This window comes from Xenopus tropicalis, chromosome 2, assembly GCF_000004195.4.
Source record: "Xenopus tropicalis strain Nigerian chromosome 2, UCB_Xtro_10.0, whole genome shotgun sequence".
Taxonomy (NCBI): Eukaryota; Metazoa; Chordata; class Amphibia; order Anura; family Pipidae; genus Xenopus; species Xenopus tropicalis.
The window spans coordinates 108,729,274-108,780,012 of NC_030678.2; the positions used below are offsets into that span (position 1 = coordinate 108,729,274).

Genomic DNA, 50,739 nt, shown 5'->3' on the forward strand with positions numbered 1-50,739 from the left:
CTTAAAGCACAGAATGTAAGATTTGTTATTGCTTTAAAAGTTGTTTGTAAATGTACTGTAATTGCTTTTGAAACCAGCATTTACCGAATCCCTGGTTGTTACTTTTTAAACAATGTTGCAAAGCTCCTCCTGCAATATACAGTAGGTCTGTATATATACAAATAGGTCAAAAACCATTGCAAATTTATAATGAATGTATTGCAATGTTGCTTAGAATTATGTTTTCTTTTATTAGGCAAAAAATTATATTTTAGGTTGACTTGTCCTTTAATGTCTGATATATATTGATAAGTGCAGAGGGCCTCTTGTTTCGATCTACTGGAGGAATCTTTGGATTTTCTTTGCTTAAGGGCTGTGGTTGCAATAGGCTGATACAGAACCCCAAAGCATAATGTTTAACATTTCTGCCCTACTTCTCAATATAAGATTTAGTTTTTTGGTTAAGCTTTAGTTCTAGCAAACATATAAGCGTTCAATAAATGACTATTTAAATTTGAAAGGGGAGGAAGGAGAAAATAGGAATTGGGTGAGGTGTTAGGAAACATAGTATTGCAGAAGTCCATACAATGGAATATGAGGACGTGCAGTTATACAGTGTTTTAAAAAGAGGAAGGATTTTCTACACTAAGACAAAATAAGAGAATAATGTGGTAATAGGAAAAATAACAAGATGTGGGAGATTAAAGCCTTGAAGCAACAGTATGGAGCAATACTAGCTAGAAAAAAGATAACTGTCGTTTTTAAACAGAGCTGAAAGTAATACAAACCTGGACAATTTTAAGGGAAAGTGGAAAGGATTTAAAGAAGGCCTAGGATAGGGAACCTGCTAATGGCCTGCTCCTTTTGTGAATTTGTAAACAAATAGAGAAGCCGATAAGCAGTCAACTGTATGCTACTTTTTGGGGGGGATAATGTGCTGCTATATGCGTTCTCCTGCAAGCTGCAAAGAGCACCAATTACACACAAGACCAGCTGCAAAATAAATATACAGTATGGTCCATCCGCTCTAGAACACATACTGTAAGTGACAATATTGGAATATTATTCGACAATACTGGAATATTAAAAAGGGTATTTTTAATTATAGTGAGATTCTTTTACTAACTGCAGGTACAATGCTGTGTGGGAAAAATAAAATGCCATACAAAAGGAGTTTGCACCTAGTCTATCTTGCACAAAGCAACAATACTGTTGATCTACCTATTAATTGTAACTGAAGTGTAATGCACAGCACACAGCATTTTAGGTATTTACTAGACCTAGATGTACTAGATGTCCTTTGTGCAATGCTCCCACATTTTCTGTAAAAAAGGCCTCAGGCCTTCCTCCTGTTTTCTAACACAGTTGGCAGTTGTCTGTGCCTGCAAAATATTACATTGTGGGTCTGTGTAATGACACTGAAATTCTGGGAAGAACACTGCATCTTGTAAAAAATAGCAAGTTGTGCCATTTACTTTTTAAAGCTTTGCACTTAGTCCTATTGGTATCAGTATCTGTAGATCAATTCACAAACGTAGTCCAAAAACCTTAAAGGGCAATGCTGGCTTCCGAACCAATATTTCTTATAGATCCCCAAACATAGTAACATAGTAACATAGTAAGTTGGGTTGAAAAAAGACATACGTCCATCAAGTTCAACCATAATGCCTATATATAACCTGCCTAACTACTAGTTGATCCAGAGGAAGGCAAAAAACCCGATCTGAAGCCTCTCTAATTTGCCGCAGAGGGGAAAAAATTCCTTCCTGACTCCAAGATGGCAATCGGACCAGTCCCTGGATCAACTAGTACTAAGAGCTATCTCCCATAACCCTGTATTCCCTCACTTGTACTGAGAGCTATCTCCCATAACCCTGTATTCCCTCACTTGTACTGAGAGCTATCTCCCATACCCCTGTATTCCCTCACTTGTACTGAGAGCTATCTCCCATAACCCTGTATTCCCTCACTTGTACTGAGAGCTATCTCCCCTACCCCTGTATTCCCTCACTTGTACTGAGAGCTATCTCCCCTACCCCTGTATTCCCTCACTTGTACTGAGAGCTATCTCCCATACCCCTGTATTCCCTCACTTGTACTGAGAGCTATCTCCCATAACCCTGTATTCCCTCACTTGTACTGAGAGCTATCTCCCATACCCCTGTATTCCCTCACTTGTACTAAGAGCTATCCCCCCTACCCCTGTATTCCCTCACTTGTACTAAGAGCTATTCCCCCTACCCCTGTATTCCCTCACTTGTACTGAGAGCTATCTCCCCTACCCCTGTATTCCCTCACTTGTACTGAGAGCTATCTCCCATAACCCTGTATTCCCTCACTTGTACTAAGAGCTATCTCCCATACCCCTGTATTCCCTCACTTGTACTAAGAGCTATCTCCCCTACCCCTGTATTCCCTCACTTGTACTGAGAGCTATCTCCCCTACCCCTGTATTCCCTCACTTGTACTGAGAGCTATCTCCCATAACCCTGTATTCCCTCACTTGTACTAAGAGCTATCTCCCATACCCCTGTATTCCCTCACTTGTACTAAGAGCTATATCCCCTACCCCTGTATTCCCTCACTTGTACTGAGAGCTATCTCCCCTACCCCTGTATTCCCTCACTTGTACTGAGAGCTATCTCCCATAACCCTGTATTCCCTCACTTGCTAAGAATCCATCCAGCCCCTTCTTAAAGTTAAACAACATAGAAACCCCTAATACACCTATCACTGTGTTATCTGTTCTTTTAAAAAGTATGAGTAAATACTATTTTTATATGCTGAAATCCAGCTGCAAAACAGTTCTTCTCTTTCAGCATCGTTTGAAATCATGACAGGGGAGGAGGAACTAAAACATTGATGTTGGAAATTATAACAACTTCTTCACAGGTTACAGACAGCATGCAGGAACTACATAACCCACAATGCATTGCACTGTTATGTTACTTTCCTTAATGACATAATGTGTGTAGGTAATTGTGGGCAGGGAATAATTATATGATGGAATGTACATTGTAACAAAAGTCATTCATGGGAAAAATATGTGCAAAGAGGTCAGCCTGGGGAAGAAGGCACCAGGAGGAATTGCAGAAAATGTTTTGCACCTAACCAGAAGTGATGTCACTGCAAATAAACAAATGCTCATCTGAAGCAGCTGACTGCTACCTACACATGTGCATATGCTCCTGCTAAAGACATTGAATGCTTACTGCACATACAAGCACTGAATCTAAGGAGGACCTGTAAGAAAATGGGGGAATGTGGGATGGTGACAGGGCATGTTAAATGTTGCAAAAGATGTAGTTACACTGTCAATAATGTCCAATTTACCAAAAATAAAGGAACTGCTTGCACATTTTGTTGCAAATTAAACGCAATCACGTGGAAGTCGTCTGGCATCATTTCTGATGTTCAGTGTGAGTGGTGCCCATTTCTTTATACAAAAGTATGCTGTGTCTATTGCTGCTACTCGCGAAAGGAACCCTGGAGCCTATGATTGAGTACACCGTGGCACAAAATCCGTAAGGTTTCTGAAATGTTGTTGACAAAAATAAAGATATATTTTTATACTTTTTTACATCACTGGCCTTGAGGATTCTTGTAGTGCCTATTAATCTATTTTTGTTGATGGTTTTCTGCTTCTCTACGCTGAGGATCTGGGGCTGGTGCACATGAGCCCCATCTGAAATTTGGCGAGAGCTTACCTACATCCTAGTGCCCTATTTGTATTTAACCCTGGAGCTACCACCAGATCAGGAGGTAGCAATAGCTCCAGGGCTCCCCTGCGTCAATAAGCACAGTTGTGCTCGATTCAGAACAAAGGTTAGTAAGAGTGCAAAGAAATGCATATAGATGCAAGTATTTATAATGAAAGTGGTTTTACGTGCAACTGACAGCATAAAAGTTTGCGGGACTGCAACTGCACTTGCAGTCGTAAATGACCCCTAATACTTTCCTCTCTATCTGAATATGGATAGCAATGTTATACATACCACCCTCTGCTAATATATAGCGCCAACCCAAAATATTAAAAAATATAAATATTGATATATATATATATTGTTTTTACTTCTGACTTATAATATTGTTTCCTTTGCTTCGCCATCATACAGTTTGACCTGCTTGATGTACCATTTATTATTTTCATTATTATGTATGTATAAAATGCCGACATAGTGTATTCCATAGTGGTGTAAAATTAATGGGTATATAAATACAAGAAAACATACTATACAACCTATAACCAATACAAGAGGTAAAGAAGGCCCTGCCCAAAATAATTGCTAAACAATATCACTTGCTTTGTTTAAAACAAATCGTTTATACAGAATGTATGTATTTGAGTATACATTTGTGTCTATGCAGTATACAGGTTAAGTATTCACAGTTGCATTATATTGTAAATTCTGAATAAATATTCATTTTCTGTTTTTGTTGTTATGGTTACAAAGTGCTCTGCATTTGAATGTTTTATCTGTTAAGGAGAATCTTGTTAAAGATCCTCTCTCTATAATCATAATATGACGGCCTACTGCTTTCATTTTGGACTTGTCTATTTATGAACAATACAAAGATCAGAGTCAGAATGGCAATTGACCTGTGTGGGCAATATATATTTCCAGAATCTTTGTGAGCTCCTTTACACCTTGTCTGTACTGTCTCTTTTCAGCTCTAAATAATATGAAAGGGGCTGGGCAGTTCTAAAACATGTAATGTAATTAAATGTATTCTGTCAAGGGAAATTGTTTTTTTACAAAATAGATCAGTTTAAAATTCGTAGTTTATAAATCCTACATTGAAAACCATTTTTTGAAAGAGCCCCTCCCTGAAAATTTTTTTTAGGGGGTGCACAGAGATCCCTACCAAGCCCCATGACTGCCCACTCCCGGCCCCGCAGCCGGCCTGATTCCTGCCCCCCCTCCAGCGTTTTCCACCTGCATGTGTCTTCCCTCTCTACTTATAATTAGGAGAGGGGAGGAGGGAGTTTTTTACCACCATAAAGGAGGCAGACCTTGTGGTCCGCCCCCCCTATTTCCCTGCTTCCCCCCTGCAGGATCTGCTACCTCTATAGTTACGACACTTGGCTACAAAACGTGTAAAGCGTATAATTTTTCTTCCCTTTTCCATGAGAAGTGCTATGTTTTTAAATTGAAATAATAAAGATTACATGAATTTTTCCACAGTGCACCATTTGTTTTGCCTTTAAGGATGTGTACTTGCACTGAATCTGAATGCGCTTTATAGACTGAGTTACTGATTAATATATGGACTATTCGATTATATTGTTACTTTAATAAATAGCACCAACCACTGTCCATCTTGCATTATTACAACTACGATAGCACTTTGTAAATCACCACCAGAGACCTTATATAAATTGTTAGTCAGCCCTAAAACATTTTGTTCATGATGACAAAAACACTGATATTCCCATGTATGAGAAATTCACTGTTCACATTTTATTGCTTAATATAACAAAGTAGGTTTTCAAAATAATTTACCACTAGACTAGAGATTGCCAGTTCAGTAAAGTCTATGGGACCTATTTCAAGCATTGAGGTATAACAGCAACTACTGTGACAGCTTCCACAAAAACAGGTTCACAAATAAGGGTGAAGACACACGGAGCTACTAGTAGCAGCTACTTGTCATGGTTACTAAAATAGGCAATGCTTTGTTTTCCTCTGTATCTGGTTTGATACATTTTGCCCTATTAGCTAGTATCAACTTTGTGAGAGCATAGAGCAATGCATTTGGAAAATGGAAAGTCCACAGAAGATAACACAGACAGACCGTGTGCACTAAACAGGCCAAACTTTTCTACAGGGCCATTTTAATAAATGGGCAAAAGGGACATTTGGCCAGGGTGCACCAGTACACATTCACACCTATCATCTATACCAGAAATGCGAAGCCCCCCCATTCCTTTTCGCTTTACTTTGTGTTACAGGGGTTATTCACCCTTGAGTTAACTTTTAGTATGATACAGAAAGCAATACTTTGAGACAAACTACAACTGGTCTTCATTTTTATTATTTGTGTTTTTTTAATTATTTCACTTTTTATTCAGCATCTCTCAGGTTTGGAATTTCAGCAGTTATCTGGTTGCTAGGGTCCAAATTACCCTGGCAACCAGGGAGTGGTTTGAATGAGAGACTAGAATAAGAATTGTATAGAAAGATAAGTAATAAAAAATACAATAAATAAAATTGTAGCCTAACAGAGCAATAGTTTTTTTGCTGCTGGGGTCAGAGTCAGAAGAAGAAGGCAAATAATTCAAAAACTATAAAAAATAAATCATGAAGACAAAATGAAAACTTGTTTAGTACTGGCCATTCTATAAAATACTAAAGTTAATGTTAAGGTGAACAACTGCTTTAACAAAACAAATGGTTCTAGAACTGTTGGTCTAGACCACATTTCTACTTCAGTAAGCACTGCCTATTTCTTCTCCCTTATTATAGTCACATTCATATGTTAGAAGATAACTCCACTGTTGGACTGTGGCCACCAGCAAACCTTAACTCTTAAACCTATTTTCTCGCTCAGTTTCTTTATTCTCCTAATCTATTTCTTTACATATTATACTCTATTTTTCCATCTATTTAGCCTCTGTGTTCCTATACTGTATATAAATAGGCCAAAAGTTTAAAAGCAGGTAGGCCCACTGACACCTTGTCCATTGGTTTTCCAGGTATCCTGGCGGGCCAGTCCAGCATTGGGTAGCTCTCATACATTAGTTGTTCCAGAAATGGAGAAGGGCTCAACAAGGCCAAGCCCATCAGGGATTTCCCAGTACCCTAGAATGCCACTACAACCCTGGTTAATATGTACAAAAATCAGAGCAACTGCTTTCTATTCCTGGAAACAAAAATAGAACATTTAGAGGAAGTGAGCCTAGTCCTACTATATTGTAGAAATGGATGCAATTAAGGAATAAATGTGCAGTTGGAATTCCTTTTCCAATTGCCTAGGAGCATATTAGTGCAATTATTAGTGAAAATATTAGTACAAATAAGTAACACCAGAAAAAATAAGTAACACTGCTAATATAATGCCATGTAAAAGACTAAGGGCAAGCTGTGTTTAATAAGGGGCATCTCAGCTGTGTTTAATAAGGGTCAACTCTTAATTAAATCAGTTACCCTCCATAACTATGTGGTGTGCCATTGGTTCATAACAGAATGTAAAACTGAAAATCAGGTACCAATCAGTTTGCTTCAAATATCAACATTGGGCATTAAGTACTGCCACTCAATAACTTCACATGTTACGCAAAGTTGCATTGATATTTATGAAATACAGGGGTGTTTGTAGCCTATTTAAGAAACTGGCATAAGGTACTGTAGTTTACGACATGTCCTAAATAAAACATTCCTGACGTGCTTTAGCTATGGTCACTCCTCTTGCCTGAGGTAATGAATGGGGGTGGCCGAGCAATCAAACACTAAGGTACAGGGAATGCAAACAATGGTTAGTGTATCTAAGTCTGCCATTCATTGAGAGCTTCTGCATGTTAGGATGTATGTCCCTGGGCTCAAGAAAAACACAGACATTTTTATGGTAAATATATTTATTTATTTTATTTATTTCCTGTTTTTCGTGGATATTTTGGTTTATATTTATACCTGGTTTCACATATTTATATATTTATTTTCATAGCATGTGCAGCATTTTAAAAGAGATCTGTTTGCATAGACACATACAATTTTTTAAAAAAGTGTACACTCTGTTAACAAGTTGCACAGGTAGGGTATGCATTTTATTTCTAGGTTTAACATTTCTTACTGTGTCTGCATGCCAGTTTATAAAACTTTTGCCATGGATGCCAATATTCTGTATAACCTATAGCTATTAAAAGAGATGCTAAGAACACAATTGTGTTGTTACAACCATGACTTCTGGAAATGATTTCCAAATGGCAACAATGGGCTCAGCAACTGTATAGAAGCATTTTTTTCACCGGCTTGAGCCATGGACTGTGTTGCATTCAAATCTGTTTTACTCTCTGAAGTTTTTGGTTGTTGGCTGATATTCTTTGTAATGGGTATGGGATGGTAATAGGATGCTTACGCAGTGTGAAAGTGATGCCTGTGATCAATAGAGGAAAGTGGTATCACAAAGGCAGGAGCATTGCATTACCACTCCGTACTCACTGAATAGTACACTATCAATGCCAATCACTTGTTGCCTGTCACTTTGTGAAAGGAGGAGGATGTTTTATACAGTTGGTTTTGTTGGAAAGAGAATCTAATAAACATTGTTCTATGTTCACCTTTGCTCTGAATATGTAAGCAGGCAGGTTTGAAAAAGAGAGCAGTGGTGTGTTTGGTGCTGTTTTATTTATTATGCAATGAGAAGATACACTGAGGTTTTAAACATTGTATTACATAGATTATATGCAGTAGGACGTTGTGGGATGAAATATAAAAATCACATAAATTAGATAGATATAAGATAGATACTTCTTTTTAATTATACATGTAGTAGGGTTGAGATTAACCCAAGGAACCAGGCTGGTAGTATCCTTCCAATGAAGAATTGTTTTTTTTATACATTTCACTGTTTTATATTACCTCCTTGTGTTGTATGTCTTTGAGGATTCTCATTCATCCAGGTCATGGTATATAGCACCTAGTAAAATAAAGTCTAAAGCAGTGAAGTAACCTGGACCTCAGTGCAGAATTTGAACCTTTTCTCACCAATACCTTCCACAATGCTTATCTCTCCTGAAACTTTTCTACTTTTTCCTACCTTCTCCTTTCACTCTGTTTTATTATTAGCGATACATGGAAAACAATAAGGAAAATGACACCAAGGGGCAGATTTATCAAAATGTGAGTTTAGAGGTTAATACATAAAAACTCACCCACATTCTATTCATTCCTATGGAATTTTTAGAAGTGTATTTATCAATGGGTGAAGGTTAGAACTCACTATTTGATAAATACGCTTCACGTGTTCTTATGTATTAAATCTATTAAACATTTTGATAAATCTGGAATATGGATGGGGCAAACACAGGAAGTCAAACTAATCCTCAGTAAGTAAAAAAAAATCCAGGCAATGAATTCTCACTACAGGCTTATTTGAATGGTATTTCAACTGGTTATTATCTTAACCTGCTGTAGCACAAATGTATGCAATAAGTCTGATCACAATTTATGCTTGACAATACTTAGATGTAAAAAGGGAAAAAGTTGGATTTCAGACACTCAACCAGTCACTGCCATAATCCATGTAACCATATTTGTTTTGGCGCTGTCAGTAGATAGTGCTGGAAAACAGTTGCAACAACTGGCCAACACAGTTCCTGTCAGTGCAGAGGACACACATCTTTATTATTTAGAGGAGACATTCATTTGATTCCTCAAATAGTAGTGGTGCTGGGAGCTCCAGCAGTGGTGCATGCATAGGCGGAAAATAATTGTTTGGAGAGGCTAATTAAAGCTTTATACTAAGTTGTTTGTTTCATAGTCAAATGGCCAAGAATTCATTCTAGCACATACAAAGCATTGTCAACCGGATACATAGTGCCCCAGAATTTAGTTTCAACAGAGTGCCAATGTCATGTAAATTGTCTCCATGTGGCAACATAAAAAGATGCACCAGCTCTTGTGGACCAACAGGAACAGTAGATTTACTGAAGAACAAAATAAATAAAAGAGGGTACTTTACTTGTTATAGTGAATATTCATGGGGAATCATAATATCACATCACAGTAGTTTCCATGCTGTTACTCACAGCACCAGATGTCTGCCCCAATGTACTGGTATTCATGTTTGAATTTGAACACTAACCTGGGTACTAAACACTGGAGTCCCTATAGTCATAATAATAATTCTATTATAATTCCCTTGTTTGGAGGGAATAGATTACTCTTACAAAGTAGGGGAAGTTGAAATCTTACACATCCCCTGTATCCTGAACACTTTAATGTATTTCAATGTTGTTTATTTAACCTTAAAGGCAAAGCCTTTTTGATGCTAATTAATTCAATTATATACAGTTAAAGCTAAAGCAGTGTCTTATTTGGTACTACATTTTTCAGATCTAACATTATATCCTGTTTTTTTTTATTTCCACTATAGCTATTTTCACCATGGCTGGCATGCCAGTGGCAATTCAACAAAAAAATATTGCCATGAAACCATGTACTAAATTGGTAAATTATCACACCAACACTACCAGCTAATGTTTGTAGAAAGGATATCATTTATTTAGCCTGTGGTCTCAATATAGGATTTCTTTCAAGGTGCATAGGGCAAATACAGCAAGTATAAGAGGTGAAGGGATCCCCTCTGCCAAGAACTTTTTAAATTAAGAGGCAAGGCAAACGAGAGAAAATAGAGTTGTGAAATACACTGGAAGTAATGAGAGCTGCCACAAAATTGCATCACTGAATGTAATAAAGTTAACAGTGCGCTGAATTTTCTTTATAATATATGTTTGCCCTTAAGCCAACCTACATGAAGAATCTGGCACACCCTTTTGTCCATCAAAACAAATGGTACACCTGCACACCCTGCGCAAAATGCATCGATACAATTTGCTCGATTCTTAGATTTTCCTTTGGCCTATTTCTATTTAGTTTCTATAAACAACACATCACATAACAACAAAGCACAAAAAAGCAGAAAACACTGCAAAATAATATGAGAAAGTACCAATTGTGAAATAATGTTGTTTCTGAAAATAAGGAAGATTGTATAGTGCCCTTTTCAGAGACAGTCTGGCTTCAGTTTTATATAGCACTTAGGGATCCAAGAAAGAAGAAACTAATTTGTCATACAGAAAATACAACACATTTCCAGGGCAATTTGCCATGTTTTTTACCCACAATGCTGGATTTCCCCCCACAGAATTCCAGTGTAATTGCAACCGTAAGGTGGCAATGCACTTAATGTAATTGAGACCGATGTGTCAAACAGTGCAAGGTTGTGCATTAAATATATATCTGTACCTGATTTTTATATGCACGCGCGTCTAAACTGACGCAGGCTGCCCTGTGTGAAACATGTGACCACAACTGAACTTATATATACCAGCGAATTGGAGTGGAGTAGTTCATAAATTATTTTGTCTGAAACATAAAGTTCCAGAAGCCAATTTCAATGCATGGAGTGCCAGGCTCTATGATATGTGTGATAATAGTGTTGCCATTAACATGAGTGAATTACTGCACAGATTGGTGTATACTATGCTGACTGGTATATTCATCCTGTCCATGGGCAGGCAGGGATATCAGTCTGCTGTTACATGTATATAACCAGCTCACTTGTCCATTCCTTGACTGAATTACAGATCTACATTTGAGTTAGTATCTATATCTGCACTATATTTACTGTGCATGTCACACATGTCACAATTATAAGAATTTGTCCGCTTTGTATTTTTGTGCATAGAAATATGTGGTATTTCAAGTTTTTTATTGTTATGACACCATGCCTGATAAAGATGCTCCAAAAGCTTGCAATTAAAAATCAATTTATCTGTTTAACTAGCAAAAGTTATCACATTAATATGATTTATTTTGACTTTTTCCAGCTCCTGTGACTAGTTAACAGGGTACAACAGATTTAAATGAGTACAAATTGTGTCTAGCACAACCCTTGTTCCCACAGCAGCACAATGCTATTGGCACATTCATTTTTAGCACATTTTCTTGCATGAAAATGGACTTAATATTTTCTTACATGTTTATAGGTCTGTTTATCTCAAAGGGTATTGCAGTGAAAGTGGGTATACAGATAAACAGAAATGGATGTACAGGTTTGTCTTTAATTATTATTATGACCTCCCAGCTTTGGAGTGTTGCTAGGATCCTAGGAGTGGTGGAAGTGGGGACTGTGCAAAGTTGAGGTTTCACTGTATTATATACAAGTTGCTGCTGGGTAATGGTGTCTGCTTTTTGTATTCACACACACAGGATGCCGAAAAAAAGGGAAATTTCTTGCTTAATTAAATACCTATTCTCACTTCCTCAAAGTGACATATTTCTTTGCAGCTGTGCTGCCTCCCGAGCAGTTGAAGTGTCATTTTCACACAGAAGGTTTCAAAGATGGGCAACTGGATTGTAAATGAAGGTCTCTCCATCGCTGTTATTGTAAGTATATTATTTATTATTGTCTGCACTGTACTTGCTTATGTGTGTGCATGCTATTCAAGGTTATATGTGTCTGATATATATTCTAAGTAAATCCAATACTGAGCAGGCAGAACATCATCACAAATAACTCAATCACAATAAATCATAAAACATTATCATAATATATAATTATAAGAAACCAACTCATTATTAAACATTTTCCTATGTAACTTTGAACAAGTTTTGGTCATAAAGAAGTAGCAAAAGGTCCTGACTATGGGAGCTTTAAAGAGATACTGACACCAGGAATTAAACTTATTTTACATCTGTTATAACATTGTCTTTGCATGCTGTTTTTTTGCCTTAAAATATTTGCCCAATGCTTTTACATTACCTATCGGATCCCCCATGTTCCTCTGTAAGGGCCTGTCATGTGTGCAGCAGGAGTCTGTTGGCATTAGAAGCTATAACTGACAGGTTGAGAAGGGACACTCACATTGGCAAAACAGTCAGGTTTAGGAACTTCAAGTAACAATTACTTACAAAAGCAAACCTATCTGTGAAAAACAATGACCTATAGTTTTTAGTGTCAGTATCACTTTAAGTATAATTTAGTAGTGTATACATTGACAATGACATACCCATACAAAACACATGCTGAAAAAATCAAGCTGGTGCTTTGGTGTTTGCATACACATAATGTGCTCTACAATTAAAAATATCTTTAAATATGCCCTATTGGGGAATATATGGTGATAGTATATGTGCACCATGCATTGGATTGTTGGAGCTCACAGACAAAAACTTTACAGACAGATGTACCTGCTGACTCATTTCTGACTGAAACCAAAACTGTTAGAAATGGCTTAAGTGCTTTATGAATGCTGGAGTGGTGTTTGGTCCCATGCAGGAACTGCATCTATTCTGACATTATTATTTATTTATTCTGTTATTATTGTAATGATGTTGTCAGTGCAGGTAAACATTATTGTATTTCATTGGCCTAAACATATAGGAGTAGATCAAAATGTGAATTTAGTGTTTAATACATTAATACCCACCCACGTTCTATTCATTCCTAGGGGATTTTTAGAAGCATATTTATTAAATAGTGAACTGTAACGTTCACCTATTGATAAATATGCATTTTCTATGTATTAAGCTCTAAACACACATTGTGATAAATCTGCCCTATAGTATGCAGAATAATATATGCCCTGTGAAATGTATATGCCCTGTATACTTTGTGTCTCTATACAGTTCTATGTGTTGACACCTGAACTCTCAGTAATATAATGGAATTAAGTTAGTAGAAAAATACATTTGTGAGTGATGGATAACTTAGAAAAATTGCAATGTCGCAAAAATCCAGAACATATATTAAAATGCTCTGGGTATTTTTTTTTTGTCTTATCTGCAACACATATCAGTTCAGCTGCAAGAGAGCAAGCAATAAACCAAAATATGTGCCATGGGAAACAGGCACACTTTTATTGATACTTTCAGATATTTGACAGTTTAAGACTGATTTACACATCGTTGATGTTCTAGGGTAGACAGGAAGGTTTTTCTTGAGATGTCTCCATAAAGCATTTCATTGTTTGCCTTGTCTGTTGTTTTTTTTTAAAGAAATGTAATTTGCACTAAAACCTGAATAACAATACTGCATCATTAGAGAATTGTAGAAGAGTATGAAAACGTGAATATGAAATATGGGTATTTAATGGTTAACAGTTGTTATTATTTACTATGTTTATTGGTGGTTTAATCTCTTTCAGATTGTCTGGCTCGGCCTTAATGGTTACCTGTTTTGGAATTTTTACCTTGTCTACGATGAGGGTGAAAAATACTTCTATTCTAGAAAACTTTATGGGGTAATAATTTCTAATACTTTATGTTATTGCTTGTTGTGCGTAACACATTTCTCTCTGTGCTCTCTCTCTGTTTAATCATCAGGAAAATAGTACACTGTACTGTTGTATGACTGTATTTATTACAAGTAGTAAAAGGGAATTAGATAAAAATCATTAATCATATCAAATCACAAATGAAATTTAAATTTGTGACTTTTTTTTGGACTATTTTCCACAAATGATTTATTAGGATGAGAGAGTTAGTTTGCAATAGCATTGAATAACAAGTCTGAAAACTAGTTACAAAGAATGTCAAACTGTTGCATAAACAAAGTTGAATAAATGATATAATGCAATAACAGGGGGCTTACAAAACTGCAGAGGAAGCCACATATGAAATCTGTAATAGGGTGTGTAACAATGCATGACTTCCAGTTTTACCCAGAGCAGGTTTGGAATGTAACTTAAATATAGTGGATAATGTACAATATATACAGTATCTCACAAGGACTCATACTGTAATTTATAACTTTATTATAGGCAGAGAGCCTATGTTATTGTCAGTGTTGCTATCATTGACATTAGAAATTAAAGTTGGATGGACCTTAACCTACTTCGAATACACAAAACCACAAAATTACTTGTAAAATAGTTTATAATAGAGTGCACATTCATTTATTCCTGCGGTTTTCAACCTGTGGGCCGGGACCCCTTTGGGGGTCGAGCGACCCTTTCACAGGGGTCGCCTAAGACCATCGGAAAACACATATTTTTGATGGTTTTAGGAATAATTTTATGGTTGGGGGTCACCACAACATGAGTAACTGTATTAAAGGGTTGAGAAGGTTGAGAACCACTGATTTATGCCACCTCCCCTATTTAAAAATATGAGGATGATACTGTGCCATGACTTGTGCAGTATATATTTGTGCGAGTATATATACTTGCCCCGTGGGTGATTGGCAATGGGTGCAGGTTGCTCAGCTGCAGAACAGAGTGTAAGAACCTGGGATAGTTGACAGGATACACTGCTACCTGCATTTGGCAGCTCTGTATCCTTATGGGGAGGTGGAAGTAACTCTGCAGGGGTGCAAAACCCAGCATTCAAGTGCTTTTTTTAATGAGCACCGAGGAGCTTGATTTTGTGCCCCTTAGTGCTTTAGCGCTTATGTCTGTAGAGTTCTGTTGACTTCCCTACTGAATCTGAAACCAGAACAGTGGATTTTCCCCACACCCTGTCATCTGCTATGTAAAATCTAGGATGTGAGATCACATCCTAGAGTCACTTTTATTATTTTAAAGCAGCAGTAACACAAAAAATGTTACTATACATTATATACAGTACATTTATAGATTATTTCTGTGTTTCTGCCTCTGCGGGGAATCTACCTATTGTTCCCTCCAAGCTGTGTGCGCACACACATTTTAAAAAAATTGTGGTGCGCACAAAGAATTTTGTGCTCACACAGTTTTAAAAATGCCCACAAAATAAATTTTGTGCGCACACAGCCAAGAAGAAATTAGAGGGAACATTGATAGCTTAATATGTACTTTATTCTATTATCAAGCAACCCAGTATATATACTGTATACTGGAACAGGACAGAGGCAGTAGGTCCAGCATATAATCAATGGTACCAGCTAGCTGTAACATGTGCACCCTGACACACAATAATTGCAGTAACCCAAGCAATAGCATGACCATAAACCCAGCTTATGGCACATTTCACAAGATAGTGACATAGAGCTCAATATATATATATATATATATATATAGCAAGACAATGAGCCGCACACGCAGGGACTTTGTTAGAAAACAAAAATTTTTTTTAATGAAAACGATCCAACGTTTCGAGCACCAACTGTGCTCTTCCTCAGGGACAAACCACAGTGATTCTGCACTGTCCTTCACTCTCTTATCCACGCACTTAATAAAGCATGTCACTTTCATCTTGGGAATATTTCCAAAATATGGTAATTTATCACCCAAGATGCCACTAAAATTCTTATTCACTCTCTCATCATATCACACATCATATCTACTCATTGGCCTTTCTCTCCAAAGACTGTCACCTTTCCAGTCCATAATGAATACTCTTGCTAGGCTCATATACCCCAGCAACTGCTCCTCAATTACCATGCCACTCTGCCAGTCACCCCACTGGTTTCTGCTACCGTTCAGGATAAAATTCAAACTTATATTCAAAGCAATTCATAGTTCTGTCTGCTCTACATCTCCAGATCATCTCTGGTCCTCATCACCGCTCTCATTACCTCCTCACACACTCACATCTTTGCAAGCGCTGCACCCCTTCTCTGAAATTCTTTCCCACTTTCTGTTTGACTGTCTCCCAATCTCTGACTTCCAAAGATCTCTGAAAATACATTTCTTTAGAGAAGCTTACCCTTTATAGCTTAGCATAGCTTCATTGTGTACTATATGCTGCTATATACAATGCTTAGTTCCACATATCCCACCTGATATTGCCCATCCTCACACCTTGTGTCTTAATCCCTTCTCCTTTTAGATTTTAAATTCTTTTGGGCAGGTTCCTCTTGTATTAATTATTAGCTGTTTTGTATGTTTAATGTATACACCCATGTGTTGTACAGTGCTACTGAATATGTTGATGTTTTATAAATACGTAATAATAATAATTTTTGCAGAACTAAACTACAGATAATATAGGCTACATCAGTGATCCCCAACCAGTGGCTCGTGAGCAACATGTTGCTCACCAACCCCTTGGATGTTGCTCCCAGTGGCCCCACAGCAGTTGCTTATTTGTTTAATTTCTGGCAAGGGGGCACGTTTTGGTTGCATAAAAACAAAGTATAATTTCAAACAGAGCCTTCTTTAGGCTGCCAGTCCACATAGGGGTTATTAGGTAGCCATTTATAGCCCTTATTGGCACCCCCAGGAAACGTTTTCACGCTTGTGTTGCTCCCCAACACTTTTTTCATTTAAATGTGGCTCACAAGTATAAAAGGTTGGGGACCCCTGGGCTACATACTTTGCTAAATATTGGCTTTTCTTTTTTCTTCCCAGAGCTTGTGTTTTCAGTTTGGCCGCCAGTTTTACCCAGTGTTACAAATGAGTGAAACTTCATGTATTGTTGCCAAAGTTAGCCACTTAATGTGCTATATGTGCTGTATCTTCAGAGCTAGTCTAACTAAAGCTTTGGATAGAGAGCTAAGCATTAGCAGTACATTTGGCTTTCTTTCTCTACTCAGAAGATCAGAATGTAGTTACACCTACTTTAAAAAATATAATATTAGAACTTTGTATTATATTTTAACATTTCTATAAATATTTAACATGTATTTCAATATCTCTATTACAGTCCGCCCTGGCCTGGGCAAGAGCTCCAGCAGCCTGCCTGAACTTCAACTGCCTGCTTATCCTTCTACCAGTGTGTCGAAATCTTCTTTCTTTTCTGAGAGGGTCAAGTGCGGTAAGGATAGAGCAAGAATCCTCTTACCCAAGTCAGGAAAGAAATTAGCAGAATCATATTATTTCCAAATGCTGCAACTTGCAAAGACGTTGAGGTTACATTCTAGGGAAAGAAGATTGCACACATATAAATGTCAGTTGATTGGTGAAACAGCTTCTAACAACATAGGAATCTTACATTTTTTGAACGTTACACTGTAACTGATGAATATACCCACCAATGTGGAAAGTATATTGTAAAACTTTACTACATGATGCAGAAAGTGCATGACATTCACAATGTTTACGCGGAGCCGCTGCATTCCTTACTAAGGTTTACCTTAAGACCCCCCCCTCATCCAAAATGTTGAGCACAGTATAAGAAAAAGAGGCCCACTGTTTACTAACAGGTCCTTAGCATGCCTCCTATTCAGACTACCACTCCTCCTGCAGATATGGAGTCCTCCCATATTGCTATGATACTGGCATAGAGTATAAAAACTGATACCCTACTCCGTGCTGTGTTCCTTCATGACTGACATTACTAATAAGGCTAAATAGTAATATATTCTGTTTCCTCATGAAAGAGGTATTACGGTAAAACACAAACCTTGTAAAAGTCTTAAAACTTGAATAACTTATCTTCTATGTAGGGAATGCCAATGTTGAAACACAGGCCAGGGCATGATTTTGATGTTACTTAATAAACCTAGCCTTTGGGTACATTTTCAAGTATCTCTATTACTTGATTTATAGCAAATTATTTATAGGTATTGTGCTGCAAAGAGAATCCAGGGAAATTTTGAATGTTCAGATGTTTTTCTTTATTATAACTAGTTTTGGTCTATAAATGCCCAATATTAAAGAAAAATGCAGTTGGAAGTTCTAGAGATGAAAGGTGTTTTGTTTGGAAGCCAGTTCATGGGTGTGCCAATAGACTAACAGACTTTACCTTTTTATTAGTAGGAATACAAAGAGGGGTGGAATAAACAGATGAGATGAACTGGTGGTAGAGGAGGGGAACAGTTTCTGTAATTCTGTTTTAAGGGACTTCTGAACACAAGTATTAGTCTAAATTAGATGATAAAATACAAACAAGAGTTTAAGTGAGGAGGTTCCTTCATTGACACTGACACCTGAACATTTGAATGCATTATGCTTTTTTTTAACCCCTGGTTGATATTTTTTGATGACGTTTTATCACTTTTACTGATAAATAACACTGGTTAGAAGGAGTGTTTATATGGTTTTGCGCCTCTCTTTGCAGTGTTGTGGGAGAAGCCTTAGACGACAGCTGGATAGAAACCTTACCTTTCATAAGATGGTAGCTTGGATGATTGCACTTCACACAGGTCAGTACCCAAATAAACTTGCTTAATAGTGTTGCCAATATGAATGGTTTAATATATACCCACATGTTAGGTGGAAATATGCATGTGTGCAGTTCATGTGTAGAATAAAGGGGACCTAAAACAGCCTTAAATCATTGGTTCCCAAAACCTTGAGTTGGCCCCAATGATAAATTAGAAGAACATTTGGTGCTAACATATATTTGCTCTTTTATGCTCTTAGAATTAATTTTTTATGTGTAACCATGAACAAATATTGACTTGCGCTCATGAAGTCTGAAATCTACCACTTTTTTTTAGCACAATGCAGCATTTTATTTAGATGCTCTAATAAATATCACTGGTACAACAGTGTATTAAATATTAGATTGTATAAAGTAATCAACACTATGGGCAACAGTGGTTTGCCCCCTCCTCCCAGCATTAAGGGTGCCCAAAGTATTTAGTACAACAGTCTGTTAAGTGGGATGACTGGATACAGTTCCTTCTAACTTTGTCAAAATGTACTTTTGACTTTTTTTTGAAGGTTTTACTATAACTGATTCAAGCCCCTTTTAAGTAAAGAGTTTATTACACAGCAGGCCATCACTTAAAAAAAATATATTGGATACAGTGGCATCCGCCACTCTTTTATTTTCTTGATTAAATAGCCTAGGTTAAAATGTTTATAACATGTTTGGTGGCTGGCTGTCAATGACTGTTTGTGGACAAAAGATTATTTGACTGGTGTTAAAAGGGTGGTTCACCCTCAGGTTAACTTTTAGTTTGTTATAGAATAGCCTATTCTTAGCAATTTTTCAATTTGTCTTTATTTTGTATAGTTTTTGAATTATTTCCTTTTCAGACTCCTTCCAAATGGGGGTTACTGACCGCAGCAGCCAAAAAACTATTGCTCTACGAGGCTACAATTTTTTTGTTGTTTGTTACTTTTTATTACTTATCTTTCTATTTAGGCCATCCTCTATCCATATTCATGTCTCACTGCCTGGTTGCTAGGTGAAACTGGAACCTAGCAACCAGATAATGACCAAAAACTGGAGTGTGGCTGAAAAAAAGCTAAATAATTCAAAAACTGCAACTGATGCAAAAATGAAGACAAATTGTACCAGAATGGCACTCTCAACATCATACTAAAAGTTAATTTAAAGGTGAACAGCCCCTTTGACAGAGTGTGGCATGAGTAGAGTTGGGCAGGGCCAAAGTTTGTGCTGGAAAGCAGACAAATATGATTCAACACACATTTCCCATTCATGGGATAGCTATATATAGTCACATGTACATGATGAGTGCATTTTACTCAGATACTGAAATCAAGAGCATGTTTTGTGGTCAGGTTCTAGGAATCATATTACAGAAACAATGTGACACTACTCTACTACTGACAGTAAAACATGAGAAAACCACTATCATCCGCTCTAATTTATGGTACCTAACAAAAATGAAATGATAATGCTCTGGGGTGTGTGCCTTATATGCCACAATGATAATACATATACTGACAACATATTCAATGCATCATTCAGTATAATAATATGCTAAGCCATCTTGCTCATAATCCAGACATTTGTATTTTTTACTGTGTCTACCGTTTGTACAATTATGTGATGGATAAGGATAAACCAGATTTCAGACTTGACATTTATATTTTATCAGATCAATAAATGTTAGAATACAGTAAGCTTTGCAGGATCTACAGTTTATTTTTATTCATGAGAGCTAGAAAATGAAATGAAAATTCTGGTGTCTTGTGTAAGAGTTCTTCGTGCTGAGAGATACAATAGCTTTCTGGTGGTACTGTTACCATCATAAGTTAGGTCTTGATATAGGCTTAAAAGCTGCACAAGAAGGAGTTATCAGGGAAGCTGTTGTTCCCCAGAGATACTGTAGGAAGAGTTGTTTTGCAATGGTGCTATCTTGATGACTATTGTGCAATAGTTGTGACAGATATGAAGCTTCTTCCCTCTGTGAGGCCATCATTGACCTATTAACCTAGTCCTTTTTATTTTTACAGAACCAAAAACCAAACCCTTAATGCATTTAAGAAATATATGGCAAAACGTGTTGAAAGAATGGACCATATATAGCTGCCATATTTCAGTTTACTGACACAATCTTTAAATACTTTTAAGCATCCCCAGTTCTTCCCTGCTCTGCTGCCATTTACTGATATAACAGATGCATGAGATGCTCCAAGTCTAGTAACCCATTCAAACCAGTCACCCAATAACATTTACTGGCCTGTTGTTTGAAAGGAAAATTTGATGGGTTACTCTTGATTACCAGACCTGGAGCAAATTTTCTAACATTTATTTTTGACTGCCACCCCAAAGTGTTCTATCCCAGTGTACTAATTAATTTAATAAATGTACTGTATGTAATCTAACTAACACACATTGAGCCCTGCCTAAAAAATAGTTTCTGCTTGCTTAGAACTCCTTGAATTTAAATAACCATGTTTTCCAATATTTGCAGGAAGTGCAATTACTCTCTTCAATAGAAATATGTAAGATGTTTTTGCTAAACTAGCAGTTTTTTTCCCTTAGCTATCCATACAGGGGCACACTTGTTTAATGTGGAAAGACTAGTGGATGCACGGGTGGAGGCAAATGGAACCATCCAGGCAGCTCTCACAGACCTTGGAGACAGGGAGGGAGAATCATACCTAAACTTTGTCCGATCTAGAGTTCCAGTAAGTACCGTATTTTACCCTTTTTGTGCCAAAAACCTTTATGTAGAAAAGGTACAGGAAGTTTCAGTTGAACAGTGTTTGGAGGTTAGTTTGCAAACCTTCGGCCTTGTGAATATGACAATTATCACTTTAAAGCATTAAATTAATTGGCAGCTCAATAATATAATCTTATTTTTTTTATTTTTCTCTAACAGAACCCAATAGGAGGAATTAATGTGGCTTTCACCTTTCTGGCTGGGCTCACTGGGGTGGTGATAACTCTTGCACTAATCTTAATAATTACATCATCTACAAAGACTATTCGTCGATCATATTTTGAAGTATTCTGGTATACACATCACCTGTTTGTTATCTTCTTCATTGGTCTTGTCATACACGGTGCTGGGTATGTATTACATAATAAGATATATATTGGTATAGTTTTTTCATTTGACTTCCACAGGAGCAACCCTCAGACATGGCATGGTGTATTAAATTGGTGTATTAAAAGGAGGTGTCTGTTGGCCCAAAGGTGTCACACCTGGACTTCATGTCGCCTTCAGACTGTTTTAGGGTAGAGCTATGGGGACCCTTAAATAACAGTTTTGCTCTCCATGAGGAAAATTTTAGGTCCAAGGGGGTAACTAATAAGGGCTGTGACTGATTATTTGGTAGCCCAATGTTGACTGGCATACCACAGAAGTCTCTGTTTGGCATTACACATGGTATTTATGCCTCCACAACTTGCCTCCAATTCAGAAAATAAAAAATCAGCACCTGTTTTTAAGCCACAGGGAGCAACATTAATGGGGTTGGTGAGCAACGTGATGCCTACGAGCCAGTGATTGGGGATCACTGACTAAAGTGTCAAGCTTTTTCACTACCACTGTCACACCAAAGTTTTTGTATGCTCTTTTTTACTGTTGAAAAATATGAAGCTGCACTAATTAATTCATTTCATCCAACCTCAATAGAAGTCAGTGGCTGGCATTTCTGATCTAGCTTTGCAAGCAGTTAAGTTAAATTAAATCTTATTTTGCAGAAGGCATATAAACCCACAAGAGAGAAAAACTCTCCATTCTAGGGTTGTAAAAATTGTAGGTGTCCTGGAAGTCAATCATATTCCTTACAGAGCTCTTTGTCGGTTAAGAACAATAACATTTGTGAGTGCACAAATGATTATTGTTAACTTGTTATGTGCCCAGAGCCATATTTACCATATGTCAGTCACCAGCACCCTCTCAATATACTGGCTGTGTTGCTACCAACTCAGAGATATCACAGAACAGTCATAGCAGGATTGGATTGTCATTCGAAATGCTCCTTGCTTCACAATAGGGTTCTTGTAAAGTACATAACCATTTAAATCTATTTGATAAATCACAAAATACTGGAAAGTAGCAAACCTACACAGTTATGTAATTAACTAGCATACTAGATGCTACTAACATGGACAATGTGTCAAATAGACCCTGATACTGCATCTTAAATATACAGCTGCGGCTTTTACCCATACCTCTATGCATCACTAATAGAACTATAATGTAACATGCTGCTTCAATAGGGAATACTGAAAGGAATTCCTCTGTTAGACATTTCAGCGCTGCTGTGCACAGTACATTTCCCATATTAAAAGGACAGTTTTGGGAGGTTTGTTTTGCCTGAAGAAGTTTTCCCTGTGCACCAGATGCTGTAGTAAACTTTTGGTTTGTGTGCTGGGACTGAGCTTATAATTTTCCATTTTTCAGTAAAATTGTGCGAGGACAGACAGATAAAAGCCTAGAAAAACATAATTCAACAGAATGTGAAGATAAGTTCACCGAGTGGGGCAATATTACCTCTTGTCCTATCCCCCAGTTTGCTGGAAATGAACCAATGGTAAGATATTTTTATACAAAACCTTTAGGTTTGCATTGGCACCTTTTTAATGGTGATTATCTCAACACTAAACAAAAACCTTTATGACATACAATATAATAATGTATTGTTGCTATCTACAGCATTGTGTGTTTGACCTCACAGTCCCTAAATATGCAATAATTAACAAAACAACAGTTTGGCAGTGCTACATGCAAGAACATTTATTGGTTACAGATAATTAAAATGAAAAAATTCAACAGTAGTACATACATCCCAAACAACCACAGTACATCCCAGTGCCACCATGCTCTGCCCTGCTTAAGTGTCTCACACCACTGGGTGCTTTATCAGAGGAGGTGGGGCATTCAATATTCATTTCATTTATATACCTTCAATTATAACCTATACAAAATGCAGGGCCACACCATAATATGTATCAAGCACATATTAATGAATTAAGCTCTGTTATCCAAGAGGCATATAATAAGTTAAGAAACCAATTTTTCAGACAGAGTAATAATTCATAAAATGAAGCTTGCTGTTATTTTAAATGTCACAGCATCCAATCCAACATTTGCTTTAATTTTCTAATTTGTAGTACACTGACTAGAACTAACTGACTGTTATGGGTAACTGCACTGGTACAATAACAATAGCACTTACAGGTGAAGCACAATACATAATGTTTTAATACATTTCGATTAAGATCAAATTTCCAGGTTTTGGAAAAAACCTGTGACATGTAATATATAAAAAATTGAATTTATTAGAAATAATTTAAAAACATCCATAATGTTCAGAGTGAATTAAATGAATGGCAAATATTAAAATTTCATATTCCCACTATTAATGGCAATCATTTTTTCTTCCTTCTGTTCCATGCCTTCCTTTCTTCTCTTACAGACATGGAAATGGGTGGTAGCTCCCATGGTCCTGTATGTGTTTGAAAGACTTGTCCGGTTTTGGAGATCTCAGCAGAAAGTTGTCATCACAAAGGTATGACATTGGTTTGTGGCACACTGTTTGAATGCCTGTTGAGTTTGATGCAGAGAATTAGGAATTCCCAAGCTGCATGAAATTTACGGAAGCTTGGTCAGTGACCAAAGTGTAAAGCACGGGGTGTCCTTGTACGACTAGTATACTGATGCTCCCCAAACCCTTTCTATATACATCAGATCTGCATAATCCATTCCATGACAATGAGGCCACCTAGGTGATTTAGGGATTGTCTCTCTACCTTTAATTAATCTGGAAGCTTTTGCCAGTTCATACATGAAAAATTTAATACATTTGTTGCCAATGCTGTACCCCATATTAGTTTGTAAAGAGGCATAATGATGTTTTACACAGTTTTGTGCTAGCTAAAATATTAATATGGAAATTGAAGAATCCATTTTGCCATTCTTGTTGTCATATTGCTAAATCCTTATAGCATTACTGATTCCTTGAATTTAAATCCATTAATTTCTTATTCATTTTGATTCTTCTGTTGCCAAGGATTTCATGAGAACAGATGCACAACTGGATATTGTATAGAGGCAATAGGAGGAAGGCCCTAATTGCAAGAGCTTACAATCTAAGAGAGAGGGGAAATGATACATATGTAAAGGGTAACCAGTGTGGAAGTAGAGTTCCTGTTGGTTAAGATAGTAATGGTAAATGCAGAGTGAAAAATGGGGTCAGGAGGGTGGTCTACTTGCAGGATTATCAGCTTAAGTGAAAAGGTGGTCTTAAGTGATCAATTAAAAGTCTTGAGGCTCAGAGAGTGTCTTATTGGGTGGGCATAGAGTTCCAGAGGACGGGGGCAATAAGTGAAATGATATGGATGTGGGAGTGAGGAGAAGAAGAAATGAGTGAGTAGGAGAGAAGGAGGTCATGCACAGACCGAAACTTACATCTGGGGGTGTACTTGGTTATTAGGAAGATGATTTTTGGTGCTTGGCACTGGTGAGCACTGTGTAAGTGAGTACAAGAATCTCATCAGTCTTATCATTTTCTTGTAAACTTATTTTTGACCGTATGTATTCCGATTTCGTTTGCCTCTGTACTATACATACATTGTACTAATACATAAATAACATGATTTATTATTTTAATACAAGGTTGTAACACATCCATTCAAAACCATTGAATTGCAAATGAAAATGAAAGGTTTCAAAATGGAAGTTGGACAGTATATCTTTGTCCAGTGTCCAGCAGTGTCCAAATTGGAATGGCATCCTTTTACTTTGACTTCTGCCCCAGAGGAGGATTTTTTCAGCATCCACATTAGAATAGTTGGAGACTGGACAGAGGGTTTGTTTAAAGCCTGTGGATGCGATAAGACTGAATTTCAAGACGCATGGAAAATGCCAAAGTAAGTTCAAAACTCCTAATGAACATAAATATGCAGTAATATATGTTAAACAGGTTAAAGGCATCCTTATATCCACAAACCCTTATTCATAAAACAACCTATATAAACTGGATATAAATACAGGTATCGGACCCCTTATCTGGAAACCCCTTATCCAGAAAGCTCCAAATTATGGAAAGGTCATCTCCCATAGACTCCATTTTAATGAAATAATTCACATTTTTAAATATGATTTCCTTGTACCATGTACTTGATCCCAACTAAGATATAATAAATCCTTATTGGAGCAAAAATAATCCTATTGGGTTTAATTACTGTTTAATTATATATTATATTAAAAAAAATAATTTTTTTCACAGACTTTAGGTAGGGGATCTGAATTACGGAAAGTCCCCTTATCCAGAAAACCCCAGATCCTGAGCATTCTGGATAATGGGTCCCTTACCTATATACAGTAACACAAGGAAGGGAAGTTGGCTAGGAAGGCTGCCCAAGTTCATTCGCTCACAGAAGTCTAAAGCCGACCATACATGCCAAGAGTCTTCACTATTTAACTGCTTGATTTCATTCTCAGTTTTGGAACATGGCAGGAAGAAAATAAAAATAAAATCCAGGTTGAAGGACTAATGGTGATATTTAATACAATATGTGACTAAAACATGGCATAACCCAAATATATGGAAACTGAGGAAATCTGCAGCAGACTTAAAGCTTATATGATGCATTGGATTTCAATTCATTTATTATTTATTACTTCCTCATTATAAAAATAATTTCTAGTTCACCTACTGTCCTTCACCCACTGCCTGTTCTCTAATGCAGTTGAACCTCCTGCCTACAGCACTTCCCATAGGATGCTGCCCTAAACTTCCCGTATGTTTAAATGCACTGGGGGGAGCAGGCAGAGAAAGCAGGCAGGGAGAGTAGGCCTCGCCCAAGGGTTGGGTGGGCCAGGATGGTTTAGTCCTTGAGGTGAGGTACTTATTCTATAGAAAAAGTAAACATGTTGCTGTATGTGACCTAAAAATGACTTTGTTATTTGTAAGGATTGCCGTTGATGGTCCCTTTGGAACAGCAAGTGAGGATGTTTTTAGCTATGAGGTTGCGATGCTTGTGGGAGCCGGTATTGGAGTTACTCCCTTTGCTTCTGTTCTGAAGTCTGTCTGGTACAGATATGTCAATGACGCTTCAACCCTCAGGCTGAAAAAGGTAAGTACAATTATTTTAGTTACATGAATAAAAGCAGAATGAAATGGCCAACATCATACACTTTTTTTTTAGAATCAGTTAGCGTACTGGCCAATAGAATACTTCAAATGAAAAGAAAATTACAAAATTCTATTTGTTTGTATATCTAATACATAATAGGAGTTTAGCATGTAAACAATAGCTCAGTACACAACATATACAGAATAATTATATACATTACAAGTCCACCTTGCCAAAATACAGGTTGTAAAACTGCTCATAGTATGTTATTCTGCCATAAACAACCTTCTAATTTGGTTTCATACTGCAGGCAATAAGGCAATATAAACTATGTAACACATATACATCTACTACCACTCTTTATAATGCATCAAATAATCATTTGCATCTGATACTCACTGAGCAAAGATGTGATAAATGAAAATCATTGGCTTGATCTACTTATAGATAACACAATTCAAAGTACTTTTAGATGGACCTATAAAGCTTGACTTATCTACATGATCAGCTTCCAATTGCACTAGAAAGTGATCTGATGAGGACAGATTATTATTCCCCTGCATCATTATTATGTGTGTAACAGTTTGAGTCAGTCCCTAGCAGCAGCACTAGCAATTATACTAAGAAGAGAAGTATTTATATGATAAACAACCACTATGCATATTCCGTTGTTCTGCTGCTTTGTGTAAGACAAATGAGTACAATGCACCAGCAGAGACATATGTTATTCATTCTCTGAGTTCTCAAGAAAATAAAAACCATTACAATTCTCATTTTCTTGTCAGGTAGCCATTTTTATTATATTCAGCCACTGTGTATGCATGTATTACCATTTATATATATATATATATTTATTGTATTTATTTATTATCACTTGTCCTCCCTGTGTGTAATTTTGTATTCTGTAAGATTGTACAGCGCTGCGTGCCCTTTTGGCGCTTTATAAATAAAGTTATACATACATACATACATACAAACATACATGAGACAGTGGAAGCTTTTTCCTTGCTCAGTACATAAGAAAATCATACAGAAACACAGCATGAAGTGCAGTAACAGCAGTGCTGGGTAATATATATGGGCCCTCGTGATGTGGAGGAGGAAGAGAATAGTGCTAGGTGTTCAGGAACAATAGGTTGATTTGTAAACACCACTGGGTTATACTTACAAACAGATCAATGAGGCAGCGATATTCAAATACAGAGCAAAGCAATGGCGCCACTGTTAAGATACTCTGGTAGGTTGTAAGATGCAACAAGCTAGTGGTCTGGATCCTTTTCAGTAGAATTATTTAGAGAGTAGAATACTAGCCTGAATCCGTATTACCGTGTTTTTTTCTCTTTAAGGCCAATTATGCGTAAGGGGGAACTACCCCCCAATTATTAATCCTAAATTGGGCACAAGCCTGCTAGCTAAACTGCCTAACTCATGTTCCTGGAACTTGCTATAACAGATGCTTTCCTATTGCTGTCTAAACGGTTCCCTGATTCAGGGGTTTGTTCCTAAAGAGGGAGAACCTGGGCTTCCCAATTACTAAATAAAAGTGTAACAAAAAGCCCTAATACACTCCCTGGGCAAATAGAAAATAGTAACCTACCCAGATAGACTTAGGATCAGAGGAAAATATTATGTGGGGGATTTCCGAGCAATAGGGGAAGTTAACCCTAAATTGTTTCTGAAACTGTTAAATCAGGTGGATATTGCTTCAGGCCAATTTTTGCATGACAAACAATAAAGATGCTATGGTTAGCTCCTGCCGCCAATATGTTGGTTTTCAGGTAACAGTTAAAGCAAATGGCAGAAGTGGGCAACATCTTCTGACAGCTGTAAATCATCATTCTATGTGTCCCAGAAGGTTGATCTAGTAACCTTACCTCATTGATGCTCAGCTATAAACAGATTTGCTGAATTTTCCATCCTGATGTATTTATGTTAGCCAATCAGATTTTAGCTTTTGACTTTCAGTGGAGGAAATTCAATCTGCTGCCATTCTTACAGCAATAACACCAGGGTCCCCAAACCTTGTAGAGTTAGGCATGAGGCAACTGCGGTTCAAGGTTAGAAGAGTTGGGCTGAGCCACCAACAGCCAATCAGATGTTACCTATTTACTTTCAATGGGGAAATTCAACCTGCTGCCATTCTCATAGTATTAACACCAGGATCTCCAAACTCTTCACAGTTGGTCACTAGGGTGGAGCTACCAATAACCAATCAGATTTCACCTACTGAATTTTATTGGTTTAAGCAGGGTTCCCAAACTTTGCACAGTTTGTCATTGGGTGACTACGTCCCAAGTTTAGAAAAGCGAGCAGAGCCAACAACAGCCAATCAGATTTTAATCACTGAATTTTATTGGTTTAAATTTAAAATGCTGTCATCCTCATCCTCCTATTTATGCCAGGGTGCCCAATGTCACTGGGTGACTTCAACTCAAGGTTAGAAAAAGGGGGCACAACCACTAACCACCAATCGCAATTCACCTATTGACTTTTATTGGTTTAATTTTAAACTGCTGCCTTTCTTTAACTATTAATCCTAGGGTCCCTAAACTTTGCAGAGTTAGTCACTGGGTAACTGCAGTGGGGAGATTTAAGTTGCTGTCATTCAGACACTATTAAAACCAGGGTCCCTAAACTTTGCACAGTGGTTTTTACTATATAACTGTGGTCCAAGATTAGAAAAACTGGGTGGAGCGAACAACAGCCAATCAGATTTCATTTCGTGACTTCACGTTTTTCCAAACCAACATGAGGGCTGATTCACTGAAGTGCGTTAAAACGTGTGTTATTTATAGCATGAGTTAAAATTTTTATCGCGTCTAATTTTTCGCGTCAACATACGATTCACTAGAAGCATACTTGCGTTAATTTACGCGCGATGCTGCTTGTGAAGACTATTTTCATGAGGTATTTGACGGAACGAGCGCTAATCAATGCACCGCATACAAATATTTGCCGCGTGTGAAAAAACGCACGCCACATTAGCCATACACGCCATTACTTTCGGAAAATTACTGTTCAGAAATTGACCATTTCCCTGCAAACTGGAGGCTACATCACTCTAGGGCCAACACATACTTGAATAAATCCCACTGCAAAGTCCTTATTTTATTTCCAAAAGCTCATGAACTGCATTTTTCTATAATTACCTACTTCAAGTAGGTGTTAATGTTGGTACAGACTAATGCAATATTTACCGCTTCTAAGTGTTTGTGACTCATGCGTTAGTTTTATTACAGCGCGCAAATTAACGCATGCTTTAAAATTAACGCAAGCGGTAGCGCAAAATTTAACGCATGCGGTAATACTGTAGTGAATCGCGCGTTAATTTTTGCGTCAATTTTAACGTAAAAAAGCGTGTGACAAAAATTAACGCACTTTAGTGAATCAGCCCTATGAAGTTTGTTCTCAAACCTCCCTTTCTAGTTTATACATGAAGTTTTCTGAAATAGGAGAGGGGACAGACGCTGCATTGTATTTTGTTACATTGAGCGGTAGAAGGTGCACTTTACTCACTTTAGGTTTGAGCCTGTATCTAGGTCAGGCAGGCGAGCAGATGTCCCCAGCTCCAGTCTTTGACTGACTCTTCAATACAAGTTCCTTATATAAAACAGACAGATCAATAAGCATAAAAGTCATTCTGACAGATTGATCTGTGTTCGTGTACGGATGTTCCTTAAACAGTTTTTGTTGCGAAAGCTTGACCTTCAGTTCCCTTTATAACACAGTTTAGTTCCTCTTCCTCGACTCCAGGTATTTGTGTATTTAGTGATTTAACAGTAATTTAAAGTTGAATATATGACAGTAACAACATAAAAAGTCATGATTAAAATAAGCATAGGGAAGCATACTCTACAAATATTTTTCATGTCTTTTGGCACTTAAGTTAATATTTTTCATAAAGGCAATATAACAAACTGGTAGGAGGGGCAAATAGTGCAAAAACAAGCGCAAACTGCCATATTTTTCATACTCTGCTGCCTTCCCTGCTGTGAGTGCCCATAGTGAAGGTCCTTGCTCCTCAGAATGGTATTTAAGGATCTGTGATTTCCCAATGAATACAGTGCTGCCTGCATTTGGCAGCACTGTATTCATTGGGAAATCACAGATCTTTAAATACCATTCTGAAGAGCAAGGACCTTCACTATGGGACCTTCACTTTTGCACCCCCTAATGTTCTTACAATTTCATCCAGGGCATATTTACATAACAATTACCAATTCTAGTGCATCAACTTGAATGAAATGTCAAATACTGAGTGTAGGAAACCTTGGTACCCAGTAGCACTGAAACAACTATGCTGAGGCACTGTTAGTTGTAACTTCAGAATCTGCGGTTCTTCTTCAGTCTTTAGGAGCAAAAAAGATCTACAGTATGTGGCCTTGGTCTTTATGCCTGTATTAAATGGGGCATTACTAGAGAGAGTTCTCAAATCCCTGTGTGTCTGCAGCTGAATGGCCATTCAGACATCTCTTGCTGCAGAGGTCACTTTCTATACTTATATTTATTTATAATTGTTTATAAACTTTTGAAATATAATTAATCACATTTCAACAGACTTTATGGTAAATTATATCAGTATAAACATTGCATTTCAATTAGCTATGCACCCAAGCCATCATTTTATATTTGGCCAAATGGCAAATTCTTCTCGAAAGATTTAGCTGAAAACTAAACCCAAATCTGAACTATACTTTTCATATTCAATTTAAGCAATGTCCCCGCAAAAATGATCAAAAACAGTGCCTCTTTTAGTTTTCCATGCTTTCTACTCACATCACCCTAACAGTTTGTATTATACTTTATAGATTTTACAGTCACATAATATGGTGAAATATGAATCTTTCTGATGGGGAACCCTGTCAAACTGCAGCAAGTTAAACTTACAAATTAAAATGACCCATATATCTCTAAGTTATGATGGCAAAACACAACTTTATTATACATTTATGAAGCTTTTGGTTTTCTTTTTGTATCTGTTCTACTGTTTATTATTGTACTGAACAATACAGAAGTCACTCTGTACTAAGAGGTCTACCTATGTTTCTAACACCTACCCCCACAATCTTCTTATGTTTCAGATCTACTTCTACTGGCTGTGCAGAGATACACAAGCTTTCGAATGGTTTGCGGATTTACTCCAGTCTCTGGAAACCCAAATGCAAGAGAGAGACAATGCTAATTTCCTGGTCTATAACATCTACCTCACTGGCTGGGATGAATCACAGGCAAATAAAATCCAATTTTTATGAATGTGCCACTGCTTTGTTTGCAAGCTTTGTGTCTGTCTGTCTGTCTATCTCTATCCTCTATCTATTGCTTATATAGATAACCCATAAAACTCAAATAGCACTTTAAATGTGTTTCTTTATTTCAAACTTGGCACTTTTGCTGCTGAGCAAAAAATAAATTGATAGTTCATGAATATCCGCAACACATGGGTTCTATGAGAGTTGCGGTAAAAAATAGATTTAACAACCTCATAGGAAAAATAACAAAACACACCTTACAAAAAGAAAGGCAAATGCATTCAATCAATGTTTCTTTAGATCTGCAAGGCCCCCACAGCACTACAAAATGTGAATTGCACAGCATATTTTGCACATAAAAAACAAGGAAAGCGCTCTGCATATTGTAATATGATGCTTAGAACCACAAGGAAAAGTATAACTTTGAGTTTTTCTTTGTTGGTTCCAGATAATAAATAACATATATCCCTATAAACCAAGACTGTATTAGGAATTTAAAATCAATGCTCAGTGAGGTCACCTGGGTCCCTTCAGACCTACGTATTTAAAAAATACATTATGGAAGGGGTAATAAAGGCAGCAGAAACTGCAACTGAAATGACAAGTGAGCACCTGTGTGTGTGTATCTGTGATTTTATCTAATAGGGCAAGGCTTCAAACTGGGGCAGATTTAATAATACCAAATCCTGCAAATTCTGAGTGATTAATACTGTTTGCCATGAACATTTTTGAATTGGGACATTTATCAAAGCCTTTTCAGCTTTTTTTGAAAGCATTAATTAGTTAGAAATGACTCCACTGCTTTTGGCAATCAAATTCAATGTTTTCTTATGGGGCGTTAGTTCAGTAGTAGCTATAACATTCTATCGATTCTGTAACTCCTCCAAAAAGAACAAGCATTTCATTAACGAAATTGTAAGCCTAAAAATACAGTTTTGCCTAATGAAAATATGTTACGCTGAGCCAATTTTCCAGTTAATCAAATTTCTTAATTATATTTGCTATTGAAAATAGTACAGGTATAGGACCCGTTATCCAGAATGCCCGGGACCAAGGGTATTCCGGATAAGGGGTCTTTCTGTAATTTGGATCTCCATACCTTAAGTCTACACAAAAATCAATAAAACATTATTTAAACACAATAGGATTGTTTTGCATCCAATAAGGATTATTTATATCTAAGTTGGGATCAATTACAAGGTACTGTTTTATTACTACAGAGAAAAAGGTAATCAATTTTAAAATTCTGAATTATTTGATTAAAATGCAGTCTATAGGAGACAGGCTTTCCGTAATTCGGAGCTTTCTGTATATCGGGTTTCCGGATAAGGGATCCTATACCTGTATCTGCATTGTTGGTCCCTTTAACAATGTAGCAGAAACCAGCCGATTAACAAACCTTTGAAGGCATTAGAAGTCATTTATGCCTTAAGGCAGGGCCTTTATGTGGGCTGCGTGTCCTCCCTCCCCTACCTTGCGCCTCAGAATAATGTGCAAGGAAAGGGTGACTAGAGGGTGAGACTCCTGCGTGCTCCCCCCAGCAAGCCCCTTTATAATTGAGTGCAGCCTAATGCACAGAGCACAGAGACTGTGGCTATTTGCCCCATGCAGTGCTGTCTTTTTTTGCAATTAGCACACTGCATGGAGCATTGTGATAGAAAGATGTCTATCTAATAGATAGATAGATAGATAGATGATAGATAGATAGATAGATAGATAAATAGATAATAGATAGATAGATAGATAGATAGATAGATAGATAGATGATAGATAGATGATAGAGAGATAGATAGATAGATAGATAGATAGATGATAGATAGATAGATAGATAGATAGATAGATAGATGATAGATAGATAGATAGATGATAGATAGATGATAGATAGATAGATGATAGATAGATAGATAGATAGATAGATAGATAGATAGATAGATGATAGATAGATAGATAGATAGATAGATAGATAGATGTCTGGGCCAACACCCCCTTTGTTAAAAAATGTAAACATTTATTCCAATACTTTTTAGTATGTGCAACATATACTGTAAATATTTGCAGTAAATAAATACAGTAAAACTAAATGAAAAGTTATTTGGCACTGAAGATGTTAGTTATTCATCAATATAGTGGATTTTTTATTTCATTAGAATGTAAGCATTCAGTATGCAGAGGGAAAAAAATAAACTTAATCTCAATTCTTGTTGCACCGTCCGATATTATCAAGAGCTATTGTTATGTGTGGCACAATCTGTGGGCCAGCTGGAACAGTATAATACAAAAGAAATAGGCAGAGCATATATGTGAGGTGGAAGCAGCTGCTGTAGAATACAGTTCTATAGTTCTGAACCATTGCTTCCTTCTATGTTGTCTGATGTATAAATCTGTTAAAAACATGGTACAATACTCAATGGCAAAACGTGACAAATTAAAATATACTACACCCTTTATCTACAAGTCCTCTTACAGCAACCAGTTGCCTTTATCCATCACCTTGAGGGAAGGCTTCAAGTAAAGGCAGGGAATAATGAGGCCAATCCCATTCTTAGTGCATTTGCAATGGACCTCTGTCATTTTTACAGTGAAAGTGGTGTGACATAAATATTTGCTGAATCCCTTATTTGTCACTGTTTGTATATTTATACCCTGTTTGTACCCTCAGGCCACTGCCTTCTCTTTGCACCATGACCAAGAAAAAGATGTGATTACGGGGCTTAAGCAAAAAACCTTGTATGGCAGGCCAAACTGGGAAAATGAGTTTAAAACCATTGCTAATGCACACACAAGGTAAACACGTACTGTATGTAATACTCTGTATAGTATTTATGGTAAATCTGCCTTTATTTGGCACTTTATGCTCACTTGTTCTGCAATGCTGCCAGTCTGATTTATTCAAGTTTGAATTTGATAAATTTTTAGTAATTAATACAACTAGCTAATGGAGTTGAGAGTGAAGCTAGTTTAATTTATTCAATAAATAGTGATATTTCAAAGATATATTCTTATCTAATAGTAAGAAATAATTGTCTAGGAGTATATGGAACACTGAACATTTGCATTTATAGTTCCAGGGTCGGTGTATTCCTCTGCGGCCCAGAAAGCCTCGCTGAGACTCTGAACAAGCAGTCTATTGCAAACTCCACTGTGGACCCAAGAGGAGTTCATTTCATCTTCAACAAAGAGAACTTCTAGCTTCTATACCAAATGCTTGAATATATATATATATACACACACATTTATTTTCTGCTTTGTCATAGTTTTTGCTTTTTGTTGTCTTGAACATTTACGACTTGTAAATAAATGATCTGGATGTATTATTCATATTCTAGGGTGAAATCTCTAATGACAAAATGAAAACTGTAGCTTGAATAACAGAACTTGTAAACAGACAAACAGGTCTACCTGTGGGCACAAAAGCACCCCAGTTCAACTACTTTTATTATTATTTATTTATAAGGAACACAAGGTTTTGATGGTTCGTACAAAGCTGGTGGTACACAGAAAAACAAGATGCAGTGCCAGGTTTCTACATTCCAAACAATGGGGTCAGTTTGCAATGAAAAGGTTACATGTCTCTTGTGGTTCAGAGAGACCTTTGCCTGTGGCAGCTCAGGAAGGTGAGAAAGCTTGTACTCAAGTATTGAATACAAAACTATTTTTATTTATACTGGTATTATCATTCATTCTTTTCAATATCAATTCCTGGTGAGATGCCTGTCACTAAGAATCCTGCAGCTAAAGAACCAATGACTTATGCATGAAGCAGTATTTTGTAGAATTCACATATTTTCACGTATCGACATGGATTAAATCATTCAGCCAGATCTAAAATGAAGTCTAAATTATATCATGAACTGCCACAGATTCCTTATTGAATGAGTTTGATACATATTATATACAGAAATGTTTTTTTGTAAAATGATTTACAGGAAGATTATACCATATTTAAAAGTAGGGGGTTGTGTTATGTTAATTCCCCTGGCTAACGTAGAGGTCCAGCAGCTTTTTACTTTTTTTGTGGTAGTTGCCAATTTGTCTCACTATGTGCCCAAATATAAGCATTTACTTCAATATGGCATTATTTATTTTAGAGCACTAGATAGTAATATGTTACTGAAGAGGATTCCCAAACGCCTGAACTATTCCATTTGTGACTACCGTGTACACATATTTAGACCACTATTGACTTATTTCCATTGTGCTATACAAACACTATTTATTTTGACTGTAGCTTTAAAAAATTGGAAGAATATGTTTTACTTTTACTATAAATACATGTTGACCTGGATGGAAAAATGTGGAAGCTGCAAAATTCCTGTTGGGGTTGGTTTATGTAACCCTAAAAAGTGTGGATACAGTCAGTAAAAATCTCTACATGTTCTTTGGTTTGGAACTGCATATATACAGTATTGTGCAGGAGATATTTGTAGACCCCTGCATGAAATTCCCTCTGGTATTTCCTTTACCCTTGTAGGAGTGATCAACCAAATATCAACCTCTCTTTACTGCCCACCTCTCCACCAACATAGGTGGTGCTGACTAAAAGGATTTGTGCAGTCAGTTTGCAAATATTGGAGGGTTTATTGTACACACTCTACAATAAGTATCAGAATCACAAAAATAAGTAATAAATCATAAAAAGTAGACTTAAACAAAATATCTGATCTGTGGTTATGGTCTTTAATCAGCAGTGAATCAAGCTGGTCAGGTTACGCCTAGAGAAATGAATTACCCATCAATGCCTCATGAATTGAATCTGATGCTTATTGACATTTGCATAAGAAATGCAAACATGATGTTCCTCTTTAAAGTATTCAAATATTTTCATAATGACTGGTAGTTAATCTTTATTTTCATCCAGATTGATGCTTTAGTTGGGTAATTATTTAAACAATTATTATATGCCAATGAACAATAAAGGAGCAGATTATTTTGTACATGAATACTTTTGCCCCATTCTTGTAAGACCATTGCCTTTCTGGCATCATAAATGCTGAAACAAGATACATTGCAGAGCTCGCAGTGCTGAAGAGGTTCTTTATTGCATGTAGTAATCTTATTTGCCAACATGCCAAGTGCAACTTAATAGCCCTGATAGCAAACAATGAACAGCAGGACCTCAATAATCTCTTTACTTTTAGTAGAATACAGTATATCACCTTTATTTTTCAGGAATTCTCTCTGCCTGCAGTACTTGAGTTGTTAAATACTTTGCATAATCTATTCCTTATACATAAAAGTGTAACTACATATAAGTGAGGTTAGAAATAACTTGCTTTTTATCTACTTTATTTGTTTCACTTATTACAGATGACATATTACATTCATATGTATCCACAAGTCAATAACCAGGAATTAACCAGGAAAATATATTCATTTTACAACCTAAAAAGCAGACTCTTCAAGTAGATTTAATAACACCGCCGGAGAAGCAAGGTTTCAGCGTTTTAGTATTTTAAACAGACTGGTTTTACTTCATTACAGTGGGTTATAGATACACTATATTTTAAGAAGTTTCAAAGTTTAGTGAAACTCTCTACAGCAGTCTTGATACAAATAGGCAAATAGTAATGGCCCACTTCCCATTTACATGAAGCAGATGTTTCCTATTAGAAATAGCAACTGTCTATGATTTGGATTTGCAAGAATAATTCATAATCCTCCCATAATTCCAGGGGCAAAATTACAGAGCAAGTAGACCCCGCAGCTGCAGGGGGACCTATGAGTGTGGAGGGCCCAGTAAGGCCCTACTTAATATGAGCAATTTACCAAAGTAGGTCAATTTACCAAGGTTTGGGGCCCAAAACTGAATTTGCTATGGGGCCCAGTAATGTCTGGTTACACCACTGCATGATTCTATGTAAGCAGTTCATAAATTATTAGCCAGTTTTGATTGAGTATTATATATATAAGTTGTAATTATTATGTGCAAAGCAGGGTGCAAGGGTGCAGCAGGCAAGCACAGGGGCCCAAAATGTGAAAAATATACACCCAGTAGTGCTCCTGCACATACATCTGGGGCAATAGTAAATGAGTGCTACAGAGTTTAATGCTGTGGACAAAGTGGCCATATTGCTAAACCATTTCGTTTTTTGTGAGCAAGCGGCGTAGCACCACACCGGACATTCTTCAATAATTTGCAGACAATACATTCTTATATTGACAGCAAGGCTCATTTGCTAATGCTAGGCACAACTTCAAAATTGCTCCCACATTGGTGCAATACACACAGCACTGGTGCCACAATATAATAAAAATATATACTGATAATATCATAGCTTGTTAATGGCGATTGCCATGATACCCCATATGACTAGCCTGAAAAATTGCTTGTATAAGAGCTTCTTTCTTTTGTCCTTTATTTCAAGTAATATTTATTTGTTATTTGTTACTTTCCATATGGGGAGGATATTGCAGAAGCTTGCATGGGAAAAACTAACACACAGCAAATGATGGCTAGTATTTTGCAATTTTACTTTACCTGTCAAGCCTCCCAACTATACTATATTTACTAATTCACAAACCCGGACCCATATAACCCTAATGCTCTACTGTAGGGTTTTATACTGGACTGAACATCTTTCTTATAGTTGTTTCTAGGGCCTCATTTCAGAGATCATGTTGTAACTAGAAATGGCACTGCGCACCTAATATCTGCTTCCCTTGGGCTATTCCTATCTCTAGTATATATGATATTGTGTTACGACATGTTAACTTATAACAGAGGTATTCAAATCATTATCTTTTGATGTAAGTAGGAGATCAAATATATAGCACATCTCATCCAAGAATTGTCTTTCCCGACATACACCGTATTGGAACTAAAATGCTAATCCAAGAATCTACTTCCGTATTGATATTATCAACTCAGACATGCCTTTAAAACACACTTTTCCCTTATTATCTATTATTATGAGTTGTGTCAACTTTTGAACACATACTGCATAGCCAGCAATCTATTAAACTAATTTTAAGACTATATACTCTAAATACAGGTAGTCACCCCAAAACCCTTTGAGACCGCATACAAATCCAACCTCCTAGATGTGAATCCCAGCCAGCCAATATCCTCTGAGTGATGTGGCCTTGTCCTCGAATTGCAGGCTAGACAATAATTTGGGTCTTCCAATGATTCTAACCCCTGCACTTAATTTAGCTGGAATTTTTGACTATATATTACAAACATAGTAACATAGTAAGTTGGGTTGAAAAAAGACATACGTCCATCACGTTCAACCATAATAACTATATATATAATGCCTAACTGATCCAGAGGAAGGCAAAAAACCCCATCTGAAGCCTCTCTAATTTGCCGCAGAGGGGAAAAAATTCCTTCCTGACTCCAAGATGGCAATCGGACCAGTCCCTGGATCAACTTGTACTAAGAGCTATCTCCCATAACCCTGTATTCCCTCACTTGTACTGAGAGCTATCTCCCATAACCCTGTATTCCCTCACTTGTACTGAGAGCTATCTCCCCTACCCCTGTATTCCCTCACTTGTACTGAGAGCTATCTCCCATACCCCTGTATTCCCTCACTTGTACTGAGAGCTATCTCCCATAACCCTGTATTCCCTCACTTGTACTGAGAGCTATCTCCCATACCCCTGTATTCCCTCACTTGTACTGAGAGCTATCTCCCATAACCCTGTATTCCCTCACTTGTACTGAGAGCTATCTCCCATACCCCTGTATTCCCTCACTTGTACTGAGAGCTATCTCCCATACCCCTGTATTCCCTCACTTGTACTGAGAGCTATCTCCCATAACCCTGTATTCCCTCACTTGTACTGAGAGCTATCTCCCATAACCCTGTATTCCCTCACTTGTACTAAGAGCTATCTCCCCTACCCCTGTATTCCCTCACTTGTACTGAGAGCTATCTCCCATAACCCTGTATTCCCTCACTTGTACTAAGAGCTATCTCCCATAACCCTGTATTCCCTCACTTGTACTAAGAGCTATCTCCCATAACCCTGTATTCCCTCACTTGTACTGAGAGCTATCTCCCATAACCCTGTATTCCCTCACTTGTACTAAGAGCTATCTCCCATACCCCTGTATTCCCTCACTTGTACTAAGAGCTATCTCCCATAACCCTGTATTCCCTCACTTGCTAAGAATCCATCCAGCCCCTTCTTAAAGTTATATAATGTATCAGCACGACTGATTCGGGGAGGGAATTCCACAACTTCACAGCTCTCACCAGGGTCGGAACTAGGGGTAGGCAGAAGAGGCAGCTGCCTAGGGCGCAATGATTGGGGGGCGCCAGGCAGCCTCTCCTGCCTACCCTTAGTCAGCGATCCGCGCATTGCCCCGCTCCGCTCTCAAACTGCCTGCGCACCAAACAAAACGGGGGTGCGCGATTCTCAAACTGCGCATGCGCGCCAAACCAAAAAGAGGGGGTGCTTGCGCGATGCAGGTGCAGGGGCGAGGCGGCCAACCAGGTAGCCTAGGGCGCCCGGTCAGCTCAGCCCGCCCCTGGCTCTCACAGTAAAAAATCCTTTCCGAATATTTAAATGGAACCTCCCTTCTTCTAAACGGAGTGGGTGCCCTCGTGTCCGTTGGAAGGACCTACTGGTAAATAAAACATTAGAAAGGTTATTATATGATCCCTTTATATATTTATACATAGTTATCATGTCACCTCTTAAGCGCCTCTTCTCCAGTGTAAACAGACCCAACTTGGCCAGTCTTTCTTCATAACTGAGACTTTCCATACCCTTCACCAGCTTAGTTGCCCTTCTCTGGACCCTCTCTAACTCAATAATGTCCCGTTTGAGCACTGGAGACCAAAACTGAACAGCATATTCTAGACCAAACCAAAGACACCACACCAACAATTCTATTTTATTGCAAAAAAATATATAATAATTGTATCATCTACTCTCTATGGATACCTGGTTTAAACGGATGAACAAGGCAAGGGGCACCAAAGAAAAGTTACATAAAATTTGGTTACAATGTTGGGTATTGGGTATGATATCCAGTATGCCAATTTCCATTTTAAACAATTCAATTCCAAGCCCTAATCATTGGTTGTTTTTTTATGGGTTTTTTTATTGTACAAAACTGAGGAATAAGTTGGTGTTTTATGTTAATAATAATGTGTTAAATAAGAAGGAATGGTCTAATCATTGGAGCAGGGTGTTAAAATGTAAAGGCACCCCCAGTGATTGTAATCACTTACCTGGTACATGTAAAAGTCTGGCTTTTCACTCTACTGCATATGCGCAACCAGCAAGAAGAAGGAAGAAGGAAGAGGATCGCTGGGTTGCAGGTACCCCGGGCTGGGGCAGGTTTCTGCTTATAGGAGCACTGCCCATGGGTATCAGGTAAGTGAATACAATCACTGGAGATGCCTAACATTATGGAACCCGCCCAGTGGTTGAACCTTTCCTTCTCCTTTAACTTTAAAATGCATATAAAAGAAAGGTGGGTATCATTTTCATTTGTTGGTTACTCCACTTGAAATGCAATAAGGATTAATCTGTTCATTTTTAATTCTGCAAAGCAAAACAGAGCCAATAGTAAATAGAAATAAGTAAATGGAGGGAAAAAATGTAGATAAAAGAAAACTGTACATCGTCAGGACTTTAAATTCATTTAATGGAAATAAAAGAAAATACATTGAATGATAAAACTTAGTTTTATTGTTTTTATTGTTTTACTGTTTACAATGCTCAAACCCAAAGAGATGACTCACTCCAGTTGGTTAAATCAGGTTTCCATGGATACAAGATGCAGTCTGCATGCAGTTCTATTCTGTTGCTGAAGAGCACTTCTACTCTGGATCATCGATCCTGACTACATCAAAACAACGCAACACTGTGAGTCATGCCGTGATAGCGCCACCCAATCAGGCCACTAACAATCTCCCAGCTGTCTACAAATATGATCTGGACCAATGTGACCCAACTGAAAACAAGGACATGATTTATAATAAGGGGATCTATTTTTTTTAGCAGGACATGCTGTAATCTATAAATACAACGGGGAACCTGGCAGGTTCTGAATTATATTACAATTAACATACTTTGAATGATTCACACATAGAAAAGCCGTCCTGGAGTTTTAGTAGATTCACAAAAAGTGGACTCAAGTTTGTATTGCTTTACTGCTTGCCCACTTTATTGCCAAAAAGTGTTTCCATAAAGGATAACCTGATATGATAGATGGAAATGGTAAATAACTAGTGATGAGCAAAAAAGATTGCGTGCATCTTTTTTTTATGTGCCCATTTGTATGTTACTGCACCCAATTTGACGAAACTTTTTTTAACGCAACCGCAGACTTCACTATATGACGTAATCATTTTCATTTAATTCAGGTCTTGAACATACTAGATGAGAAATATATGGCCAACTGCATCATGTAATAAGCTGGACAGCACTGTTCTAGAACAATATTCAAATAAGCAACCACCCACCACCGGATGCCATGACAAACTAGGAATTTAGCTCCCTCTATCCTCTATATATTGTACATAAAGTAAAATGCATTTACATGGGCAGGGGAGTCAAGGGGCGTTAGGTGTGAGGGGGAGTTACATACAGGGCTCCATAAAATGGTTCTTTAACAAATAAAGGCATTCAGTTCTACTTAGGGAGTTTCTAAATGACAGGGAAATGAACTGACCATGGAATGCTACCTGTGATTGCATGATATAGGGGACAAGAACTGGAGAAAATTTGGTGTTACACTGCACCGTTGCTGTTACCCAAAACAACCTGGTTAACTGTCATGGCTGCTGCATTGCACCAGTGCTCAACAACCATTCAGAAATGTATTTTATTTTCTACTACGAGTTAATGAAAACAAAAACCTGATTGCTTACAAGAAACTGCTCTGCTGCAGCACCATCATTAGTACATCAGTTCCCCTCACTCTCTAACAATGAGCTAATTAAGCTGTCCAAATATAAAACTAACTGCTCCTTACATATACACCCTTTGTGCTACTCTGTTGGTCCAGAAAATATCAGACGTACTGAATGACAGAACCTGTCAGCTGTTTGTAACATTCTATTCCTAAAATAACTCTTTCCATAGCAAGAAACTCAGGATAAAGCAATGCCAAGAGCAAAGGCACGCACTGGGCACTGGTTACAATTAAACAACTATGCTGGAGAATTTCTCCTGGAAAATGTCAGAAGATACAGAATAGTCAGAATTATAAGGTTATACATTTTATGTAGTAATTACAGAAGCAATGGTTTTTAGAAAATGTGGTTTTGTTTTGTAGAATGTGTTGTAGTAACATTCAGTATTGAACTAGTCTGACTTATTAAATTATCATTTCAGTAAAAAGGAAACTGCAAATCATCAAAATAGTTGAAGAGCAACACAATGCTTCACAATGGAGCCAGGCACAGCGGCCTCAGTGACCCTGGAATTCTGAGGGAAAATGTTGCATTATGGGCAAACACATGGCACATAGAATTTCACTTTGCTCACTGCACTTGCAGGCGTTCATGAGCCCTATTATGCTCAGGACCAGTTAACAGCTTGTGACCTTCATGGCTTTACATGCTGATTGCCTGTAAATCATCCAATCACCAGCCAGCTTTTACAGGTCTAGTGGGGTTAGAATCATGAAAGCAACTACATAATTAGTTCCTTTGAGGTACTGGACCTATGTAGCATTTTTATGTATCATTTTCCGGCACTGCTTGCTGTTTCTCCTTTTTGTGTGCGATTCCTTTTTCCATCTAAATCAATGGCAGATAGCACAAACCAAATAAAGAACAGTTTTGATTTGAGTTTTGATATAGCTTAATTTATTTTGTGTTATTTTGTGTTTATCCAAATGTTGAATAATCATAAGTCAGGCCCTATGTCTGAAATGCTTTAACAGCTGTATATGTATTTAGTGCATTTTGCAACATCAAATGAAAATTCAAGTGATTAAGGCATAGTACATACAGTACAAAATCCAATAACAGATTATTGTATAGCTACACTGCTACTGGTGCATACAATGAATGTATTTGCCACAAGGGGGGGACAAATTACTGTTTTACAATATATTATTCATGCTCTTCAACTGAGATCAAATTTTGAAGTGCTACTATTGGGTCACATTCTTTTGCAGCAGAGGCACCAATCTGGTTAATAATTTGAAGAGCTGAACTAGTAAGAACGCTAAGGGGCACATTCATCAAAGTACGACAGGTCCAAATACAAAAAAAAAATCATATTTTTTTAAAGGTTGCAACTTTTCTGTAATTTCTGCAACTTTTTCATACATTTGCGCAACTTTTTTTTTACTTTGCGACAAAAAAGCGAGACAAAATCGTATTGTCGCAACGAGTACGAAAGTTTTGGATTCATTCAAGCTTCGGTATTGTGACTTTCCTTGGGCCGGGTTGGAGCTGCAGAGTGCCATTGAGCCCTATGGGAGACTTTCCTTGGGCCGGGTTGGAGCTGCAGAGTGCCATTGAGCCCTATGGGAGACTTTCCTTGGGCCGGGTTGGAGCTGCAGAGTGTCATTGAGTCCTATGGGAGACTTTCCTTGGGCCAGGTTGGAGCTGCAGAGTGCCATTGAGCCCTATGGGAGACTTTCCTTGGGCCAGGTTGGAGCTGCAGAGTGCCATTGAGCCCTATGGGAGACTTTCCTTTGGGCCAGGTTGGAGCTGCAGAGTGCCATTGAGCCCTTATGGGAGACTTTCCTTGGGCCAGGTTGGAGCTGCAGAGTGCCATTGAGCCCTATGGAGACTTTCCTTGGGCCAGGTTGGAGCTGCAGAGTGCCATTGAGCCCTATGGGAGACTTTCCTTGGGCCAGGTTGGAGCTGCAGAGTGCCATTGAGCCTATGGAGAACTTTCCTGGGCCAGGTTGGAGCTGCAGAGTGCACATTGAGCCCTATGGGAGACTTTCCTTGGGCCAGGTTGGAGCTGCAGAGTGCCATTGAGCCCTATGGGAGGCTTTCCTTGGGCCAGGTTGAGCTGCAGAGTGCCATTGAGCCCTATGGGAGGCTTTCCTTGGGCCAGGTTGGAGCTGCAGAGTGCCATTGAGTCCTATGGGAGACTTTCCTTGCGGCCAGGTTGGAGCTGCAGAGTGCCATTGAGGCCCTATGGGAGACTTTCCTTGGGCCGGGTTGGAGCTGCAGAGTGCCATTGAGCCCTATGGGAGGCTTTCCTTGGGCCAGGTTGGAGCTGCAGAGTGCCATTGAGCCCTATGGGAGACTTTCCTTGGGCCAGGTTGGAGCTGCAGAGTGCCATTGAGCCCTATGGGAGGCTTCCAAAATCATGCACAGAAGGATCTAAGTCAGAAAGGTTTTCCCGCATTTTACAATCATTCAGATACGAAAAAAATCTTAATTTTCAGCCATTATACGATCAGATATGATTTTTTTGTATTTTCAAATACGAATTTTTCCTACTTTAAAAAGCACAATACAAAAAAATCGTATTTGATATGTTTTTTTTTGTATAATGCTTTTTAAACCTATTAAATTTGTACTTTGATAAATCTGCCCCTTAGTCTGCCAAAGTCTGTGGGCTGTACAATAAATATAGAGCACAATTTTCTAACCTGCAACCTTAAAGCTGTTGCTTATGTTCAACTTCAAGCTTCTACCAAATACTGGTAATACAGATACTTGCAAATTAACAATCATAGCAGTACCAAAAACAAGACAGCCATGACATAAAGAAATGTAAGTCAGATCTGGGCTTTCTGATTATATAGGAGAACAAGCATTCTCAGCAGAACCAACAACCATCTGAGTTTGGCTCATGAGCAAAAAAGGTTGGGGTTCAGGGGTGTAACTATATAGGAAACAGACCAGTCAACCTCTGCACACTTTAAAGGCCCTTAAAATAATTTACTGTGGGCCCTAATAACATCTCGTTATGGCACTGTTGGGAAACCCTGATACAGAGTAACATGCAGAAAAGGGAAATCAAATTCTAATTACTCTGCTAGATTGCTTGTTTACTTGCCCTAATAAATCTAGCAAAAGATCACGATATCTATTTGTTCCTGTGCTTTTTTGCCATTCATGTTGTTGTTCTTCTTGGTAATACCTTACATTCAACAAATAAGGTAGCTTATCCATCATCATTGCAATTAGAGTACTTACCACTCTTGCTATTTAAATACAATAAGGGGCTGATTTACTAAGACACGATTTCGAATCCGAATTGGAAAAATTCCGATTGGAAACGAACATTTTGCGACTTTTTCGTATTTTTTGTGATTTTTTCGGCGTCTTTACGATTTTTGCGTAAAAACGGGATTTTTTAGGCGTCTTTGCGATTTTTGCTTAAAAACGCGAGTTTTTCGGCGTCTTTACGAAAGTTACGCAAAGTCGCGATTTTTTCGTAGCGTTAACACTTGCGCGCAAAGTCGCGCCTTTTTCGTAGCGTTAAAACTTAAAAGGCGAAACGTTTCGCGCAAGTTTTAACGCTACGAAAAAATTGCGACTTTGCGCAACTTTCGTAATGACGCCGAAAAACTCGCGTTTTTACGCAAAAATCGTAAAGACGCCGAAAAACTCGCGTTTTTACGCAAAAATCGTAAAGACGCCGAAAAAAATCGCAAAATTACCGATCATTACGAAAAAAACGCCAATCGGACGCATTCGGCCCGTTCGTGGGTTAGTAAATGTGCCCCTAGGTGTATCATGTTTGCACCGGTCCTAGGTAGTAACTGCAAACTACAGCCTACTGACATAGTATTAGTGAGCAGGTTCTTACCTTTCATATCTGTTTGATATAGTGACCAGGCGATAATAACAGGCAAAGTGTTACATCCTTGGCTGCCCTTCCACTGCCACCAATTCAGAGCCAATGTTGTATATGATGTTTAACCCTGGCCAAGCAGTTATGGTTTGGTTCACTGCATGCAGCTGTGTCTGTCTCTGTGTTATCCCCTAGCCCTTTGAACAGTGTTAGTACTTTGGCAAAGAAAGCAGATCTGATTGCGACTTAAATGTATTTTTGTTTTCTGCTCACTATAGGAATGACTCTTAAATATTAATTAAGAAATGTTACTTAACTAAGAATTAAGTATTGATGCAATTACAAGCTGGATGAACATAAAGCAGATGCATTGAGCAAAGTGCATTTTCAAGCGCAATCACCATGTTTTTTCTCCCACAATGCAAGTGTCATTGCAACCAAGCAGGCTTGCGCCTGGTGTAGCTGCACTGTGTGTGGCTCAACTGTGTCTGATTCAGCCAAATTAATGCAATTTTTTAGGGGTGAGTGTTCTGCACCTATGGACAGCAGCGCCTGATTCGGAACAGAAGACAGGACAGGACTGCACAGTGCCAAGCTCAACTATGGGAAACTGTAAAGAGTGAATTTTTGATGCAAGTACCTGAAAGTAATGAAAGCAGTTTTACATGCAACTGTGTGGGAAAAGTTACTCACTGCATCTGTAGATGTCAATAAGCCCTACTGTGTTTATAATCCCATTACAAGCCCTAAATAGAAGTTCTTGGCCCCACAGTCCTTACACTTGGGGGCATATTTATTATGCTGTGTAAAAAGCGTCGAGAAAATTCGCCACACATCGCCAGGCTGCGCTGTGTAAAAATGGCGTAAAAACGGCGTAATTGTTTTACGCGTTTTTTCTTCCACCAGAACTTATGGAAAATAACAGCGTAATATCCGGCGTAATATCCGGCATTCAGATGGCGATCTTTTCCATTTATTTTACACAGCTTTTTACTCCGTTTTTTCGGCGAATTAGTTTTACACAGCATAATAAATACGCCCCTTGGTTTCCAATGTATATGTTTCAAGATTTATTATGTGTTTTTTCTGTGACAATTCCAAATCCAAAAACTCTCCACCTAAAGAATGTAGAAGTCATTGGCAGGTGTTCCTTCCCTGGAAAATTTCTCTTTGCTGCAAAGTTTTGGGGTTTTAAGATTTTTCATGCCAAATATCAGTGCATGACACTCTGCAGAAAGGCATCAGGTGCAATAGCAGCTACAACCAAACACTTTCTGGCTGGACTAGTGTTAGTAGCTTGTACTTGATCCTAACTAAGATATAATTATTCCTTTTTGGAGGCAAAACAATTCTATTAGGTTTATTTCACGGTTACATGATTTTTTTTAGATGACTTAAGGTATGGAGATCCATTCTGGATAACAGATCCCACACCTGTACACCACAGAGGTGTGACTTTAAGGTTCATTCTTGCACAACACTAAGAAACTAGTCGAATGTTATTCAGGATAGCATTAGCAACTGGTTTGTGTGGGTATCTTGTATGTGATGATATCTAAGACAAAGGGAGCCAATGTCTAGGAATATTAAGTATTATGTTGCCATATTATACATTCTAGATTTATAACTATGATTTCCAAATCAGCCCACGTATCAGTGATGATGAATTTAATGAATCACAGCGCTCAGATAAGGGAACTGTTCTTTTTGTTATTTGCAGGGCTCTTGTTTTTATGCTACTTATTTGTGTTTCGTTTGCATTTTACCTCATTAAATTCTGAAGTTATTTCTTTTTGTGAAGTGATGCTCAATCATTTGGAAAAATGGGCAATTAAACAAAATCTCAGTTAGGAGGGTTTTGTTCTCTTGCTTCGGATGAACAAAATTGTGTTATTTGGCATAACGTAAAAGGGTTTTAAATCATGCAGAAAATAAGCAGTGTGTGAGAAGAAATTGGGAATTTATTTCAGATCAATACGAGCAAAGGGAAATACTACACAGTAAAGCAGAAAAAGTGTAGAGAGAAAATAAATCTCTCTAAGTGTGATTCTTTCACTGGCCACAGAATTACTGTTGGTCACATCAGGCAATTTTTATGATACTGAGCTTTGGGCCAACTGATCTAATATTGTTCATAACGGCCACACATGTGATCTTATGTGGTCAGAAGTGCAGGTTTCCTAAAATATGCACTATAGGGAGTACATACTGAGATAATCCATTAAGGTTCTTGCCCCCTGCATTTCCATTTGGTTGACAATGCAGCTATCTTGCCTCTTGTAATGAGTAGGCACAACTGTGTTGCTTGATGCTGGTGAACCCTGGAGATACTGCTACTATGGAAACACTGTTGCAAACACTATTTTGAACATGTGATTCAGCCCCTATTCTAAAAATGACAGTTGTAACATGCCAGACGGCAGTGGCAATTGCATGCATTTAGACTTATTGGATGCAACCCGCTGTGCATTGGCAATTACCCTGAAATTAAGGGTAACATACATCATCTTGAGTAAAATATGGCAATTTATGTCTGAAATTGCACTTTGCACAATGCACTTAATTATTCTTAAATGACCCCTAATGTCTTCCTACACTGATTATTTGTATGTGGCTTTTTCTTTATATATCTGATTGAAATGGAAACAACAAAAAGAAAGTAGTCAATATGAAAGCCTTTCTGTGGAGTAGAGTCGAACTTAATGTAATTAAATCAACATGATATATATATATATATATATATGCTTCTTAGAGCATGTTTGTCTTGTTAGGTAAATATAGAAGAATTAATTAAGAGTTAACTATTGGTTAGTGATAGAAATGGGAACCAGTTTTAAGCAAGCTAACATTATGAAATATTTAGACCATAACCAGATGTTGAAGGATGCTGGAAGGAAAGAGTGGAACATATTACACCAGTTCAGTAACCCACAGTCGATCAAAAAACTGTTTTTGATTGGCTGCTATGGGACATTGTATTAGCGCAAATGTGGCCATTGACTGTAAATGAGCTTATTGTTACTGATCATCCAGCAAGGAGGAATCAACAGAGGGAAAGAAGTACAACCTACAGTCTTTATATGTAAAATCCACCAACCTAACTACACATACAATATTTTTTAGCACTTTAGTACTCAGTACTTCACAAACCCAACTTTTTGAGGTACAGAAAAATGTAAAAATAATCAAAATGAAATCAATGTAAACGTTTGGGATCTTTACTCGTGCTTGGCGTGACATCAGAAACCTACCATTAAGGCTGCCTATTGTACAATAGGATGATTCTCTCTTTGTGGTTTCGCTGTATAACTAAGATATGGTTACATTACTGTGCTGTGTAACCAAAGCTGCAATAACCACATGAAGGTTTTAAAATGAGACAGCTGCATAGATAACATCTAATATTGTGTGGAAGCTGAGGAGACAGCTGGCCATACTGTACATCTAGTGGCAGTATTTGAAAAGTAAAGAGCAAGGGCTGAAATAGTGATTTAGAGATAAGCAAGACTTTAATGTGCCAGCATGTATTGCAAGATCTGTGAAATCCACAAGACAACTGATGTCAAATCAGCAAAGGTTTTCATGTAAATTCATTGTATGCTGGTACCTGTAGGAATAATGCAACATTCTGCAGAGAAGAAATAATGTAAAATGATGTTGTCTCTTCAAAGAACCATGGCTAAATGTAACAGCAACAGAAATTAATATACTGTTACATGGCAGCTTGTACTGTCTGAGTGTATGTTATCTGCAGTATTGCAATGAAAGCATATTCATATTCTAAGTTGAGAATGTTTTCAAATATCAAAAACAGAACGATATTAAAGTTTTAAGCGGACATGGGGGTGGTTTGTTTCCTAATGCAACTTTGTGTGTACTTGCTCACTGACTGACATCAGTTCAGGTTTTATCTCATCTTTTTATTCAAGATCCTAATGTTTGACATGTGAGCAGCTTCATGGGAATAATGGAGTGAACTTCCAAGGAAGGGAGGCTGGGAGAACGGGCTA

General features: G+C 37.7%; 1 protein-coding gene across 2 annotated transcripts; it reads left to right on the forward strand.

Moving 5' to 3' along the window:
* The first annotated feature begins 7,485 nt into the window (after positions 1-7,485).
* cybb (cytochrome b-245, beta polypeptide) lies at positions 7,486-35,365 on the forward strand. Of its 2 annotated transcripts, XM_012957100.3 has the most exons (14): positions 7,486-7,545; positions 11,991-12,089; positions 13,850-13,945; positions 17,268-17,378; positions 18,624-18,708; positions 21,249-21,394; positions 21,589-21,779; positions 23,122-23,251; positions 24,137-24,229; positions 25,336-25,589; positions 26,636-26,798; positions 31,880-32,026; positions 34,707-34,831; positions 35,110-35,365. In XM_012957100.3, exons 2-14 carry the CDS (start codon positions 12,045-12,047, stop codon positions 35,234-35,236), a joined length of 1,713 nt encoding a protein of 570 aa, XP_012812554.1. In that variant the 5' UTR covers positions 7,486-7,545; positions 11,991-12,044; the 3' UTR covers positions 35,237-35,365.
* The last annotated feature ends 15,374 nt before the right edge of the window (positions 35,366-50,739 follow it).

Bases quoted from the DNA above. Each gene is read 5' to 3' on its own strand.
- cybb (XM_012957100.3), top strand. From the start codon at position 12,045: ATGGGCAACTGGATTGTAAATGAAGGTCTCTCCATCGCTGTTATT. The intron at 21,780-23,121 runs GTATGTATTACA...TCCATTTTTCAG, and splicing joins CTTGTCATACACGGTGCTGG to TAAAATTGTGCGAGGACAGA. The intron at 32,027-34,706 runs GCAAATAAAATC...TTGTACCCTCAG, and splicing joins CTGGCTGGGATGAATCACAG to GCCACTGCCTTCTCTTTGCA.